The sequence below is a fragment of the Oncorhynchus keta genome, chromosome 16 (genome assembly GCF_023373465.1).
Source record: "Oncorhynchus keta strain PuntledgeMale-10-30-2019 chromosome 16, Oket_V2, whole genome shotgun sequence".
Lineage (NCBI taxonomy): Eukaryota > Metazoa > Chordata > Actinopteri > Salmoniformes > Salmonidae > Oncorhynchus > Oncorhynchus keta.
This window is the reverse complement of record NC_068436.1, coordinates 11504377-11576465: the sequence shown is the minus strand read 5'-3', so window position 1 is coordinate 11576465 and position 72089 is coordinate 11504377. Positions and strand designations below refer to the sequence as shown.

The 72089-nt window shown below is 42.9% G+C and overlaps 1 protein-coding gene across 1 annotated transcript; it reads right to left on the bottom strand.

Moving 5' to 3' along the window:
- Positions 1–14465: 14465 nt before the first annotated feature.
- On the bottom strand, positions 14466–67117 carry LOC118395490 (vascular endothelial growth factor C-like). The gene is made up of 7 exons (XM_035789307.2): positions 66507–67117; positions 42724–42943; positions 42234–42424; positions 34497–34636; positions 26151–26263; positions 18848–19172; positions 14466–15755 (listed from the first exon to the last, which is right to left on the bottom strand). Exons 1-7 carry the CDS (start codon positions 66633–66635, stop codon positions 15644–15646), a joined length of 1230 nt encoding a protein of 409 aa, XP_035645200.1. The 5' UTR covers positions 66636–67117; the 3' UTR covers positions 14466–15643.
- Positions 67118–72089: the final 4972 nt, after the last annotated feature.

Below are 72089 nucleotides of genomic sequence, written 5' to 3'. Positions count from 1 at the left end.
ATGTAATATACGGTGTAAATGCTTCGACTGTGCCACGAGCACTTATCTGACCATCAGTAAGACCAAGGCAATTGACATGGTTTCCTTCCCTTGGCGGAGGATATTGATCATCCTTTTAAGAACCCTTTTTCAGTGGTTAAGGCATTTGTTGTTGTCAAACCGTATCCAAGGGGACAACCCAGACAACAACCTATATTCCAAAGACATCCTGTGAAGTTAGATGTATTCATTGGTTTCAGGATGTGGGTTGGTTAGTTGCAATGGTGGTTATCTCACATTTGAAAAGATTTGCTTTGTTTTATATAATATCATTTTAATTTGAGACTGGTGTATTTTTCTTCAGGACCTCTGTGTAACCTACAAGGTGCTTGCAAAATATTGAAGTTGAGAATTTAAATGAAAAGCAAAACATCTGGATTGGCCAAACTTCATTTTCAGCTAATTATACAAATCATCAAATATATTATTTTTGTTGATGCAGCCTAATTTTGCAACTCTTCTGTGGCAAAGGTCTTACTGTCAAACAGCGAAACTAAGAATGCTGGTTTTACAATTATGGACTATAAGGTTTGATGCTGTACTGCCCTTTCTAGTTTGAAATTCAATGCTGCGACAAAAGTTTGAATAGCACTGAAAAACAAACTGCAGGCTTTACTGGTAACTAAGAGGACTTGGAGACTTGTCTCTAAACTCAATGTCTCATGGGATTTGTATTTGTGTTCCATAGAGAAAGTAGGACGTCTGTCTCTTGGCTGGAGAGAGAGAGACCTGTGAAACATAAAGGAACATGGATGATTTGTATAACAAACCTGTCACAATTTCCTCCAAAACGCTGACAAAGCTTGGGCGGCGTCTTCCCCTTGATTAGAATGGATGGCCCTCTTCTGCAGTGTGGAAAGGAGCAAAGTGAGGAAAATATGAAGAGGAAGCACAGATGTAGCATCTTAATTAGAGAACTTTCCTACAATGAAGGAAATGTAAAACTTGTAGTGTATTTGAGGTTTAAATTGGCTTCTGAAGTTTATAATTCTCACTTTGAAATGTCAGACTTGATTTTACCTTACAAAGGTCAAATCAACCCCTACCAAAAAATGTCCATGAATAATAATCCACATAAATAATTCACATTTCCTGTTGCTGCAGGATAACTTTCCTGCTATAGCAAACTGGCTCAAATTAAGGTCCTCCATCTGTATGGAAGCTTAGACCAAGGTGTGTGTAGGATTTAGACTAGGAATGGAAATCCGACCTATGCCTGTGGCATACACAAAGTCGTCAAAGGTAACTCCGTTAGATAGTTGGAGGCAGTTAGCTGTGCCAAGCTTCTTGTCTTCCTCTCTTGAGCTAGAAGTTCAAATTCTATGTGACCGTGATGATCATAAATGCGTCGGTCTCCTCGTGGCGATATTGGCACACCAAGGCCTACTCAGTCTTTCATGGTTTGCAGAAGGAGTGTGAGAATTAGATTTTAAACGCTGTAGCGAATCAGTCTTCAACATAGTGGACATCTCCACAATTCCCAAAGAAAATACATTTAGACACCCTGCCTGTAACTTAATAGGGTGCTCATGAACCTCTTATAAATTCACCATTGCTTAAGCTTACCATGAACCTTAGAAGGAGAGACATAGTACAACTCATGTTTGTTTAAAAAAAGCAAGTTAAAGCATTTTCTCCTTTTCAAAAACAGCATACCAACAAGTGTCTGTGACAATTAAGCAATTCTAAAACGTGAGAAAAGCCATCGTTAGGCAGAGACACAAAAGCCTTTCCTTTCTAGGTAGCATTCCGTGTTTATGGCTTAAATTGTACTCACTAGTTAATGGGGGGATTGATTCTGTTTGAATTTCATTCCATGTGTAAAAAAGATCATCCTTGAGGGGGTACAGAGAGGGCCAAAAAATGAGCGTCAGTGTTGTGGACAGATGGAAGCTATCAGATTGATGTGGAAACGCTGGGTCAAAACTCAGCTAGAGAGGACTACGATGCACCCCAACGTCTACAAGCGCTTGAGTTATGGAACGAGGAGAAAACAAAGAGAAAATATTCACTTTTTTTGAGAACTTTGAGAACTTTGTTTTCGTCCTAATATGGGTGCCAGTGAATTTTGTATGCATGTAGTTGAAATAAAATGATTGGAGGACATGTTTATCTGGGACTGTGGGTGGCAATTACGGTTAAAATCAAGCGCAACTGATACACGGAGCTAAGCCCCAATCTCTAAACTCATGTTCATACCCTCCTGCTTTAGTGAGTGACGTTACTGATATAATGGAAGAACTATACTGTCACGACTTCTGCCGAAGTCGGTTCCTCTCCTTGTTCAGGCGGTGTTCGGCGGTCGACGTCACCGGCCTTCTAGCCATCACAGATCCATTTTTCATGTTCCATTTGTTTTGTCTTGTTTTCACACTCACCTGGTTTCAATCCCCTAATTACATGTTGTATATTTTCCATCTGTTTTCCCCCATGTCCTTGTCGGGAATTGTTTGTTGTATGTATTGGTGCCAAGTATGTTATGGTGTGCGACAGGTTTTTACCCACTTTCTTTATTTTGTGTTGGTTTTCGGAGTTTGTAAGCATTTATTAAATAACTCTGTTTATACCAATTTCGTTCTCCTGCGCCTGAATTCTCTGCAACCAGCACACACCCGATTAAATATACAATAGAACCTACTACTGTATAGGCTTTCTTTATGGATAGGATTAGGATTCATATATTCTAATTGGTGCCCATTCTTTGGATGAATTGTTGCTATATCAGAGTTTTTTTTTCTCAGTCTTAGTAGTAGTATTGGAAAAAGCTGGATCCTCACTAGTTCCTCACTGTAGTCAGGCAGGCACACTGCTGGAGTTGACCTAGAGGTCAGGGGTCAGGGATCCATTGCTGAGAAGGTCATCTCAGTTAGCATCACCAGTGTGTGGCCTATGAGAACGTAGAGCTACAAACCACCCATAAACACAGTGGAGTCTGTTGGGTATAACTCCATCTGCATGATCTATGGACCACTTGAGGATATGGTCAGATGGCTTTACACCTTGAGAGGAAGTAAGACTGAATCATAGCTAAGTGGACAGAAGATTTTTGGATTTGATGAAAGTTGTATGTTTTGGAAGAAAACTGAACGTTTGCTGTGATTGTCTAGCCGTGCCACAAATACACTTTCTAGTCATCTTTTTTAAGTGCCCTGTGCTGTATTTCTCCCCTATGAAAGCAATGGTTGATTAAATTCATAACCACAATTGTTTTACACGGACACAAACGAGAATTGCAAGTGAAAATAAAAACATGTTCAGTTCCAACTTTGTCTGCTTAACTTGTGTTACTTACATTATACCGAAATTGGGCTCCAGTGACTTTGGTGCCTGTGAGAAACAGTAGTGCCTGTGAGAAACAGTAGTGCCTGTGAGAAACAGTAGTGCCTGTGAGAAACAGTAGTGCCTGTGAGAAACAGTGGTGCCTGTGAGAAACAGTAGTGCCTGTGAGAAACAGTAGTGCCTGTGAGAAACAGTAGTGCCTGTGAGAAACAGTAGTGCCTGTGAGAAACAGTAGTGCCTGTGAGAAACAGTGGTGCCTGTGAGAAACAGTGGTGCCTGTGAGAAACAGTGGTGCCTGTGAGAAACAGTAGTGCCTGTGAGAAACAGTAGTGCCTGTGAGAAACAGTCGTGCCTGTGAGAAACAGTCTGAGTAGTAAGGTTAGAACAGAATAACGTCTCTGTCTCTATTCTCTTCTAGTTGGTCTAAACAATCAGTGGTTTTCCTCAGCTGTCTCTTGGAGCCATTTACGCTGAGGAGCAACATCACCGCATCATTTGAATGGACAGGAACTGAGAAAACGGTTTGCCTGTAGTGCAACCGAGGTTCTGCCTCCTCCCCCCGGAAGTCTTGTTTAAAAAGCTATCCATGGTGTAAAATACTAAACAGATGTAGTGTATTGTTTCTATGGTGGAAACGTAGCAGTACACACAGTGAATATTGGACCAGTAACGATGCATTTCAATACTCATCCTTTACCCTGCTACTAATTGCTAAGCAATGACAAGACATCTTTTTGATTCCACTTATGCTTTCCAATGAAAAATGTTTGTTTTTCAGTTTACACAGCAATAGCGAGATCGAATGTATTTAAGTGACGGGTATTCCAAGAAGATGAAGAAAGTCTCATTTGAAAAATTTCCAAAATATATTATATTGTTATCATGAAAAGCTCCAAGTCTACAAAGGAAAAATGTATAAGATTAAAACAACCAATTACAGCCAAATCAAACAATCCAACAGTTGGGAAAAATATGTCAAGACAGGACAGAAGAACTACTGTTACACAAAATTAGATTAATACTCCGTTTACTTTTTCTTTTACTTGTTTCAACAGTGTTCTGTGTGCCTTGTGGGTTGAATTTGGTGCTGCCTCTCTTCGTCTTGATGTGACTAGTGTTTTTGTTTGCTTTGTAACCCGACTATTGGCTCATGCTTGGCGTGGACCACCAACTCTCTGTCTCTGTCCATTCCTCACATGCTGGACTTTTCCTTCTCAGCATAACAACACATCCCTGTGGGTTTTAGAGAGACTAGCATGCCTAGTCCGTTACTCAGTCAACCAGTCTGGAATTTGAATACCCCTCTGTTGGTTTTAGTAGCCATCTCTGATTTGGTTTCTCTGTCTAGACTCTGTTTCTGAGGGACCCACGTCTGGCATCAATCACTGTTATTAGTCTATAATACTACTAAATTAACAATAATTATCCATTTCAGACAGCGGATTTCAGAGATAGATGGAGCAAAAAGCAGCGCACCAACTGTCGGTCAAGGGTCTAAATTGTCAGGGCGAATTGTGCAGTTTCAGTTTCTGGTAAGTCTTTTCACAGTGAAATTGTGAGTCATAATTTACTGCAGGTTTTAAATGTCATAATCACATGACCGAGTTACCAAAGGAAACTGCGCCTCTGAGATTTTAACAACCAAGTTGACCTGAAGATAAGGAAAACGTCAAGCACCTTGAGAATTATGCATATGACACATACAACATACAACATACAACATCCAGATTCACCAGGCACATCCTGTAGCAATGGGCCCCGAGCGGTAGGCTTTCTGAGGTCCGGTAATCCGAGAATGTGTGCTGGTGGGAGGGAGTGTGTTGCAATTATTGACTTATTCTCTTTGCAGGTGGACGTATGGACGTTTTCATTGCAGAGAGAAAAACACACCCAGTCTCCCACTTGGTCATTTCCACATCCTCCCTTTCTTGCCTTTAGATTCATTTTTCATTACTACTTAATGGTTTCCCTTTCTCACAGCCTAAACAAACACTAACCATTAGAAAAACCTTATGTTCACCCTAGCTGGCCTCAACACACACACACACACACACACACACACACACACACACACACACACACACACACACACACACACACACACACACACACACACACACACACACACACACACACACACACACACACACACACACACACACACACACCCTCTGATCGGGCTCAAGGTACTCTGACTCTCAGGGCATTGGAACTCTCCCACAAGGTTCTCTCTTTATTTGATTTGACTTGTACCTGTTGGCGTTCCAACATATATCTTTCTCTCAATTGATTTCAACTCAAGTTATTTTATGACTGTCAGATATATGGGATTGTAAAAAGGCAGGGGATGGGAGAATATGTTGTTTTTGTTATGAGGTGTGTGAGAAAAAAGGATGGGGGTTGAAGTTCTACAGTAGTATGTCCATGCGGTCATAGCTTTCTTTTGCCTGGGAACCTCTTGGTAGGCGATTGTAGCTAGTATAGACTGGTACATTTCTCCTGTTGATTGTTGAGCAGGTGTAGAAGAAAAGGACTGTGGTCAGAGTACTAAGGCAGGAAGAGGGTGAGGTCCAGAGACCTATGTAGTCAGACCACTTGGGGTGTGGAGGAAATTTTGGACTGATCTAGGATCAGATCTAGATCATAATAAATAAGATTATATGGAAAGCGAGGACCTGATCCTAAATCAGCACTCCTACGCTATTAGAATAGAGGCCCTGGACTATTCAACAGAGGAGAGAAAGAGGAGAAGTGAGGGCCGGGCATTGTTCCTCATAACGTACAATTCATTTCAATTCCAAACTTTCTATAAGACCCCTGTGGATATTGCTGACAAATTGTGGTAGGCCCAGTTCCACATGAAATATACCGTTTCATACAATAATAACACAAAAGTCCCATTTTGATCCAAATTCCAAACACTATCAGCTTGAGAGAGATCAATATTAGAGCAACCTTATGAGTCGTTTATGTCACTCATTTTCTAAAGGAAGAACGTGAACCATAAAACAATAGCAGAGCTACACATCCCGGCCAGATCCATAAACCTACGGAGAGACAGAGGATACGTCCCAAAGGGAATTCTATTTCCTAGGTAGTGCACTATGCGCCCTGGTCAAAAGTAGTGCACTATATAGGAAATAGGGTGCTATTTGGTACACACCCATAGAGAACAATGGTCTTTTCCAACACGTCACATAACAGCCAAACACTAACATGATTTATGAGTTCTGAGAAGACAGAAAGACACAGAGTCTGTTTCCCATACCTGTCACTCAGTCTATATCTGATTCCAAGTACATGTCACTGGGATACACGTTCACACCAGCGCATTGTAGTGGACGATACCAAATGGCAGGATTGTTGTTGGAACTGGAATGCAGTCAAAGTGGCGAATGTGTGTGTGTGTGTTTGTGTGTGGAGAGACCACAGAGTATAAGGAGAGACCACAGAGTTTGGACTGAGGTGAAAGCCAGACCTCTCTGGTGGGCTGAGGGGGAGGTGTGTTCCCTAATCAGATGTGAAAATAAGCTTCACCTCAACAGCTGTTTTAAAGGCAAACAGTACAGACAACAGACCCCTCAGATGCCATAATAACTCCATAACCATAATCCAGTTTGTGTTTAACGGTAATCTGAGAATGACTTACTGAAGAAGTAAATCATAATGGATATATGTGTGGACATCAACTCTCGTACAGTATGTAACTGGCTACGGGCCGTACAGTTTTGACAGTGTTCCATTTGGCCTCAGTAATGCACCAGAGGTTAGTTATCAGTGCGTTACAAAGATGAATAATCGTTTTTAGGATCATTTCTAGTTGATTGTCGAATTAAAATGAATTTTGAGGAACACATCCCCTTATGACCAAAAGGCTTTTTGGTTGAATTATTTGCTGGCTATCGATGTAGCCTGTAACTATTGGCAGACTAACATTACATCCTGAAACCTTAGACAGGTGGAAGATCTGCCGGTGACTGATAGAAGTGTAGGGGAACAGAAGAAGTACAAGGTGTAAGACCCATAAGGTAGACTTAACCTTACCTAAAGCTCAGCAGTTCCTCTGTCCGTACCTTCCTGTGAAAGCGGGAACCACTATTCCAGTAGCCCCTCTAGTTAAAACCTTCTACAAGGTTCTGTTGCTATATAACATACGACAATTTGGTAGTATTACACCACACCTGACCAACATGACGTACAGTTGAAGTCGGAGGTTTACATACACTTATGTTGGAGTCATTAAAACTCGTTTTCCAACCACTCCACACAATTCTTGGACATCTAGGACATCTACTTTGTGCATTACACAATCACATTTTCCAACAATTGTTTACAGACAGATTATTTCACTTATAATTCACAGTATCACAATTCCAGTAGGTCAGAAGTTTACATACACTAAGTTGACTGTGCCTTTAAACAGCTTGGAAAATTTATTGGCTTTAGAAGACTCTGATAGGCTAATTTACATAATTTGCGTCAAAAGGAGGTGTACCTTCAAACTCATTGCCTCTTTGCTTAACATCATGATAAAATCAAAAGAAATCAGCCGAGACCTCACCAAAAAATTGTAGACCTCCACAAGTCTGGTTCATCCTTGGGAGCAATTTCCAAACGCCTAAAGGTACCACGTTCATCTGTACAAACAATAGTATACAAGTATAAACACCATGGGACCACACAGCCGTCATCCCACTCAGGAAGGAGACGCGTTCTGTCTCCTAGAGATGAACGTACTTTGGTGCGAAAACTGCAAATTAATCCCAGAACAACAGCAAAGGACCTTGTGAAGATGCTGGAGGAAACAGGTACAGAGGTATATATATCCACAGTAAAACAAGTCCTATATCGACATAACCTGAAAGGCCGCTCAGCAAGGAAGAAACCACTGCTCCAAAACCGCCATAAAAAAGCCCAACTACGTTTTGCAACTGCACATGGGGAAAAAGATCATACTTTTGGGAAAAATGTCCTCTGGTCTGATGAAACAAAAATAGAACAAAAAAATCCCTGACCTCAATCCCATTGAAAATGTGTGGGCAGAACTGAAAAGGTGTGTGCGAGCAAGGAGGCCTACAAACCTGATTCAGTTACACCAGCTCTGTCAGGAGGAATGGGCCAAAAATCACCCAACTTATTGTGGGAAACTTGTGGAAGGCTGCCTGAAACGTTTGACCCAAGTTAAACAATTTAAAGGCAATGTTACCAAATACTAATTGAGTGTATGTAAACTTCTGACCCACTGGGAATGTGATGAAAGAAATAAAAGCTGAAATAAATCACTCTCTACTATTATTCTGACATTTCACATTCTTAAAATAAAGTGGTGAACCTAACTGACCTAAGACGGAATTTTTACTCGGATTAAATGTCAGGAATTGTGAAAAACTGAGTTTAAATGTATTTGGCAAAGGTGTATGTAAACTTCTGACTTCAACTGTATATAGTATTAAAAACTGTGTGGTTCGAGCCCTGAGCGCTGATTGGCTGACAGCCGTGGTATATCAGACCTTATACTACGGGTATGACAAAACATGTATTTTTACTGCTCTAATTACATTGGTAACCAGTTTATAATAGCAATAAGGCACCTCAAGGGTTTGTGGTATATGGCCAATATACCACGGCTAAGGGCTGTGCCCAGGCACTCTACGTTGCGTCGCACATAAAACAGCCCTTAGCCGTGGTATATTGGCCTTATATCACAAACCCTGAGGTGCCTTATTGCTATTATAAACTGTTTACCAACATAAATCGAGCAGTAAAAATGCATGTTTTGTCATACTGTGGTGTATGGTCTGATATACTACGGCTGTCAGCCAATCAGCATTCAGGGTTGGAACCACACCGTTTATATATAGTAGTGCACCACAGTGCACCACACCTGACAGCCATGTACCATACATTACGCTGGATTAGTGAGAGTGGCTAAATAGAGCAACAATAAATAACATGACGAACACAGGCCGTGCTCACCACAGGAGACCTGGCCCTGGGACTAACAGCAGACAGACACAGAACACATAACTCAGCCCAGATGTAGCCAGGTCACTCAGGTGTGTTATAACTACTATGCAGCCTGACAATGAGACTGGAATGGTTTCATAATGATTTTAGGCCATGAGCACTGCACTCAGACCACACTCCACACAGACCACACACAGAGAGAGACCTTGATGTAGACGGTGTCACATATCGCATGCTTGTATAAATGTTATTTGTTTTTTAGACTACCCCGAGATGTTTTATTCTCAATGTAATCTAATTCATATCAATGTATGTTTCCTATACGATTATAGAAAAAAAAAATATATATATATATTTTTTTTACCACAGTCTTAGTCAATTTTCTACCTAAATACACCGTGTTCAATGTCTGGAACTGTAGAACAAATTGACTAAACAAGACCCTGGTTTGTTTAGACGGCTGTCTGTTCCATCCTGCAAAGTGTTTTTGTTTCCCGCTCGGCGGATCACACCAATACCAAACAAAGGCCTGATCCCGTTCCCGTGGCGACCCACTTTAATACAGTGGAATGTAAACTTTAATCGTTGACCTCAAAAGTCAAAGAAGGGTTAAATCAGTGAGACAATGTTTTCTCTCTTTCAGCTTTCTTTCTTTCCTCTGTTGATGCGATGGCTGTTTCTGGTTTTCTGTCTGTTTCACGGTCCACAGTCACACATGTTCTGTCCGACTCCTTCTGAGGTGAACCAATGGGAAAACCATTTGGATGGAATTCAGAGACAGAGCGTGTTCTACCATGTCATTGGAAAGCCCTGTTTCTGGAAAGGAAGGAACTTACTTTGAACATACAGACATACTTTGAACAGACATACATACAGTACCAGTCAAACGTTTGGACACACCTCCTCATTCGAGGGTTTTTCTTTATTTTGACTATTTTCTACATTGTAGAATAATAGTGAAGACATCAAAACTGGGAAATAGCACATATGAAATCATATAGTAAACAAAAAAGTGTTAAACACATAACATTCTGATTTCATATTCTTCAAAGTAGCCACCCTTTGCCTTGATCACAGCTTTGCACACTCTTGGCATTCTCTCAACCAGCATCTGGATTAAGATAGTCTTGATTAATATAAAGAGTCTGGATAAATATAAAGTCTGGGTGGAAGATAAAGATTTTGGATAGAAGTTAAAGAGTCTGGATAAATATAAAAAGTCTGGATAAAGATAATGAGTCTGGATGGAAGATAATGGGTCTGGATGGAAGATAATGAGTCTGGTTGGAAGATAAAGAGTCTGGATAAAGATAAAGTCTGGGTGGAAGATAAAGAGTCTGGGTGGAAGATAAAGAGTCTGGGTGGAAGATAAAGAGTCTGGGTGGAATATAAAGAGTCTGGCTGGAAGACAAAGAGTCTGGGTGGAAGATAAAGAGTCTGGATAAAGATAAAGAGTCTGGATAAAGATAAAGAGTCTGGATGGAAGATAAAGAGTCTGGATGGAAGATAAAGAGTCTGGATGGAAGATAAAGAGTCTGGGTGGAAGATAAAGAGTCTGGGTGGAAGACAAAGAGTCTGGCTGGAAGACAAAGAGTCTGGCTGGAAGATAGAGAGTCTGGCTGGAAGACAAAGAGTCTGGGTGGAAGATAAAGAGTCTGGATAAAGATAAAGAGTCTGGCTGGAAGATAAAGAGTCTGGATAAAGATAAAGAGTCTGGGTGGAAGATAAAGAGTCTGGGTGGAAGATAAAGAGTCTGGGTGGAAGATAAAGAGTCTGGGTGGAAGATAAAGAGTCTGGGTGGAAGACAAAGAGTCTGGCTGGAAGATAAAGAGTCTGGCTGGAAGACAAAGAGTCTGGGTGGAAGATAAAGAGTCTGGATAAAGATAAAGAGTCTGGATAAAGATAAAGAGTCTGGGTGGAAGATAAAGAGTATGGGTTGAAGATAAAGAGTCTGGGTGGAAGATAAAGAGTCTGGGTGGAAGATTAAGAGTTTGGATAAAGATAAAGAGTCTGGGTGGAAGATAAAGAGTCTGGGTGGAAGATAAAGAGTATGGGTGGAAGATAAAGAGTATGGGTGGAAGATAAAGAGTCTGGGTGGAAGATAAAGAGTCTGGGTGGAAGATAAAGAGTCTGGGTGGAAGATAAAGAGTCTGGGTGGAAGATAAAGAGTCTGGGTGGAAGATTAAGAGTTTGGATAGAAGTTAAAGAGTCTGGATAAATATTAAAAGTCTGGATAAAGATAATGAGTCTGGATAAAGATAATGAGTCTGGATGGAAGATAATGGGTCTGGATGGAAGATAATGAGTCTGGATAAAGATAAAGAGTCTGGGTGGAAAATAAAGAGTCTGGGTGGAAGATAAAGAGTCTGGGTGGAAGATAAAGAGTCTGGGTGGAAGATAAAGAGTCTGGCTGGAAGATAAAGAGTCTGGGTGGAAGATAAAGAGTCTGGGTGGAAGATAAAGAGTCTGGCTGGAAGATAAAGAGTCTGGATAAAGATAAAGAGTCTGGGTGGAAGATAAAGAGTGGAAGATAAAGAGTCTGGGTGGAAGATAAAGAGTCTGGGTGGAAGATAAAGAGTCTGGGTGGAAGATAAAGAGTCTGGGTGGAAGATAAAGAGTCTGGTGGAAGATTAAGAGTTTGGATAGAAGTTAAAGAGTCTGGATAAATATTAAAAGTCTGGATAAAGATAAGGAGTCTGGATAAAGATAAAGAGTCTGGGTGGAAGATAAAGAGTCTGGGTGGAAAATAAAGAGTCTGGGTGGAAGTTAAAGAGTCTGGGTGGAAGATAAAGAGTGGATAAAGATAAAGAGTCTGGGTGGAAGATAAATAGTTTGGGTGGAAGATAAAGAGTCTGGATAAAGATAAAGTCTGGCTGGAAGATAAAGAGTCTGGATGGAAGATAAAGAGTCTGGGTGGAAGATAAAGAGTCTGGTTGGAAAGTAGAGAGTATAGATGGAAGATAAAGAGTCTCAGTGGAAGATAAAGAGTCTGGCTGGAACATAAAGAGTCTGGCTGGAAAATAAAGAGTCTGGCTGGAAAATAAAGAGTCTGGGTGGAAAGTAGAGTATGGATGGAAGATAAAGAGTCTGGGTGGAAGATAAAGAGTCTGGGTGGAAAGTAGAGTATGGATGGAAGATAAAGAGTCTGGGTGGAAAGTAGAGTATGGATGGAAGATAAAGAGTCTGGGTGGAAGATAAAGAGTCTGGATAGAAGTTAAAGAGTCTGGATAAATATTAAAAGTCTGGGTGGAAGATAAAGTCTGGGTGGAAGTTAAAGAGTCTGGGTGGAAGATAAAGAGTCTGGGTGGAAGATAAAGAGTGGATAAAGATAAAGAGTCTGGGTGGAAGATAAAGAGTGGATGAAGATAAAGAGTCTGGGTGGAAGATAAAGAGTTTGGGTGGAAGATAAAGAGTGGATAAAGATAAAGAGTCTGGGTGGAAGATAAAGAGTGGATAAAGATAAAGAGTCTGGGTGGAAGATAAAGAGTGGATAAAGATAAAGAGTCTGGGTGGAAGATAAAGAGTGGATGAAGATAAAGAGTCTGGGTGGCAGATAAAGAGTTTGGGTGGAAGATAAAGAGTCTGGATAAAGATAAAGTCTGGCTGGAAGATAAAGAGTCTGGATGGAAGATAAAGAGTCTGGGTGGAAAGTAGAGAATATAGATGGAAGATAAAGAGTCTCGGTGGAAGATAAAGAGTCTTGGTGGAAGATAAAGTCTGGGTGGAAGTTAAAGAGTCTGGGTGGAAGATAAAGAGTCTGGGTGGAAGATAAAGAGTGGATAAAGATAAAGAGTCTGGGTGGAAGATAAAGAGTGGATGAAGATAAAGAGTCTGGGTGGCAGATAAAGAGTTTGGGTGGAAGATAAAGAGTCTGATAAAGATAAAGAGTCTGGGTGGAAGATAAAGAGTCTGGATGGAAGATAAAGAGTCTGGATAAAGATAAAGAGTCTGGGTGGAAGATAAAAGTGGAAGATAAAGATAAAGAGTCTGGGTGGAAGATAAAGAGTCTGGATAAAGATAAAGAGTCTGGGTGGAAGATAAAGAGTGGATGAAGATAAAGAGTCTGGGTGGCAGATAAAGAGTTTGGGTGGAAGATAAAGAGTCTGGATAAAGATAAAGTCTGGCTGGAAGATAAAGAGTCTGGATGGAAGATAAAGAGTCTGGGTGGAAAGTAGAGAATATAGATGGAAGATAAAGAGTCTCGGTGGAAGATAAAGAGTCTTGGTGGAAGATAAAGAGTCTGGATAAAGTGTAACAGGGAGTGAATAGTTGGAGGTAATGGAGGTAAAGTGCTCCAGATGTTTTACACTGGTGAAGTGAACAATGATTAAGGGGTGAGGGTTGGGGGTTCAAGAGGACAAGGGCCCACCTGGTGTGTAAATAAGAAAGAGGTGGAGCTCTGTTTAACTGGGGAGACCAGCAGTAAGCCCCTTTCTACCTCTCACCCCTCCCCTCCCAATGGAACTATGAATGTATGGCATTATTGGGGGGCTATGTACTTTGAAATACTTTATAACGTAATTAGCGGTACCTCTAGTAGTTGAGGCAGGCCCAAAATGGGAATGTCCAGGAATATGGCATGCACACACACACACACACGCACAAACACACACACAAACACAAACACACACACACACACACACACACACACACACACACACACACACACACACACAGGCACAGGCACAGGCACAGGCACAGGCACAGGCACAGGCACAGGCACAGGCACAGGCACAGGCACAGCAACAAAAAAACATACACGTCACACTAACACTGAAACATTGGCATGGGACAAGAGCAGCAAATGATTTACTATATTTACAGTGCTCAGACGAAAAGTGTGCGTGAATATCAGGTGGACCCAGGCCAGTTCCAAAGCTCATAAATACACATTTATTAAGTGCCATCTGTGGTCTTTCACGTACCAACCCGGTGGCTAGCTTGCATATCCATGTCAAGATTAAAGTGTTCCAACTCTCCAGTTGAAATAAGCCAAAAACCCACAGTCCATCTATCTTGCCTTCTTTCATTGCCCTTCCGCCCAAACGCTTTTCTGCGTCCAATTCTAGTTTCTCTGCACACAAGACAAAAGACAGGACAAGTAAAAAGGAACTATTTGCTTCCACATAATCTTTCAACAGTCAGTTACATCAGTCCAAACACTGAACTCAGAGTAGCTGTGCGTCTTGCGAAATTGGTGATTTATTTTCCAGTAGAAAAACATAGGAACAATACAAACACAGTTGACGTAGAAAATGACCATGACATACTTCAACACTATAACAAGAACTCGACCTGCTCTTGTTTAAACCCATACGGAGTGAGCACCTTCGAAACATCTTAGTAACCAATCGTTCTTAGACTGTTGTCTCTTTCATGGTAGACTTTGAAACATTCATTCACTTGTCCAATGAGTTTTGGTCAGACGATTAGGAGCATTCTCATACTGGTCTTCATACTGCTGTACGGTAGATTAGATATCCTTGTCCATTTAGATGATTAGGGTTTTCTATAGTAGTAGTATTCATTCATTGACAAGGCATGATTCATGTATTAGTTCATCGTATCCCTTCCTTGGAGGTTTACTACTGGTGACTTACATTCATAGGATATCCTCATCATGTCATAAAATGGGCCAAACCTGGGAAAACTTGTGGCCCCATCATCATGATCCTAGTTAGTACTGCTGGTGAGGTGGTTTGACCAAAGATAAAAGTGATATATAGTATATTTTCAAGTATCTAACATAAATGTGTATGCTGTGGATGGCAGTTCAGAAATGACATGCTATTTTGCGTTAATTCATAATGGAAATTTAAATGACGTTTTCTGTTGTGTAAATATAGCCTGCCATAAGATCATAATTGTAAGATAAGTGTGTACATTAGTTATTTACAATCAGTAACTCCAATTCAATATGATAAACTAGATTAGAAATAAGTTAACAATATACAACTTTAATTTTAAAGAGGCATCGCATGGTACACACATATTGATCACAGTGTATTTTCTTGGAAATATTGAAATGGCAATAAACAAAGAGGTGGCAAACATTTAGTGGCAATAAATTATATCATCAATATCTGACATACGAATAACAAACAAATACAAAATTTATCCCCATCCTTCAGTCTTTTCATTAGATCCTCTCATGATATTTGGGGTTCACATCAATATGTACATAATATGTCCCAAGTGCCACTTTATAATTCCAAAGTAGCCCACAAACTCAGTGTCCTTTCAACCATTTTGCGACCTAGGTCCAGGCTAGGTACTTCTCCACACGATTGCGGCTAGCATAATAGATTCTAATCGTTCTAATCGGTTAGCAGGTCAGCTGCATAATGTGAACTCAAAGTTAATCCTGTCTTCTCCAGTATGTCGGTACGCACCGGCAGACCTCCTCACTGAAGTAAAAACCTGATGCACAGCGCCGATTCCTCCGCACGTCACAAGGTGGTCCGTAGCAACTACAGTAGGGGAAGATAAAGACCATTCATGTTAAAGGGACATTATAAAACAATTCATCATCTCCAGCACCACCCCAACATCAACATCAATTCCCCAACCTATGGGAAAATGTTGTGTTTCTATGTTTTGTAGTACAAAAATAGAAGATGTGTTTCCAATGACATCATCGTCCAATTAGATGACTATTAGATGACTATTAGTGGACAATTAGTAGGCAATGCTCATAGTTGGTTAAAATCACATGATGCACACCGAAGATGTCATTGAAAACACTTATGTCCCTCTATATTTTTTACTACAAAACACAGAAATGCGCCATTTTCAGACATGTTAATGTTGGGGTGGTGCTGGAGAGGATGAATATGAATTTGCATTTTTTTGTTGTCAATTTCCCTTTAAATCGTGTAATATGCAGGAGTTTTAACAATATGTATAAAGACACATTTTTATTACTCAATTCTGGCATACTATTTGTCCTATTGGGTATAACCTCTGACTATATGTCAATGGTATGGCATCGATATAAGGAAGTCCCCCCAGGTGTCTGACAAAAACTCCCTCAGTTGGGGTCGGAATTTTCTTCGGGAAATTCACCTTTTCTAGTAAGTTTGGTATCAAATAAAAACAGGAATAAACGAAAACGGATTCTCTTCTATCGGCCGTGTTCCCAACATTGGATCCCTACTGCAGATGGGTCATAAATCATATTAACGTGGTTTTACAAGGGGTCACCGTAGTGGGTTGTTCCTTCAGGCAGAGGGAACTAGCAGTTAACTGACAGCAGTGAGGCAGTGAAACCTTTTATTTGCCAGTGAAATATGTTGTACTGTAACCAATGAACACCAAGCCCTTAACGAGGGCTCATATTGACTAACTGGGTATAGTTTATCACCCTGGCACTGGTTTAAGACCACAGGAGCAGAACTGGCAGCGTAACCTGAGTGAGATCACTGGTAAATGGGCTGCCCTTAATCCAGTGTTTTTATCGCAGTGTAATGTGCAGGACTGCAAGTTCATTTACAACCCTGGGCGGATTTGTATTCACAGGACTTCTCTCCTTCTAAAAATAAAGCTGTTGTCAGCTTTGAAATGAAAATGATTTATGTCCAATTTGTGTATGAGGGCATCTAGAAAATGAACATGTATGACTACCAGTCATGCGATGTCATGTCACCAACATATATACACTAAATGGCCAAAGGTATGTGGACACTTGCTCGTCAAACATCTCATTCCAAAGTCATGGGCATTAATATGGAGTTGGTTCCCCCTTTGCTGCTATAACAGCCTCCACTCTTCTGGGAAGGCTTTCCACTAGATGTTGGAACATTGCGTGGACTTGCTTCCATTCAGCCACAAGAGCATTAGTGAGGTCGGGCACTGATGTTGGGCCTGGTTAAGCCTGGTTCGCAGTCGTCGTTCCAATTCATCCAAAAGGTCTTCGATGGGGTTGAGGTCATGGCTCTGGGCCACACTGGGGCATTGTCATGCTGAAACAGGAAAGGACCTTCCCAAAACCACAAAGTTGGAGGCACAGAATTGTCAAGAAAGTCATTGTATGCCTAGCCCAAACCATGAAAAACAGCCCCAGACCATTATTCCTTCTTCCACCAAACTTTACATTTGGCATTATCCATTCGGACAGGTAGCCTTTTCCTGGAATCCACCAAACCCAGATTCATCCGTAGGACTGCCAGATGGTAAAGTGTGATTCATCACTCCAGAGAACACGTTTCCACTCCACCATAGGCGGCGAGTCTTACACCACTCCATCCGACGCCTGGCACTGTGCTTGGTGATCTTAGGCTTGTGTGCGGCTGCTCGGCCATTGAAACACATTTCATGAAGCTCCCGACGAACAGTTCTTGTGCTGACATTGCTTCCAGAGGCAGTTTTGAACTCAGTAGTGAGGGTTGCAACCAGGGACAGACGATTTTTACTCGGTACGCGCTTCACCACTTGGCGGTCCTGTTCTGTGAGCTTATGTGGCCTACCACTTTGCTTCTAGATGTTTCCATTGCACAATGACAGCAGTTACAGTTGACCGGGGCAGAAATTTGACGAACTGACTTGTTGGAAAGGTGGCATCCTATGACGGTGCCACGTTGAAAGTCACTGAGCTCTTAAGTACTGGCCATTCTACTGACAATGTTTGTCTATGGAGATTACATGGCTGTGTGTTCAATTTTATACACATGCCAGCAAGGAGTGTGGAAATAGCTGAATCCACAAATTTGAAGGGGCGTCCACATACTTTTGGCCATACTTTTAGTCTATATAGTATAGCAGTTCATATGAGTTTCCCTGTGTGCAAATAGACATGTTTTTGAGTCCTCAATTGTAGTCATCAGTTAACATAATTCATATATTCCAGTGGTTTGCTGACATAATAACTCTTCACGTTCTATTTGAGCCCGTCATTCTAGTTTTGTTGGCGTCAGTGATAGAACACGCCACAGCTCTGGATGTGCGGCCGCATACATTCTCTCCGTTACCCAGAGTCTGGAAGCATGGCTCTGCTACACACCAGCTGGAGAGGTTTAGTCTTACACAGGCCATGTCATTTTAGGGTTTGGCAAACACAGCTGTGGTAAAGCCTTGTGGCTTCGCGGCATGGATCTAACAGGACTTCTGTCCCAAATGGCACCCTGTTCCCTATTTAGTGCACTACTTTTGGCCAAGAGCCCTATGCCCTAGTCTCATCTCCAGCAAAGTACTGGGTTCAACTGGAACTGGAATACCATTAATAAGACAGGAACGCTCCAAACCACACTCTCCTCTAAGTCACTTAGTCTCTTCTTTCCACATTGCTCAACGGAGGAGATGTTCATCCCCCCCTTCAGTCCTTTGTCTTGACTGGCTACCTGAATTACCAATGACTATGCTAATGTATATGGTCTGCTATGGAAATATGCTCTGAAAAGACCAGAAAAGGCTGTCCCGGTAGAAATTTGGAATGTCATCATCATCATCCCTATCCTCCATTCTTTACCTTTCCCCATGTCGTCTTCCTCCTCCTTTTCAACAATCCTTCTCATCCATCCTTCATCCATCATCACCATCATCATCATCATCATCAAGCTGTATTTACCTGCAGGTGGCCTGGTGGAACCTTTTGCCTTTCAGGAAGCACCTGTTGGGTGACTCGTTGCACTCGCAGGCACATTTGGTGCGGTTGAGTGGCTGGTGCTTGGGGCATGTCCTGGCGCAGGAGCACTGGCACGTGTCTTTATTGAAAAGCTGGTGTGGCCTACAGGATGATGGGAGTGTCTTACACACACACTGGCACGTGTTCTTATCCAGGTAGCGGTGGAGTCCGCATGCGCCCGAGGCCCGAAGCTGTCGCCTGCAAACACACTGGCACGTCTCCTCGTCCAACTCCTTATCTGACCCGCAGATATCCGCTTCAAACGAGTCTAGAGAGATACAGAGGAGGAGATTAGATTGGAATTATACTGAACAAAAATATAAACACAACATGCAATCATTTCAAAGATTTTACTGAGTTACTGTTCATAGGAAATTAGTCAACTGAAATAAATTCATTAGGCCCTAATCTATGGATTTCACGTGACTGTTGGTCACAGACCTTTAAAAAAAGGTAGGGGTGTGGATCAGAAAACCAGTCAGTATCTGGTGTGACCACCGTTTGCCTCATGCAGCGCAAACCATCTCCTTCACATAGAGTTGATCAGGCTGTTGATTGTGGCCGGTGGAATGTTGTCGCATTCCTCTCCAATGGCTGTGAGAAGTTGCTGGTAATTTGGCGGGAACTGGAACACGCTGTCGTACACGTCGATCCACAGCATCTCAAGCATGCTCAATGGGTGACATGTCCGGTGAGTAGACACATTTTCAGCTTCCAGGAATTATGTACAGATCAGGCTGAAACATGAGGTGATGGCGGTGGATGAATGGAATGACAATGGGCCTCAGGATCTCATCACGGTATCTCTGTGCATTCAAATTTCCATTGATAAAATGTAATTGCGTTCGTTGTCCGAAGCTTATGCCTGCCCATACCATAACCCAACAGAGTGCCCCAATGCCATAGGGCACTCTGTTCACAACGTTGACATGAGCAACGACATCATACACGTAGTCTGCGGTTGTGAGGTCGGTTGGATGTACTGCCAAATTCTCTAAAACGACATTGGAGGTGGCTTATTGTAGAGAAATTACACACATTTAGCATTTCCATGTCAGTTCACCATATTCTTATTGAGAGACAGTTGAGGTCAGTTATATTTCCATTCAGTCAATTCAGGAGGCGCTTCCTGAATCGGAATGGAATTGACCCCACCCCAGGAAGAGGCAGGATGTGATCTGATCTGAACACATGTAGGTGTTCTAAAGACAGATGTGTTTTATATCCCTGGTTGCTATCATTTGTGAGTTGTCAGCACTTGTTAACAGATTGTGAAATGTTCTATTTTCGGCTAGTCGTCTGTGTGGAGACGTTGATGTTGTAACCCCCTGGATCGGATGGTATGGAACACTTTTCTCAAGAGCTTACAGATGTAGGATCTTAATTTGATCACCCTCTTGTTGCAGGAAATTTCCTGTACAGCAGGAAATGCAAACTCGTAATGTATTCAAGGTTTTAAAAGCTTCTAAAGTTTGTAATTCCCACTTAAAAATGTCCGACTTGATTTGTCCTAACTAAAAATGTATCAACCTCTATATTTGCTGTTGCTGCAGGATTATTTTCCTGCTGTGAGAAACTGGTCAAATTTAGATCCTGTATCTGTACATAAGAAGAACATACCAGTATTCTGCAGACTTGAAAGCTAGAGATGTTGTTTGACATCACAGCAGCAAACTATTGGAGATAGATTGAATAGAATGAGCATTCCTGCCCTAAATTCCTCACAATATATTTTCCCCCCAGTGGAGCAGATGTTTTCTTTACAACACGGGCGAATAAACGAATGGGATATCGTCCAGAGAGAGAGAGAGAGAGATTTGGCTGCAGTCAGGAACTAAATTCCTGTCGTTTCTGTGTTTATGTGTTTGCTGATGAACAGACCCAGATTGCGATGGCAACGCGTGGAGATGTTTACCACAGCGAGGTTTTCTAACCCCAACACATTAATGGACTGTTTGCTTGCATATGGGGCTGTTGTGGTGCTTCAGAGAAAGAGAAAAATACATTTCCACTTTGAACAAACTATCAATTCATAATTCATGAGCCTTTTAGTGATTGATGCTATTCAATAACACATCCGATAATTGGTCAAGTATCCCTAATGCTTGAATATGCATAATGTTGCACTGTGGTTTATCATGAATCATGAATCAATGTCAGTTCTCAATTATTGAGTTGCATTTAGAGTAAATAATTCATCAAGTTTGGCTTAATCACCACATTTTCAGTGGCATCCAAGTCAACTTTTTTCTTGAAACAGTTTTTCACAGAAGATTGACACTGTGCCCGCTGACGTCGACCGCAATTAAGGATGTGTGTCGACGGTGTCTCTGTGATCGTCAGGGAGGTAGTGGACTGTAGTTAATGGAGCTAGAAAGGTCTCTCACGGAGCTCCAGCTCCTCTGTCTTGGGTAGAGATCATTATAAGCCAATGTTCTGCTTATCTGAAGAGATAAGACAGAGAGACAGGCGGGAGTAAGGATCTAGCTGACATCCAAACTCTGGTTGATTTGCAGAGGGAGTCACCCATAACTACCATTACTTATGTGACTTATGAGATCACCACAAACCTTGAGACGTGGTAGAAAAAAAATTAAACGTTCATTACCTCTTCGCACACACGCTCTCTCTTCTCTTCTCTTTCTTTCTCTCGCTCTACCTTACTCTCACTCTCATTTTCTCTCACCCAATCACTCACTCTCTTCATGCAAGAGGATGTGATCGCAGAGAAATAGGAGAGAGAGCCCTCTATTAGTCATTAGTGACAACCCTGATGCAGTCGAACCAATGAAAAACAAAACCCAGGTCTAGCTACCTCACCTCCCGCACTCTATATGATGGTTAAATCCGGACGGACATTAACCACGGCACAATGACGTATCTGTCTCCCTTAAATCAAAGTCCTAATCCCCTATAGAAGTAATGACCCCAACTGAATATTAAACAGGCACTATAACTGTCCAGCTCTAGGGTTTTGGTGTCTGTTCCTCTGAAGACTTCAGTTGGTGTTTCATACTGACCTGGGGAGCCTCTGATTGCATAGTGGAGGCATTCTATTCCATGGTTGCGTCTCAAATGTGGCCATTTGGGATAAACTGTCCCTGTGAGCGGAGTAGAGCAGAGCACGCACCTCTAAGCTTCTAGATCTACCTCTGATTGGGCCTGTCGAGGTTGGTTAGTGTGAAGAGGAAACACAAATCAGCTCTGCTGCTCTCATATGGCTATTGCTATCAAGTCCTCCCGTTGAATTATTCGTCTGTAATGTGGAAGATATAGGCCTAGCTAAATGTTTCTTTGGGTTCCATCAAATTGTAGAACATGGCAATGGGGTTGAATGATAATCAATGAGAAATTCAATGAATTGTCAGCCAGTAAATGTCATCGTATGACTAGACAATAAACCTACAGATGACCAACACCTTCTTTAATCTGGTAACTGCATGAGAAAGCTATGCTTTGATCATAAAGTCAATATCAGCTGATGAAAAAGGGTGATCCCCATTAAACCAAATCTTGATGGCTCGATGTTCCCAATTTACCCAGACACTTTTTAATATGAGTAAGTAAACTTTGAAGCCAAAGTCTGTTAAGAGAGATTAACTTTCATGCAAAAACAGAGTTGTTTGATTGGCTTCCTGCTTTCAGTGCTTCATAAACATTTTGTGGCTGGGGTAGAGTGGCTCGAGCCATGGGTTTCGTCCCAAAGGGCACCCTATTCCCTACATAGTCCACTATGGGTCCTGGTCAAAAGTATAAAGGGAATAGGGTTGCATTTGGGACGAAGCCATGGAATCCAGAGCTCTGGGATTCTTTTTGAATTCTTCTGTCTCTCATTTGTTCTCTCTACTGCGTAGCCACGTCTACTGAAAAACAACTGCCATGTTGTGTTTTCATAGTGACAGCTCACTGGGTGCTTTCAACATCTGCCTTAGAGAAAAAGTGGACTCGGGTTGTAAATAGTGTATGGGGATCACGGGTACGTTCTCGCGTCACATTGAGTGGAGTGGAATGAGTTGTTCTCTTGTTGGTGAGTTGTTGAAGAGACTCAAGTGCTGGTCTGTGTCTCTGTGAGGAGTTTGGGGGCTGTTGTAGAAAACCAAGAGCACATTGTCCTTCTCTGTGTCCGTTTTTGTTTCTTTATGATACTCTAGCAAATGTCGCTTCACTCTGTCACAGTCTTGTAAGAGGCCATTAAAAGGCAATTAAATCGTGCACAACACATTCTCTTGACTCCACATTTCAATCCACACCACAACTAGGACACCCTCAGAACAGCATAAGCCTATCTTAGTAATATTGAACTCAAAGAGAAACATAATTCACCACATTAAGAGGTAATTCAGTCTAATAAGCAGTAGCTAATTCAGTATGATAAGCGGTAATTCAGTCTAATAAGCAGTAGCTAATTCAGTCTAATAAGCGGTAATTCAGTTTTATACGCAGTTGCTAATTCAGTCTGATAAGCGGTAATTCAGTCTTATACGCAGTTGCTAATTCAGTCTGATAAGAGGTAATTCAGTCTAATAAGCAGTAATTCAGTCTTATACGCAGTAGCTAATTCAGTCTGATAAGCGGTAATTCAGTCTAATAAGCAGTAGCTAATTCAGTCTAATAAGCGGTAATTCAGTTTTATACGCAGTTGCTAATTCAGTCTGATAAGCGGTAATTCAGTCTTATACGCAGTTGCTAATTCAGTCTGATAAGCGGTAATTCAGTCTAATACGCAGTAGCTAATTCAGTCTGATAAGCGGTAATTCAGTCTAATAAGAGGTAATTCAGTCTAATACGCAGTAGCTAATTCAGTCTGATAAGCGGTATGTCAGTCTAATAAGCGGTAATTCAGTCTAATACGCAGTAGCTAATTCAGTCTAATAAGCAGTAGCTAATTCAGTCTAATAAGAGGTAATTCAGTCTAATACGCAGTAGCTAATTCAGTCTGATAAGCGGTAATTCAGTCTAATAAGCAGTAGCTAATTCAGTCTAATAAGAGGTAATTCAGTCTAATACGCAGTAGCTAATTCAGTCTGATAAGCGGTAATTCAGTCTAATAAGCAGTAGCTAATTCAGTCTAATAAGCAGTAGGTAATTCAGTCTAATAAGAGGTAATTCAGTCTACTACGCAGTAGCTAATTCAGTCTGATAAAGGATATTTCAGTCTAATACGCAGTAGCTAATTCAGTCTGATAAACGGTAATTCATTCTAATAAGCAGTAGCTAATTTAGTCTGATAAGCGATATTTCAGTCTAATACGCAGTAGCTAATTCAGTCTGATAAGCGATATTTCAGTCTAATACGCAGTAGCTAATTCAGTCTGATAAACGATATTTCAGTCTAATAAGCAGTAGCTAATTCAGTCTGATAAGCGATATTTCAGTCTAATACGCAGTAGCTAATTCAGTCTGATAAACGGTAATTCAGTCTACTACGCAGTAGCTAATTCAGTCTGATAAGCGATATTTCAGTCTAATACGCAGTAGCTAATTTAGTCTGATAAGCGATATTTCAGTCTACTACGCAGTAGCTAATTCAGTCTGATAAACGGTAATTCAGTCTACTACGCAGTAGCTAATTCAGTCTGATAAGCGATATTTCAGTCTAATAAGCAGTAGCTATTTCAGTCTAATAAGCAGTGGCTAATTCAGTCTGATAAGCAGTAGCTAATTCAGTCTAATAAGCAGTAGGTAATTCAGTCTAATAAGAGGTAATTCAGTCTACTACGCAGTAGCTAATTCAGTCTGATAAGCGGTATGTCAGTCTAATAAGCGGTATTTCAGTCTACTACGCAGTAGCTAATTCAGTCTGATAAGCGATATTTCAGTCTAATACGCAGTAGCTAATTCAGTCTGATAAACGGTAATTCATTCTAATAAGCAGTAGCTAATTTAGTCTGATAAGCGATATTTCAGTCTAATACGCAGTAGCTAATTCAGTCTGATAAGCGATATTTCAGTCTAATACGCAGTAGCTAATTCAGTCTGATAAACGATATTTCAGTCTAATAAGCAGTAGCTAATTCAGTCTGATAAGCGATATTTCAGTCTAATACGCAGTAGCTAATTCAGTCTGATAAACGGTAATTCAGTCTACTACGCAGTAGCTAATTCAGTCTGATAAGCGATATTTCAGTCTAATACGCAGTAGCTAATTTAGTCTGATAAGTGATATTTCAGTCTACTACGCAGTAGCTAATTCAGTCTGATAAACGATATTTCAGTCTAATCAGTAGCTAATTCAGTCTGATAAACGGTATTTCAGTCTACTACGCAGTAGCTAATTCAGTCTGATAAACGGTAATTCAGTCTAAAAAGCAGTAGCTAATTCAGTCTGATAAGCGATATTTCAGTCTAATACGCAGTAGCTAATTCAGTCTGATAAACGGTAATTCAGTCTAAAAAGCAGTAGCTAATTCAGTCTGATAAGCGATATTTCAGTCTAATACGCAGTAGCTAATTCAGTCTGATAAACGGTAATTCAGTCTAAAAAGCAGTAGCTAATTCAGTCTGATAAGCGATATTTCAGTCTACTACGCAGTAGCTAATTCAGTCTGATAAGCGATATTTCAGTCTAATACGCAGTAGCTAATTCAGTCTGATAAACGGTAATTCAGTCTAAAAAGCAGTAGGTAATTCAGTCTGATAAGCGATATTTCAGTCTACTACGCAGTAGCTAATTCAGTCTGATAAGCAGTAGCTATTTCAGTCTAATAAGCAGTGGCTAATTCAGTCTGATAAGCGGTAGCTCATTCAGTCTAATAAGCTGTATTTCAGACTAATAAACTGTAATTCAGTCTAATAAGCAGTAGCTAATTCAGTCTAATAAGCAGCAATTCAGTCTAATAAACGGTAGCTAATTCAGTCTAATAAGCAGCAATTCAGTCTAATAAACGGTAGCTAATTCAGTCTAATAAACGGTAGCTAATTCAGTCTAATAAGCAGCAATTCAGTCTAATAAACGGTAGCTAATTCAGTCTAATAAACGGTAGCTAATTCAGTCTAATAAGCAGCAATTCAGTCTAATAAACGGTAGCTAATTCAGTCTAATATGTGTTAATTTAATCTAATAAATGTTAATTCAGCCTAATAAGCAGTAGCTAATTCAGTCGAAAAAGCGATAATTCAGTCTAATAAGTGGTAATTCAGTCTAATTAGCTGTAATTCAGTCTAATAAGTGGTCATTCAGTCTAATAAGCGGTAATTCAGTTGTGCAACAAGTGCAGTATCAGCATCAGTACGAGGGCCTACTCACCCGAGTGTTGTATCTGGGGCGGGGGAGGGGTGTCACGTTGCACCGCCATACATCTGCACAAGCGGTTGCTCCAGCTGTGGTTCTTTGGGCAGGTTTTATTGGCTACCAGACATCTGTAAGGGGAAAACAGTTATTAGCATTAGAAGAGGAGGAAACCGACAGACAGAGGCTGTTGACCAGAGCCATATGGGCCCTGGTCAAAAGTAGTGCACTATATAGGGAATAGGGTGCCATTTGGGTGCCAGTAGCTGGAGAGGGAATTCCTCACTTCATCGACATTCATTAACCTGGCCCAAACGACACTAAGCTATGTAGCATTTGGTGTTGTTTTGGTTGTTGGATGAAATGTGACAGGGCTGGACTGATAGGGCTATTTTAAGGGTTTTCAGCACATCTATCTTAGAGTGAGAGTGAATAAGCCAATTGGGTCTGATGACATGAAACATTTCTGCCCCCTTAAAGATAAGAGGGATGCTGATTGGCTCTCGGGAAGACATCAATGGACAGCAATGGAAAAAAAGTCAGAAGAATATATTTGGTAGCCTAGTAAACATTGGTAAGACCCTTCACTTTAGATTAGAGCTGTATTCATCTCTTCTTGAGCTTCCTTCCACTCCACATAGTAATACTTTAGAACGTAGCACTTCAATCGCCCTTGGATCTGTCAACGGGGATGATCATTTAGGGGGAGGAAAGTGAAAAAGGATCAAAACCGGAGACACTGTCTGTCGCTCTAACTAAAAGCACACGGTGAGGCTGGCACACATGACTCTCTCTCTCTCTCTCTCTCTCTCTCTCTCTCTCTCTCTCTCTCTCTCTCTCTCTCTCTCTCTCTCTCTCTCTCTCTCTCTCTCTCTCTCTCTCTCTCTCTCTCTCTCTCTCTCTCTCTCTCTCTCTCTCTCTCTCTCTCTCTCTCTCTCTCTCTCTCTCTCTCTCTCTCTCTCTCTCTCTCTCTCTCTCGGCTCTCTCCATTGACAAGACAAATGAGTGGCCAGCGTGTTTTACACGCACATCTGACACTTGCCAGACCAATATGGGTCTATTTAGTTTTTGACATTTCTGATATCATCCACTTCGGAGCCGTTACACATGAGGCTAGACCACTGCTGAGAATCCAGTTGAAATCACATACTGGCAACCGACCCACACAGACTTTATCAGAGCCAGTGTCATGCTGCATCCATCTGCCTCGTTGCTCTGAGACAAACCCGCGGCTCGTGCTACAGTGCAACCGCTGGCCAGTGGAAGCACGGCTGCATTCCGAGCTGAACTTGATTCTGGCTGCTTCAACTGCTGTGAAAGAAAAGGGATAGCTCTCAGCAGGGTGGAGTTGTGGAGTGAAATGTTTGCACTATCGAAAATGCATTTAAAACACGTCAACTCTATACAAGCTTCATATGGAGAAGGGCTGTTGTTATGCGACATCTAACCCACATGAATGCAACAGCAGTAGAATTGCAAGAGCTTGGACACAAAAATAAAATGGCAGTATATCCAGTTAAAATGTATTGAAGTGAATTGGTATTTACACTGAACATACTGAGGATTATTTCTGTCTGTTTTACAGCCCTTTTGTGGGGAAAAACGAATTCTGATTGGCTGCACCCATGGCTGCACTGATTGGCTGCACTGATTGGCTGCACCTATGGCTGCACTGATTGGCTGCACCCATGGCTGCGCCCCTGCCCCGTCATGTGAAATCCATAGATTACGGACTATTTCAATTGATTAATTTACTTATAGGAACTGCACTGAAAAGAGAACCACATTAGCTCCATTCAGCCTCTGAAGAGAGAGCCAACAAATAGTACTTAGCGCCTCTATAGGGGGGGATCGTTGTTGTCATCCTTTCAAGAGGGTTGAGAATATGAATGGAGCAGGTGGGAACGGTAAAGAAAACAAGTGTATGAAACGAATGATTGCGTTTACTTTCCGGTGTGCTACACACCAGTGCTAGAGCTGAGGTTTCCGCTGTAGCTCCTGGAACTCACACTTGAAGCTTCATGTGTTTAGGTGCAAAAAGGCTAACAAACTCTACGACCCTCAGCATGGAACATTCCTAAACAGTTTGATAAAGCTGCGTTCGACGCACACTTGCGTAACTAGCCACCGTGCTGTGAGTGCATGCAGGTCTAAGGCTTCATTCGACATGCAGTACAACTGTGTAAAGTGTTACAGTGCATTCAGCTGGTCAGTGCAGTTGAAAAGGGCAAACCCACTGTTAAAAAATTGGCCCCTGGTTCAGTAAAATATCCTTTTTCTATAACTCTGTCCTGAGGAAATGCCAACCATACACAAGCTGTGCGAGAGGCAAACTAACGGCTTGACAGTGGAACTTTTTTTTTCCATGAAAATGTAGACCATTTGTTTCCTCATGGAAGTGAAAAAGCAGGTCTTACCCTTCTCTGGTAGTGATTTATGACTCTCCCCGTCCATCTCAACCTCCGTCTCCCCCTCAGTCTCTACATCTGTTTCCCCCTCTGTCTCCCCCTCTGCTCTGGCAGTTTGATTTAAATGGTCCAGTCATGGCAACTCAACGAACGACCAGGGCATCACCCCAATATCACCCAAATATCAGACCTGATCTGTAAAATATCACCCCAAAATCAAACCTGATCTCTAATATATCACCCCAATATCAGATCTGATCTCAAATATATTGTTACACCCCAATATCAGACCTGATCTCTTATATATAATATATCACCCCAATATCAGCCCCAGCAGGCAGGGTTGCAGGGGTTCAGCCTCAAGCTGACTGAGTCCACTATAAGGGACAGGAGGACCCAGACCCATGCCCCGCTCCAAGCCGCCAATCCCTGCCCCGAGAAGCACCCCCTCACCTTTGCACCGAGCCCCACTGAGAAAGTGGACAGGTGTAACAGCTAAGGTTACCCCCTCTCTGCGATTGATTGAGCCCCCTTTGTCGGGGGGTGATGGGGTGAGAGGGGTGAGAGAGTGAGACAAGTAGCACGGTCAGGGGTTTATCATACACAAATGTTCAGGTAGGCCTGGGAGTCAGGTAGGGAGGCATGAAGCCTCCTTCACCCTCTCACCTCTTTCCTTCTCTCTGCCTTCATCTCCCCAGGTCTAAGATCATCCTGTCTTTAAATGGAGGTCCTGTCTGATATATGACCCTGGTACAACATTCTGTCAACGGAGGGCGTTGGGGTGAGTAAGGGGGATGGGCAGGCACTTTTATTATGGAAATCCCCGCAATAACAACATTTGTCAGGCCTCTTTGAGGTCAGAACCTCTGAAACTCCAAAAACATATCTGAGACATTCCACAATTGGTGTGCTAATCACAGTAAGCATCCATATGCTTGAAAGCAGGGGCGCTACTTTCGTTTTAGAAGTGGGGGGGACATAATTCATTAAAAAATGTTATCCAGTCAGACAAACACTCCAAACAGCTTACCCGACCGTTCAGCGGCACCCGCATGGCCCTAAAGCACACAGTTGCCTTGTTTTGTATCACATTCCAATGATAAAACTGTGGGGGACAAAAATGCAATTTCAGAACATGCCCCCCCCGTCCCCAGTGAAAGTTGTGCCCCTGCTTGAAAGTGAAGAGTGAGCTTAGTCGACCTGATAACAAATTACAGTTAGTGGTTAGAGCACTTCAGAAAAAATAAACTGTTTTGAATTCACAAAAGCATTCGTTTCAAATGCAACAATGGAAACAGATGTTGGCTAAATTAAAGTTTTGTGTTGATTATCTACGGAAAACAACAACATATCCTTTTGACTATTTATTTGAAATAAAAGCTGCCATGAAACGGCTCAGTGGCAGCTCTACACGTTTGAGGGACTGTCAATGTGCTTTCGATTACCATACACGCAGTGGCTTAAGCAGACACCACATTCCAAAGGGCTGAAGAAAGAACGAAAATCACCCTCCTGACATGTTTGTGGCTTCGTAGGAAGACACGTAATCCCATTAACAACACATGCCCTGTGCACCTTTCGTAACACACAACAGACGTGTCCGTTTAGACAGCCAAGGTGTCACCCCCCTTGATAATACATAGGCTGGGGTAATCCCAGGAACATGTTAGTTCTTCTTCAGCCAGAAATAAGAACTACTGCATGTGATTTGATTAATATAGTACAACTACTGTCTATAATTCATATCAAGATGGGACTTGTATGTGGTATGGGCAGACCTCTGGTATGTGTTGTTTTGATTCATATAGCAAATCAAATACTGTCTATATTTCCTATGAGAAATGGGATTGGTATGTTCAGGGCCTCCTCTGGAATGTGATGAATTTGAAATGAATAATAACTGTGTGCATACAATAGAAGGTAGACTACGTGTTAGCGGGCTATCAACCTGATTTACTAGCTTTTCTTATGTTAAATTGATCTGGTGATATAGAGCATCACTGTACATAATGTGATATTTTATAGCTCTGCAGTCTTGGCGGTACCTGCTGCATTGTCCTTTCCTGCTCCAATTTATGGCACAGGTCTACAGAGTACGCACGTCAGCATTCCATATGCCAAACGTCCTCTTCTTGAATAGGTCCCCCATTAAATGTCCATCTGTAGAACTAGCTACGCATCTGTTGCAAAAAGCCTTAATCTTTCAGAGTAGAAAGACTAGCTTCACTCAACATTTTACCCACACATACTGTACAAGCTCAAGCAAAGATATTTATCTTTTAAAATGGGAGGAATAAAGCTTCAGCAGCACATCTGTGTTACGTCTCTTGACATCAAGCGTTTTATTGGCACTGAGTTTTTTCCCCCACCGACTGACGGACAGCCGCACGCCAGGATCAACGTCATCTTAGATAACGGATGGGATGCCCTTTGAGCTCCTCCTCGCTCCTCTTGCTTGGGTAACTGCTAACTGTTTATCCTGCGGTATCCCAGAGAGAGATTTTATTTTCATTACGCCTGTGAGTAACTCCCAAATTCTCCATCCCAAAGAACAAGCAAGTGAGCGTGAAACTCTTAGCCAACTTTTCGTAATTATTACCAGTCTTTTCACCTCACACACACTCTATTATTTGACATGTGAGGAATTGGGAGGACCTTACACTCTCAAGTTGAAAGCATTTCTCTTCATTCTGAAGAGTAGCTCATCTCTCTAATGGTTTATTATGTCCAGTATGTGTGAGGGCAGAGAGCTCCTTCTTTGGCACTTAGCCCTGGGTCTTGATAAGTAACATTAGACCACATTGTGTTAAAGCTGGCAGCCTACAGACAGCCTACTATATGATCACGAGATGTTGCCATTCAGACAACAGCATTCTCCGTAGGTTTTGATACGTGTCTATTTATATGACGCCAGAACTGGCCAACATGTATTAGACTACCATTCCGTAGCATCTCCTTGTGATTTTTCTACTGATATCAATAGGTGAGATCCTTACACATGTTGAGAGACCTGTGCTTGTAATGGCCTGTGTGTCCTGAGCATTCACAACAGTTAAGAGTAAAGGTCCGTGGAAAAGAACCGCAGAGAAACAGACCAGAGAAAGATCAGAGCTCTACTACTGGACCCACGGGTCTGTTTCAGTCTTTAGCAGCTAGCTGAATCCGCAGACCAAACTAATCAATTATTATATGCCCTCAACGCTTAATTTGGTCCTATTTCTGTGATCCAGAATAATTCTGGGGATGGATTGGTCTAGACTAGACTCCATTAGGTCACTTTTAGATGTTGTATACAGTTTTAATGCCTCTATATCGGCAATCAGAACATAAACTGTTGCTGCTATGTAACCACACCGCCACTGGAGCTACAGGCAGAAAGGAATGGTGGAAAGAGACACCCCTTAGTGTCAAGGCAAAGAAGAAAAACACTAGGGATGTTTCCCAAATGGCACCCTATTCCCTATATAGGGCACTACTTTTGATTAGAGCCAAATGGGCCCTGGTCAAAAGTAGTGCACTATAAAGGAAAAAGGGTGCAATTTAGGATGCATTCTAGCAGAACAAAGTTCTGCTCGCCTTAGGAACATATCTGCTTTTTCTTACGCGAAGCGCTGAGCGAAGCCTGGCTATGTATGAGAGAGAGAGAGCAGCTTACTCGCCGAGGGATGATGCATTTTCCCCTTCCCCTGCTGTAAAATATCACATAATAATAAACTGGTCTGCTGACTCTCTCTGGAAGGATAGTTCTGACAAATCCAGGACCAACTCAGGGTCTTAGGGGACGAACACTGATCATTTGTCAACTTCATTCCCTCTGAAATAAGACCTTTATTCCATCATTTGATATGTAGTGATGTCAGAGCCAGATAAGTCATAACATCATAGGCATCCTGAATATGGACTCTCAGCCTTATTTGACTTAATCCTTATTTTATCAGGTAAATTGACTGAGAACACATTCTTATTTACAGCAATGGCATAAAGAGGACCAGGCATTTCAATTAGTCACGTCAGGTAAGATTCGTCAGGTAATGCTATCCTGCTACGTCAGGTAATGCTATCCATTAATCACACACGAATAAACATTTCCATACCAAAAACACCTACATTGTAATTCATTGTGCTTCAACCTATCCTATTGATTGGCCCCTATGACACGGCTCGTGCAAAACAGCCTTGTAGCATGGCTCATATCCTGCCATAGCTCTTTCAGCCAGGTAGTCACGACCTGGACCTCTTGTCTCCAACCCAAATTGCACCCTATTCCCTATGGGCCCTGGTCAAAAGTAGAGCACTATAAAAGGAATAGGGTACCATTTGTAAAGCAGCCCTGGATCTGGCTGTAGCAGGTCTCTCATCTGGGATCGATCTGCAGCTCTCTCTTGGCAATACTGTCCTCCCTGGTCGGTCACAACAACACCACAGCTTTAGGACATGGAGAATATTAGGGCTTACAGATCAATGGTGTTCCAATTGCCATTGCATTGCTTAGAAGAGAGTTTTTCACCTTGGGGAATGAGTCATTTCTCGGCATGCCGGCGCATGTCAAGAATGGACGAAAGGCTAATCCTTCAGTCTGTGGGATTGACACAAGGGCAATAAACATTTACACTATTCGCACTGTAACAGCGCAATGCCGAGCAGAAATAGAGAGCAAGATCCCTTGTTAGTATACAAAGCGCACGTATGAGACTTACAGAGATTTACAATTGATCTAAACATTGTGTCACATTAGAGACTATGCATTGACAGTACATGACATGACAAGGCCAGTGAACACGTCGGTTGGTGATGAGTTTCTTATTTAGGTTTGAAATGAGCCATTCAATTTTGGGGCGAGGAGTTTTTCCTGAACACGTAAACTGAAACAGGTCAAACTCTGGGCCCTTGTTGAGTATACCTAGGCTCCAGAGTTATACATTGGGCCTGAGTTTTTAGCTATGAGCTCATTGTCTATAGTATATTCTAAGTGTTTATGGAGTGTTGCTCTTAAGCCTGTTTGCTTGCCTTGTGCAGCCCTGGTCATGCTCTCCTCTCCCTGGGGTGTTGACAGGCCGTCCCCACCCTGCTGCTCCTTATATCACCACTGTTACTGCTACTGTAAGTGCTACCGCTACTGTTAGTGCTACTGCTACTACTAGTACTACAGCTACTACTACTGCTACTGCTTCTACTACTACTACTGCCACTGCATTCCACGTAGTGACTATGGACTCAGTCCATAATGCTCCACAGTGCACTGCCCTGCCTAAATGGAAAGTTAATCACGGTTCACTGCTGGGATTTCCTGTAGTAGCACCTCTTATATCAACACACTGACAGGAAGCCTTCACAGCACAGGAACAATAGGTGTCCACACTAAATTGGCCAATATGAACCTCTATATCCGTTCAAGGGAAAATACTGTTGCTGTACAACATAAGGCAACCTCCCACTGTATCCAAAACACACACAACCCTTTCACCACATATACTCCCAATAAAGACAACCAGAATCCAGGAACTGACTGGGAAAACTGAGTGAGTTTGTTGGAACTGGGGACTTTTGGTTAGCATGCTGACAGCGGAGACGCTATCCTAAGTTTCTTGGTGCGGGAACGAGCTCTTTGCAGGCTTAAATACATCCGCAACATCTTGCAAACTGTTCTTGAAGTGTATTTCCTGTCCTGTGGTGGACAATGCCTCCTTCTCACTTTCTGGGCATTTGGAAAAGTCCCTGTGACAGATATCTGCTAGAACGCTTTTAGCAGTTAATTCAACGGACCCAATGTACTGGATGTGAAAACACAAGGCATAGACTGGATTAGGAATCCAGAAAAAGGCACTAGAAGAGGCCTAGATAAGAAGATACTTTACAGAACCTCTCCTACTATCACTATTACCCCTACCTCCTAAAGGGGTAGGAGCAGATCAACATAGCTAAGTTAGAGGACTGGATTAAGAAAAGGAACACTTACTCTGGTAGAGATCGTCGTATGATGGAGTGTACTTGTCTGTAGGCGTCCAGTTTGGACAGACAATTGCACACGGTGTGGTTGGCAAAGCTGATCGTCACTAGGTTGTTATTTGTACTGCTGGAAACTGTGATTTCAAACAGCTAGGAGAAACAGAGAGAGGAAATGAGTCAAGTAACAGATAGTAGGACTTTTAGACAGTTTTCTTTAGTCAACATAATGGTGAAACCTACAATGAATAGTGGTTTTCAGACATTTATGAGAGAAAAAAAAACTATTATCAAGCAACTGACAGAGATAATAGGACTTTGTAGGACCTGTATTTGTCTAGTTGATGTCACGGCGCAACCAAACTTGATGATCAACCTTTTGCCACAGTTTCTTTGCAGCATTCTAGTCAGAACCATTTGAGGGTTGAAGATTAAATCTAAAAACAACCAGATAAGTGAGGCTAAGAATGGGGCATGTTGTGCAACTCTAAATTCGCAGACCCCTGACACACAACCACACTGTGTATAAACTCTCTAATCACAACTACAGACAACATTGAAGTGGACGGGATAGCAGCCATGAAAGAGGGAATGAGGCAAAGGGAGCTTGTTGTTATTAGTGTCGGCAGGAGCTTTCTGTATCACGCCTTGATCAATGAAACACTATTCATTGAGGTTACTCAGTCCTAGGGCCGCATAGGGAGGAATAGAGTAGACTCAAGCAGTGATTGAGAGTGAGTCTCTGAATGGCCATTGGCCCCCAAAGCATGAATAGCAAACAAACGTCTCTGTGACTTGAATACAGACTTTTTCTTCCCTTCAACATTTCAAGTCAGTCCACATTCACTCAAAAATAAATAACAGGCCACTCAATGAGGACTATAGTCCTTTTGGATTATTAAAACTGACCTAAGCAATCGCCCCGATCCTCCACCTGGCAGACATGTTACCAAGGCAGCCCAGTCTGATTAGTCTCAGCACCTTGGCATGGGCTTTGGCGGAGGCCATTCCAGCTTCCTTTTAAGAAAGCGGTAAAACCTGACAAATGCCCCCGCAATAAATACTGCAACCCTTATCCCAATACATTGATGAGATTGGGAATGGTTTATATGTGAGGGGAATACCCGGGAATACCAAAAATACTGTAATAACGGGATGATCTGACCCCCATGCCCTAACGTCACCCCAGAAAGTCCTCCCTGGTGACAGGGAGGGGTGCTTCCCTACCTTCCCCTACCCGCCCCTCCTTCCCATCCACATCCGGCTCCTTACAGCCGTGCTTGTGCACTTACACTGCATCACACATCCCCCTACCGCTCTAAAGACAACACAATAACCCCTCGTTAGGCTGGCAACGTACATGAGAGAAATTCCTTAAGGCGTCTTGATGTACTGTACCTAACAATGGACTACTCACATCTGGGGAAAGGAAGCGAGCACTACCAAAGAGCTGTCTTAAAGAACACTCCCACTGTACCCACAGAATAGTTCATTGAGGGCAGAGGAAAGAAATGCTTAAAATCAACTATCCATAAAATCAACTAGCGATGCTCAAATGAAATAAAACTAAATGTTATTGGTCACATACACATGGTTAGCAGATGTTAATGCAAGTGTAGCGAAATGCTTGTGCTTCCAGTACCGACCGTGCAGTAATATCTAACAAGTAATCTAACACATTTCACAAAGACTACCTTATACACACAAATGGAAAGGGATGAATGAGAATATGTACACTTGAAGTCGGAAGTTTACATACACCTTAGCCAAATACATTTAAACTCTGTTTTTCACAATTCATGACATTTAATCCTAGTAAAAATGTCCCTGTCTTAGGTCAGTTAGGATCACCACTTTATTTTAAGAGTGTGAAATGTCAGAATAAGAGTAGAGAGAATGATTTATTTCAGGTTTAATTTCTTTCATCACATTCCCAATTGGTCAGAAAGTTACATACACTCAATTAGTATTTGGTAGCATTGCCTTTAAATTGTTAAACTTGGGTCAAGCGTTTCGGGTAGCCTTCCACAAGCTTCCCACAATAAATTGGGTGAATTTTGGCCCAATCCTCCTGACAGAGCTGGTGTAACTGACTCAGGTTTGTAGGCCTCCTTGCTCGCACACGCATTTAAAGTTTTGCCCACAAATTTTCTATAGGAAGGGTGTCAGGGCTTTGTGATGGCCACTCCAATACTTTGACTTTGTTGTCCTTACTTAAGTCATTTTGTCACAAGTTTGGAAGTATGCTTCGGGTCATTGTCCATTTGGAAGACCCATTTGTGACCAAGCTTGAGATGTTGCTTCAATATATCGACATAATTTTTTTCCCTCATGATGCTATCTATTTGTGAAGTGCACCAGTCCCTCCTGCAGCAAAGCACCCCCACAACATGATGCTGCCACCCCCGTGCTTCACAGTTGGGATGGTGTTCTTCAGCTTGCAAGCCTCCCCCTTTTTCCTCCAAACATAACGATGATCATTATGGCCAAACAGTTCTTGTTTTGTGTCATCAGACCAGAGGACATTTCTCCAAAAAGTATGATCTTTGTCCCCATGTGCAGTTGCAAACCGTAGTCTGGCTTTTTTATGGCAGTTTTGGAGGTTCTTCCTTGCTGAGTTTCCTTTCAGGTTATGTCGATATAGGATTTGTTTTAATGTGGATGTAGATACTTTTGTACCTGTTTCCTCCAGCATCTTCACAAGGTCCTTTGCTGTTGTTCTGGGATTGATTTGCACTTTTCACACCAAAGTACATTCATCTATAGGAGACAGAACACGTCTCCTTCCTGAGCGATATGAAGGCTGCGTGGTCCCATGGTGTTTATACTTGCGTACTATTGTTTGTACAGGTGAACATGGTACCTTCAGGTGTTTGGAAATTGCTCCCAAGGATGAACCAGACTTGTGGACGTCTACAATTTATTTTCTGAGGTCTTGAATGATTTATTTTGACTTTCCCATGATGTCAAGCAAAGAGGCACTGAGTTTGAAGCTAGGCCTTGAAATACATCCACAGGTACACCTCCAATTGACTCATATAACGTCAATTAGCCTATCAGAAGCTTCAAAAGCCATGACATAATTTTCCAAGCTGTTTAAAGTCACAGTCAACTTAGTGTATGTAAAATTCTGACCCACTGGAATTGTGATGCAGTGAATTATAAGTGAAATAATCTGTCTGTAATCAATTGTTGGAAAAAGTACTTGTGTCATGCACAAAATAGATTTCCTAACCGACTTGCCAAAACTATAGAAATTTGTGGAGTGGTTGAAAAACAAGTTTTAATGACTGCAACATAAGTGTATGTAAACTTCCAACTGTACATATAAATACATGTAGGATCGATGACCGTGCGGCATAGGCAAGATACGGTAGATGTTATAGAATGCAGTATATACATATAAGATGGATAATGTAGGATATGTAGACATTATTAAAGTGCCGTTGTTTAAAGTGACTAGTGATACATTTATTAAATCAATGAATTACATTTATAAAAGTGGCAAGAGATTTGAGTCTGTATGTTGGCAGCAGCCACTCCATGTTAGTGATGGCTGTTTAACAGTCTGATGGCCTTGAGATCAAAGCTGTTTTTCAGTCTCTCTGTCCCAGCTTTGACGCACCTGTACTGACCTCGCCTTATAGATGACAGCAGGGTGAACAGGCAGTTGCTCGGGTGGTTGTTGTCCTCGATGATCTTTTTGGCCTTTCTGTTACATAGGGTGGTGTAGGTGTCCTGGAGGGCAGGTCGTTGGCCCCTTGGTGATGCGTTGTGCGGACCGCACTACCCTCTGGAGAGCCTTGCGGTTGTGGGCGGAGCAGTTGCCATAACAGGAGGTGATACAGCCCGACAGGACAGGATGCTATCGATTGTACATCTGTAAAAGTTTGTGAGTGTTTTCGATGACAAGCCAAATTTATTCAGCCTCCTGAGGTTGAAGGGCGCTGTTGCACCTTCTTCACCACACTGTCTGTATGGGTGGACCATTTCAGTTTGTCTGTGATGTGTACACTGAGGAACTTGAAACTTTCCACCTTCTCTACTACTGTCCTGTCAATGTGGATGGGGGTGCTCCCTCTGCTGTTTCCTGAAGTCCACAATCATCTCCTTTGTTTTGTTAATGTTGAGTGTGAGGTTATTTTCCTGACACCACACTACAAGGGCCCTCACTTCTTCCTGTAGGCCGTCTCGTCGTTGTTGGTAATCAAGCCTACCACTGTAGTGTCGTCTGCAAACTTGATGATTGAGTTGGAAGCGTGCATGGCTACGCAGTCATGGGTGAACAGGGAGTATAGGAGAGGGCTGAGCATGCACTGTAGTGGGGCCCCAGTGTTGAGGATTAGCAGGCTGGAGATGTTATTTCCTACCCTCACCATCTGGGGGTGGCCCGTCAGAAAGTCCAGGACCCAGTTGCACATGGCGGGGTCGAGACCCAGGGTCTCGAGCTTAATGATGAGTTTGGAGGGTACTATGGTGTTAAATGCTGAGCTGTAGTCAATGAACAGCATTCTTACATACAGTAGGTATTCCTCTTGTCCAGATGGGATAAGGCAGTGTGCAGTCTGATGGCGATTGCGTCGTCTGTGGATCTATTGGGGCGGTAAGTAAATTGGAGTGGATCTAGGGTATCAGGTATGGTGGAGGTGATATGATCCTTGACTAGTCTCTCAAAGCACTTCATGATGACAGAAGTGAGTGCTTCAGGGCGATAGTCATTTAGTTCAGTTACCTTAGCTTTCTTGGGAACAGCCATCTTGGAGCATGTGGGCACAGCAGACTGGGATAGGGATTGATTGTATATGTCCGTAAACACACCAGCTAGCTGGTCTGAGGGTGCGGCTAGGGATGCCGTCTGGGCCGGCAGCTTTGCGAGGGTTAACACGTTTAAATGTTTTACTCACGTCGGCCACGGTGAAGGAGAGCCCACATGCTTTGATAGTGGGCCATGTCAGTGGCACTGTATTGTCCTCAAAGCGAGCAAAGAAGTTGTTTAATTTGTCTGGGAGCAAGACGTCGATGTCCGCGACGAGGCTGGTTTTCTTTTTGTAATCCGCGATTGACTGTAGACCCTGCCACATACGTCTCGTGTCTGAGCCGTTGAATTGCGACTACTTTGTTTCTATACTGACGCTTTGCTTGTTTGATTGCCTTGCAGAGGGAACAGATACACTGTTTGTATTCGGTCACGTTTCCAGTCACCTTGCAATGATTTAAAGCGGTGGTTCGCGCTTTCAGTTTTGTTCCGAATGCTGCCATCAATCCACGGTTTCTGGTTAGAGAAGGTTTTAATAGTCACAGTGGGTACAACATCACGCTTGAGATTTTCTGGGCTAACAATGTAAGAAATAATACATAAAACACGATTTACTGCATAGTTTTTTAAGGACCTGAAGCGACGAGACCATCTCTGTCGGCGCCATGATACTGCAGGTCATTAAAGTAAAAGTCAGGTAAACTGTTTATTAATTAAGTTCATCTTAACTATTCAGCGAGTTAATCTGTCTGACTGCCGGACCTGTCAAACACATGAGTTGGTGAGCATTAAATAAGGTGGGCATAAAATTTGAGGTATCTAGAGAGACTTTTGATTGGGCATTAGTTCTGGTAGTGGAAATCAAACAGTAGGCCTACAGACCAACCCGCCTGTCCACAGACAAACCCGCCTGGCTACAGACAAAACCCGCCTGGCTACAGACCAACCCACCTGTCCACAGACCAACCCACCTGGCTACAGACCAACCCACCTGTCCACAGACCAACCCACCTGTCCACAGACCAAACCACCTGTCCACAGACAAACTCCTTCTGGCTACAGACTAACCCACCTGTTCACAGACAAATCCGCCTGGCTACAGACAAATCCGTTTGGCTACAGACCAACCCGCCTGGCCACAGACCAACCCGCCTGGCCACAGACCAACCCGCCTGGCCACAGACCAACCCGCCTGGCCACAGACCAACCCGCCTGGCTACAGACCAACCCGCCTGGCTACAGACCAACCCGCCTGGCCACAGACCAACCCACCTGTCCACAGACCAACCCGCCTGTCCACAGACCAACCCACCTGTCCACAGACAAACCCGCCTGGCCACAGACCAACCCACCTGTCCACAGACCAATCCGCCTGGCCACAGACCAGCCTGCCTGGCTACAGACCGACTGATAATCCAAAGGTTGTGGGTGATGTCAGGGGGAGTAGACACAACAAGCTAGCATTTCTCTGAGGATACCCAGTAGTAACATGAGTCAGTGGTTTAGCTATGAGTCTCCAAGTAAGCCTATCAAAGAGTCATGGGAGCTGTAGTTGGGCTTGTTATCAATCAAATCTGTATGGACAGAATAGCATGGAAAATACATGCTTCAATTTTCAATCTGAATCCAATCAAACTTAGTTTGTATCCAACTACAGCAATGTTTAACAAGTAGTTACGTTACCAAACACATGTAGGCTATATTACTTAGCTGTGTTATTGAACTGCAGGTTTCAATTTCATTCTTGGTGCCCTGCGTCTTGCTAATGAGAGCTATGTAGAAATATAGAACCCTTTGGATGGAGAACATGTGTTTTATCTGCATAGATCAGGGCACACCAGCACTCAACTGAATTGTACAGACGAGTGCTAATCTAACATCTATGCTCCCCCAGTGTCTCCTTGAATGTTGACACATACTTATTCTCTGACGCAAACACAGCATAAACAGAGACATCAGTTACTGTACCACACAGAGCAGAACCCCCCCCACAGCAGATCACATCTCATGAGTCTAGTTCACTGGCCATGAAAAACACTACACTGTTGATTTGCACGAAAACAATTGCTTAACTATTACAGTATTTTTTTTCTGATCCCCTACAATAGAGATTCAAATATTAAAATATATTGATGGTCCATGTTAATACTATACAAAAAAAATGTGTTAGGGCAGAAAATATTATAGGAAAAGCCCTTTCCAGGGGTGACCAGGATTAAGTCACGTAGTTCATTGAGCTACACTTACAGAGGCTGTGATAAGTCTCCATAGCAACATTAGCAGTCTAACAACAGTTGAAATGTTATGGCCTTGACCAGGAGGACTCAAACTCAAACCCCTGACTGTGAGCGTGTCATGCTTTAAATCACACAGAACAGCCAGGCTGGGATCAGCCCACCCAAAATAAGTGGACAATTAAAAGAGGCCTAGCCGCTAATAACTCCTACACACACAACCTCGCGGAAGACCCCCTGCCTGCCGTTTACCCCCTGAATCAAGGTGGGACACAGAGAAAGAACCCCTTACTGCCCTCAGTCGAGTAGAGAAAAACTAAGTGCAGGCTTTAAAGCTATAAGCACATCAGAGTACATCCAATACGTCATCGGAATTTCCACAGATCACACTCGGTAAAAACAATGCGTTGTTTTGGCATTTTCATGCAAATCAACTAAACCATCTCTAAATCATATGAAACAAGGCTTTAACCCAACTCCAGTCCTCAGGGGCCTGTGTGTCTAAAGGTTTTCAGGTCTTGCCGTTCAACTAGTAAAATGATGATCTGTGGTCAATCAATGACTTTGATAAGATTGATTAAGCCCCTGGGGACAAAGCAAACCTGACGATACTGTAGCCTGTGAGGACTGAAGTTGAGTACCGCCGCTGTTTAAGAACCCCACTCCAACATACTAGCCAACACACACGCACACACACCCACACACACACACCACAGTCCACCCCTCCCTCTTGCGGTCCCCCAGGCTGTGTGTAACTCACCGTCTTGCTGATGTAGGAGGTGCTGATGTTCAAACACTGATGCGCCTCGCTGTTGCAGCAGCCCCCACATCTGTAGACAGACACGCAGGGTGGTTTATAGAAGGTGTTTGTAGCCGCCCCAAACTCTTTCCCCACATCTAAACAAACTTCTCGTGGCATGCACTGGGTCTTTTTCCACTCTGACTCAATACCTGTTGGATGCACGTTGAGAGAATCAGACAGGAAGACCAGAGCATTAAAATGACATCATCATTCGACAAACCATGTATTGTATTGCACTTCCTGTATTGACGTCAGTCAAGGCAAGTGGCCAATCAAATGTCTTTTCTTTTTTAGGTGATATAAATTTGTTTGCTAAAACTAAGCACTGATCTAATTGTTTGTTATAGTCAAGTGCTACTATCCTACAAGGTCAGTTGGTCAACACCCAACAAATCTAGACAGGCCAAACAGTGACAGAAAAAAGCATCTCCTGAAAACAGACACTTACTTTTCAGTGTGTCAGGGTTGAAGGGAGCACCAGCGTACGCCGGCAGTTCGCTGCGCAACCGCGTTTCCGTGGCTGTGTGTTCCCCTCTCAGGGGAAAGCGTGCGCCCCGCTTCGACCGGCAACTGAGCACTCTGTAGTAGTTAGGGTACACTATCCTCATCAGTTCCTCAACACTGGCCACGGAGCGCAGCTGCTGCTCAAGGTCTGGCTCCGACGGCTCCTGGATGGAAAGAACAGAGAGACCCTATAAGGACTGATGTACTGGTACCGTTATCACACATTAAGGACTGGGGAGAAGACATGGAGGTTGTTTGGTTTGAGGAGACCTCCCACAATAGTGTGGTGAATGATACAGATAGGGTTCACGAGGAACGTGAAGAGTGTTTAGAAAGGAGTCTCATGGTGATGGTTTTGGCTCACGGACATAGACATGTCACTAACCCCCTAGAAAGTGCAATAAATGCTTGTTTAGCCATATTGAGCCTTTTCGTTGGTTGATATAGTTTGGGTTCTGCTGTGTGCTGGTCTTTTGGATTAAACCATTTCAATTGCATTGGTAAAGCATTTCCTGTCCTGACGGCCAACAAAGATGCAGTGGAATCAGGTGATATGCATTTTACATACAGTCTTATCCAGAGTGACTTACTGGAGCAGTGCGGGTTAAGTACCTTGCTCAAGAGCACATTGACAGATGTTTCACCTAATTGGCTCGGGGATTCGAACCAGCAACGTTTCAGTTACTGGCCCAATGCTCTTAACCGCTAGGCTACCTGCCACACCGTATGTAAGCTCTTTGAACAATCAGCCACTCATTCAGTCACGGACTGCAAACCAGGCCTTAGTAGGCTCCTGTACTTGTTGATCTGCCATGACCTGCCATGAATCAGTTCAATCGACTAACTGTGTTAGTTTTACTATTCATTCCAAAACATAATTCTCATTCAATGCTGAGAATCCCTTTTGTATTGCGCCGCCTTTATTAGTTGTATCAAACCACAGACCAGTATTGAAATGAAAAATAAATAGAAATGATATCCGCAAATAGGTGCGGAGTGAACGATGAAAAGATCCTTTAACGTACGGGCTAAGACATGATTAAAATACACCAACACGTATTGGTTACGCCTTCGGGGTGTCTACACAGGGGAAAGGCAGGCCAATACTGTCTGAACGGGTAGGGAGGCACTACTATAGCTATTGACCTGTTCTCCTTCAACAGTACAACCAACCCCTGGAAGACATCTGTATCCGAATCGTCTAGGACACCTTCAGCACCCGGCCGTCCCTCACCGGCCAAACAATTGACAGGCTGCTTACTCAGTAAGCCGAGCAGGGTGTTAAACGCGGCCCGGGAGTTGAGATCTTGAGCTGAAGCAGCGTCCGCAGTGAGAACGTTTCATCGTGCAGCCGTGCCTCCCCCTCTCACGTAACCCTCCCTCCACCCAGCCACTCCTTGGGGGATACGAGTTTGCAAAGTGTGAAAACATGAGCACTGTCTAACAGAGTGTACAGGAGTCGCCGATGAAAAGTGATACTGCTGCCTGGAACATTCCAGGAAACATGCCCAGTGACCCTCATGAGTCATGACTGATCACCCCCGATGATAACCGAAAAAGAGAGAGAAAGAAAGAGAAAAGCTCCCTCCCTCTCATTCGTCTCCCTTCAAGGTGTCAAAAAGCGAAAGTAAGAAAAAAAGGGGAGGATAAATGTTTTTTAAAATTTCGGACAGACTCTATCTGGGTAATTCATCATAGTTTATTATCCAAGACCGAGCTGGGATTATTAAATAGACATTACATGTTATTCTGTGCTGACAACCATGGATATGTAAGGTTCTTGACTCTAATTTACAGAGAACACGTCTCTTAAATGCTTGGCTTGGAGAACATGATAAATTATAAATACACATGACATATGTTTGCCTTAAAGCTTGTGGGATGTTGAGTGTTTTAAAACACGTCGACAGGAGAGGCAAATTCAACAAAGACATGAACCATTATGTTTTCCCTAGTTGAGTTGTTTCCAGAGAAGGTTACTTAATAATATGTTGATTTGTCTAGTTCATCTTGTCTTCGAAGATGAGCCTTGCGCTGTTTGCAAACATTTCACCCAAACGATAAGGAAGAGGGTTGAACTGAAAGGGGACGTGCTTCGCAGTTCGCAGACCATTGACAGATTGTAAACATACTGGTTGTAATTATTCAGTCCAGTGAATGCTTGTTGGACTCTGATACTCTCCAAGGACACCGGTTCAAGCCTTGGATTTGATATCAGATGTCATGACTTAATAAACAAGGCAGAGCAGATAACGGGATGGAACAGCAGTTCCATCTTTTACTCCTGTATCGCCAACAGTTAACTGACAATACGACCTCAGCTCCTCTGTAATTGACATTATCCAGAAACAAAGAGAGAAAGAGCTTGACCTTTCTATCAGGTGAAAGTGGAACCTTAGAGTCGTTCATATATTGGAATCTATAGTGTACCGCCTGTACAGCGGGTGGTGCTCAACTCTGGTCCTCTAGACATGCAACATCTCTCTCCCGAGCACTGCCTCCTCATCAAAGTATCAGTTGAAGAGGTAGAATTAAATTCCTTGTAGGAAGCGGCCATTTTCCCCTTGATTTATTCAGGAAACACCAGAGAAAGCCTGAACAAGACTATTGTATTAGACTCCTTTCATGTGTTAGTTGTCAATGGTTGTAGAGAACACGCAATGGTCTGTTTCCTACCAGAAACAATAGATTGTGTGTGTGTGTGTGTGTGTGTGTGTGTGTGTGTGTGTGTGTGTGTGTGTGTGTGTGTGTGTGTGTGTGTGTGTGTGTGTGTGTGTGTGTGTGTGTGTGTGTGTGTGTGTGTGTGTGTGTGTGTGTGTGTGTGTGTGTGTGTGTGTGTGTGTGTGTGTGTGTGTGTGTGTGTGTGTGTGTGTGAGCTTATTCACACCTTGGTCCACCCTCACGTTATTTCGCTAGGGAAAGAGGCATCTGACGTCTTAAATCAATTTTAAATAAGACAAAGGCAAACAATGAACAAACGTATCTCCAACTAAACATTCCGCTTAACTAGAAATATAACCTATTGTTGTTTTACTTCTGACTTGGGAGCACAGAGTAGAGAAGACCAAAATGAAAACACAGAGTAAGGATCCACAGTGGAATGCATCCACCAGGCAGTAGACACTTGACAGTATAGTAGAGTAGAAAGGCAGAACATTCGTTAGGTCGTCCTTTCCTGCAGTCAAATGACCTAGTGGCCTCATGGGTGGACTGTTATTATTATTTTTCATAATTAATACACTTTTGTTTTTAAATCACGCCAATAATTCCGTTGTTTCTATGTCAAACAGTTGTGTTATATTTCAGTCTATTTTGATGTATATAAAGTATATTATTCGGATGCAAACTCAAAATGTAATACATTTCAACTCTATATCTAACATGGTACAGGTGTCTTCGTTTTTTAAGCCCATAACCAATGTGTGTGAGGTGTATACTTTGTTTCAAAGTAGATTTGTTTAAGACTACCAAGAAACACTGTGTGACCTTGATTTAGCCCACTGCAGTAAAATGCTTAAAATGAATCATGTCCACCACAAAACACACCACCTTCATTTGTTCCATGCAGTTTAGAACTCTGCCAAGCAATCCCACTGATGACACTTACATTAACTACTTTTGACTAGGGTTCATGCGGTGAAAGTTTGAAATCACAGGATATGAATGACCGCGCGGACAGACATACAGTCCGGATACAAGAATGTTCAAAATGTAACACATAAAACCTCAGCCAAAGTTCATTTTTTTGTCAGTCCTGGTCTTCATCCAAAATGGCACAGTATACCCTTCATAGTGCAGTAAAGTAGTGCACTACATAGGGAATAGGGTCCCATTTTGGACGTATCTCTGCTGTTAGTGGAATGCACTGCCACGGGCACAGGAAGGTGAATGTATGACTGAGGGATGGTCATGGAACAGTATTGCCACACCACAAGCAGGCACAGGAAATCCTCCTGACCACTATGACAGTAATAACATGCCAGTGTGGTTTAATCATCAGCATGTGTGGTTCCAATTACCAAGCAAACATAAAAGCTGTTGTCTTTGCACTTGAATGACCTCTTAACAGTATTGCAAATTTAACTGACTTTCAATTGTTCAATTGACACCATCAGGAGGGAGTGGCTAGGGCCAGGAGTTTTCCCTGACCATGTGATCTGACCAGGAAAAACTCCAGTCCCTGGTTGCATAGATTACAACCAGGGCTGTGAGATTCCCCTAGTCAGGGAAAATGGACAATTAAACAATGTCAAGATGGAATCATATGCGTGGGAGTTACTTTCTGTAACGAACAGGAGAAACCTGTGGCCGAAGTGATGGCCTCAGTACTGAGTTAGTGGAAGGCTGCTACATCCTATACTGTACAGTACGGCTCTAGGTATTTCCTATGATGACAGGTATAAACCACAGCCTGAGCCTGGGCTGGACGGTGAAGGAGCAGTGTGTGTGCTTCCTCTGACTAAGCAGAGCAGAGCAGGTTTATGGGTACCAGGCAAGCCCCCGTTCCCCCTCCCCTCTAAAATCCAGGATCCAGCAGCCCAAAACGATCATCTCAATCTGAGCCTGGAATTCCTCTCTTCCCTTCACCTGCAGGGCCAGGGATTTAATCTGTGTTGCCAGGAATCAACTAGAATCTACCTCTTCAAATATATTACCATGAATGTATTGCCATGGGGAGTATATGATACTGTATGGTCCATTTGTATCTGTTTTACACTGCCTAAAGACGGAGCCTGATGTCATGTTCAGCATTAGAGTGACATTTAGTGAGCAAACCGCCTGACAAGATTTTTCCATTCCCAAAAGTGATGTCATAATCAATAAAAACAGTCAAAATACTGCCAAAGTCAGACAGTGACTCATCGATATTGCAAAAATAGTGAATTAAAGATTTCCTAATATGTCCAAACCGCCTGAATATCTAATGATATTGAGTCATATTGAAAGTAAAATAACCGATTGAAAATGGTTCCCTTAAGAACAAACAAGCATCTTGGTTTGGACAAAATGCTATAGCAGTGGCCAATAAGTAATAGGTCTGATAGTTACTCAACAAATTATTCTGTAATTGTTTAAATTTAACCTAAATTTAGCTAGGCAAGTCAGTTAAGAACAAATACTTATTTACAATGATGTATTTGATGTCAACGGAGTGACAGGAAAACCTCAAACTATTCCTGTCCTTAACTTGTGATAGTAACTTACTCTGTTAACTCCATCCAACAATTTAAAACGGAATAGTCTCCGACTTCCCAAATAAAAGTATTTTTATTTGAAACCAAACAAAGAATTGTATTCGCTGTTGTACATCAGGACAGAACTCACGAAACAGATCCTTTAAAACTAAGGCATATCCTCTTTGGGTCAAGTCAGATCCAACATTCAGTCATCTGTAGTTTGATCTGACGACATTATGTTATAGCCCCAGATGTGAAACCACTAAATATTCAAACCAAAACAGATCCATGACGAACCATAATATCTCTGATGTCTGCATATCATCCACGGTCTGTACATGAGGAGGAACCATTACTGCTAAATGGGGATAAGAGATTATGGAATGGCATGTAGCCAAAGGCAAGGTGAAACAGAAGGCTGCTAAAGCAGGATATGGTATTTTTCTTCATAGCCTGATCCCACTACTAGCTACCTGCACAAACACAGGAATTACACGTGTAGCATCTGTTACAGCCATTACTTTGATCCATATTTATTAGACCCTCAGGACCAGGCATAGAGACAAAGAACAGGTTGTAATGGACCTAGAACAGGCCTCGCTAGTGTAGGACAGGACAGGCTTAGAGACCAAGAACAGGTTGTAATGGACCTAGAACAGGCCTAGCTAGTGTAGGACAGGACAGGCTTAGAGACCAAGAACAGGTTGTAATGGACCTAGAACAGGCCTTGCTAGTGTAGGACAGGACAGGCTTAGAGACAAAGAACAGGTTGTAATGGACCTAGAACAGGCCTAGCTAGTGTAGGACAGGACAGGCTTAGAGAACACTGTACTGAGGAAACGGACCTAGCCAGAACCATATTCATATATCTACATATACAGTTGAAGTTGGAAGTTTACATACACTTAGGTTGGAGTCATTAAAACTTGTTTTTCAACGACTCCACAAATTTCTTGTTAACAAACTATTGTCTTGGCAAGTCGGTTAGGACATCTACTTTGTGCATAACACAAGTCATTTTTCCAACAATTGTTTACAGACAGATTATTTTATTTATAATTAACTGTATCACAATTCCAGTGGGTCAGAAGTTTACATACACTAAGTTGACTGTGCCTTTAAACAGCTTGGAAAATTCCAGAAAAAATATGTCATGGCGTGAGAAGCTTCTGATAGGCTAATTGACATAATTTGAGTCCACTGGAGGTGTACCTGTGGATGTATTTCAAGGCCTACCTTCAAACTCAGTGCCTCATTGCTTGACATCATGAGAAAATACAAATAAATTAACCTCAGAAAAACAATTGTAGACCTCCACAAGTCTGGTTCATCCTCGGGAGCAGTTTCCAAACGCCTGAAGGTACCACGTTCACCTGTACAAACAATAGTATGCAAGTATAAACACCATGGGACCAAGCAGCAAAAAAAAAACACTCAGGAAGAAGATGCGATCTGTCTCCTAGAGATGAACGTACTTTGGTGTGAAAAGTGCAATCTATCCCAGAACAACAGCAAAGGACCTTGTGAAGATGCTGGAGGAAACAGGTTCAAAAGTATCTGTATTCGCAGTAAAACGAGTCCCTTATTGACATAAATTGAAAGCCCGCTCAGCAAGGAAGAAGCCACTGCACCAAAACCACCATAGAAAAAGCTGTACTACGGTTTGCAACTGCACATGGGGACAAAGATCGTACTTTTTGGAGAAATGTCCTCTGGTCTGATGAAACAAAAATAGAGCTGGCCATAATGACCATCGTTGTGTTTGGTGGAAAAAGGAGGAGGCTTGCAGGCCGAAGAACGCCATCCCAACCATGAAGCACGGGGGTGGCAGCATCATTTTGTGGGGGTGCTTTGCTGCAGGAGGGACTCGTGCACTTCACAAAATAGATGGCATTATGAGGGGGAAAAAATATGTGGATATATTGAAGAAACATCTCAAGAGTCAGGAAGTTAAAGCTTGGTCGCAAATGGGTCTTCCAAATGGACAATGGCCCCAAGCATACTTCGAAAGTTGTGGCAAAATGGATTAAGGACAACAAAGTCAAGGTATTGGAATGGCCATCACAAAGCCCTGACCTCAATCCTATAGAAAATGTCTGGGCAGAACTGAAAAAAAGCGTGCGATCAAGGAGGCCTACAAACCTGAGTCAGTTACATCAGCTCTGTCAGGAGGAATGGGCCAAAATTCACCCAACTTATTGTGAGAAGCTTGTGGTAGGCTACCCAAAACGTTTGATCCAAGTTAAAAAATGTAAAGGCAATGCTACCAAATACTAATTGAGTGTTCGTAAACTTCTAACCCACTGGGAATGTGATGAAAGAAATAAAAGCTGAAATAAATCATTCTTTCTACTATTATTCTGACGTTTCACATTCTTAAAATAAAGTAGTGATCCTAAATAACCTAAGACAGGGCATTTGTACTTGGATTAAATGTCAGGAATTGTGAAAAAACGGGAGTTTAAATGTATTTGGCTAACTTGTATGTAAACTTCCGACTTCAACTGTATACCACTCCGGACATAGCTACAGTAAGACAGGACAGGATTAGAGAGCACTGCACTGGGGAAGCTGACCAACCTACAGTAAGACAGGACAGGTTTAGAGAGCACTGCACTGGGGGAGCTGACCTAGCTACAGTAAGACAGGACAGGTTTAGAGAGGGCAAACACCAGACTCCACTGACCTAGCTATAGTAAGACAGAACAAACACCAGACTCCACTGACCTTGCTGTAGTAAGACAGGACAAACACCAGACTCCACTGACCTAGCTACAGTAAGACAGGACAAACACCAGACTCCACTGACCTAGCGATAGTAAGACAGGACAAACACCAGACTCCACTGACCTTGCTATAGTAAGACAGGACAAACACCAGACTCCACTGACCTTGCTATAATAAGACAGGACAAACACCAGACTCCACTGACCTAGCTATAGTAAGACAGGACAAACACCAGACTCCACTGACCTAGCTATAGTAAGACAGGACAAACACCAGACTCCATTGACCTAGCTATTGTAAGACAGGACAAACACCAGACTCCACTGACCTTGCTACAGTAAGACAGGACAAACACCAGACTCCACTGACCTAGCTATAGTAAGACAGGACAAACACCAGACTCCACTGACCTAGCTATAGTAAGACAGGACAAACACCAGACTCCACTGACCTAGCTATAGTAAGACAGGACAAACACCAGACTCCACTGACCTAGCTATAGTAAGACAGGACAAACACCAGACTCCACTGACTTAGCTATAGTAAGACAGGACAAACACCAGACTCCACTGACCTAGCTATAGTAAGACAGGACAAACACCAGACTACACTGACCTAGCTACAGTAAGTCTGGACAAACACCAGACTACACTGACCTAGCTACAGTAAGTCTGGACAAACACCAGACTTCACTGACCTAGCTATAGTAAGACAGGACAAACACCAGACTACACTGACCTAGTTACAGTAAGATAGGACACACACCAGACTCCACTGACCTAGCTATAGTAAGACAGGACAAACACCAGACTCCACTGACCTAGCTACACAGCACAAACACCAGCTCTGGATGGCTGAGCAGATTCCCACCACAATATAGATGGAAGGAGTTTGAAGGGGAAGAGAGGGCCCCATGCACCGCCATGCCTCCATCCATCTGGTGTGCAGGGTTAGCCAATATCAGGGATATCTGTCCTATTCTACTGATATGGACCCGAAATGAACTGAGATACAAATCATCATGTAGGGACCGCTCAGCAGACCTGAACCCAGACAGACCGCAGGTTTCATTTGAATAATGCTATTCATCACTAATCATTTCCTGGGCTGCATCTCAAATGGCACCTACTCCCTTTTTAGTGCACTACTTTTGACCAGAGCCTTATGGGAATCCTGTCATCACTTGGTGATAGATAGGGTGCCATTTGGGATGCAGACCTGGCGTGATTGAAATGTCTCCCGGTAGGTAGGAGGACTCCAACAATTCCTCATGTACATCACGCTACAGCTCATCCCAAGGCCAGCATCATTCCACCCTCCTTCTTCCACACTCTCTCACCCACATGCCTTCTTCCTTGGGGGAATGGCTTTGCCATTCCTAGCGCTAGAGCTGCTATAGTCATTAGATGTAAAACTGGCACTGTGCAAAGTCTGAGCAAATCAAATATCATAGTCAGTGTTAAAGTACATAGTATAGGATTAGCCTTGAAAACCCCAATAAACTATTATTGAGTAATTGCCCAGATACAATCAGCTTTGCAGAAGAACTTGGAGGAAAAGGGATTTTGAACACTGATCTTGTAATCCTCAACTGGCATCCATTTTGTCACCCTTCCTCTTTGACAGATTTGCAGATTCGTTTCGCAGATATCTGACAGACATGAGGGATGTGTTTTTAGTGGGATTAGACATGTTTATCTGTGAATGGCTGCTTGCTTTAGGGTTTCTGCGGAGCAATAAAGCAATCAGCTCAGCCTATTTATCTGGCTCTATAGGACCACCAGGAACTAGAGCCTGATGTAGCATAGCCCACCTTCTGAGCTCCCCTTCCAGGGTGTTCTGCCTGGCCGACTTTAAATCCCCACATATCAGCCTCCAGCCTCCACTGGGTTAGCTAGCCTGCACTGGGTTAGCTAGCCTGCAATGGGTTAGCTAGCCTGCAATGGGTTAGCTAGCCTCCACTGGGTTAGCTAGCCTCCACTGGGTTAGCTAGCCTGCACTGGGTTAGCTGAAATGCACAAAAAACTACTTTTGATGTACATTTGACAAAAGCTAGATTCATTCAAGCCATGATCCCAACACTGGTCTACCAATGCATGCTGAGTCTTTCCAACTTAATCTCAATTTTCAAATACTGCACTAGGTTGAAGGGCGAGGGAAAACCTCAAAGTATAGGACAGGAGAAAACGTGTATCTTACATGCTGTTCTATGCTAATTGTCCTCGTTGGAGTCTGAGAGTTAACCTGTTGGTTTCTCTTGAAAGGGCAGGTCCTTATGTGCAAATCCTTGAGATACACTTGAATAACTTGAATTTTGTGTATTGTCAAGAGAGAATTGTGTGAAAATTTGAACTACACTCACAGATGTCTAATTGTAATTGTTTTCACAGAGCAGTTGGAAGCGCTAAGCTGATACAGTACAGAGGGAGCCCGCTCCCCAGAGCTCATCGCTTTTAGCGGTATTGGCCGCGAGGGCATTACGTCACAACTTGTTGTTTTAGCGCTTGGAGTGCTGTGGTTGCACGCTGGCAGTCGTGGTGTAAGCTGACTTAGGAGCGCAGAGCCGTGTATGTGTGTGTGTGTGTGTGTGTGTGCTTGCGTTTATGTGTGTGCGCTCATTTGTGAGTACGGGTGTGTCACTGTCGTAACTTCAGACCAGGCATGCAGCTCACACTCCTCTTCTTGACAAACGTCTTGCCTGAGTGAGTTCTCAATTAATCAAAGACTTCTAAGCTAACCTGTTGTCTCCAAACCAGTTTACAGATAGTCTATATGCACACCCTGCTACTCCTGATGAGGAGACCACCTATCTAGCCCTCTTGTTTAGTCACGGTGTCAGTGCATTCAGAGTTACTGGGGCCCCTAAACATGTACCCATGACAAACAGGGAAGCTTGTGAGGACCCTTTGCTTTCTGAGGGGTATGACAAACAGAACAGTAGAGATTAGTCAAACAGAACAGTTGATTGTGAAACTTGTAACGAAAGTCAATCAAATTGGTGTACCCACTGAATTTATCACTATGGAGTACTTCGTATGTAACATGTACCATGACAGGCTTAGGTTATAAGGCAGTAGACAGAGAAATTATTGGTTGAATTCCATTTCGAAAGTAATAGTGCCACAATAAAGAGATACTATCTAATATGACCCTGGGTCTTCTCCAGTCGACCAGTAAATCTTTTCCCTCTGACTGCGCCGTTCCTCTGTTTGAGGTCCAGGACATTTGAAATGAACCCTTTCTTTAAGCCGGCAGAGCTTAACGGAAACCAGGCTAAGAATGAATGAGGGATTTCTCCTCTCTCTGCACCTCTACCACCTTTGTGCACTTCCAAATGGCAAGTCCTTATGTTGGCGGTATGAATAAAACCGCCAATCACCTCGGTTCAGTAGGGCTGCATTTAAAGGCGCGTGCACAAAGTCAACGCAGAGAGGCCAAAGTTTAGGAGGAGAGGCTGGGAGGTTAAAGTCCACATCTCCTCCACATCTCATTCTCCTTCCCTCTATAGGCTCTCTCTTTTCTAATTAAACTTCAGCTGATGGATGCTCTTCCACGCTACTGTTTGAGAAGTGGTAAAACACATGTAGGGGATTAGATGTACTTCCATATGTGAACCGAACAGGCTGAACAGGGAAGAGAAGAAAACGAGACGGGCTGAAAACTGGTGCAGTTATGAAAGGCAGATCTCGTCACCTGCTATTGATGTTTTCCGGGACCATTGTGGTCTCCATCGACTAATCAAATCAAATTTGTATTATTCACATGCGCAGAATACATGTGAAGACCTTACAGTGAAATGCTTACGATCCCTTAACCAACAGTGCAGTTTAAAAAAATACAGATAAGAATAAGAGATAAAAGTAACAAGTAATTAAAGAGCAGCAGTAAAAAATAACAATATATACAGGGGGTTGCCGGTACAGAGTCAATGTGTGGGGGCACCGGATAGTTGAGGTAGTATGTACATGTAGGTAGAGTTAATTAAATGACAATACATAGATGACAACAGAGAGTGGCAGTGTTGTGGGGGATGGGGACGGGGGGAGGGGTTGGCAATGGGAATAGTCTAGGTAGCCATTTGACTAGATGTTCAGCAGTCTTATGGCTTGGGGGTAGAAGCTGTTTCGAAGCCTCTTGGATCTAGACCTGGTGCTCCGGTACCACTTGCCATGTGGTAGCAGGGAGAACAGTCTATGACTAGGGTGGCTGGAGTCTTTGACAATATTTAGGGCCGTCCTCTGACACCGCCTGGTATAGAGGTCCTGGATGGCAGGAAGCATGGCCCCAATGATGTACTGGGCCGTTTGCACTACCCTCTGTAGTGCCTTGCGGTCGGAGGCTGAGCAGTTGCCATTCCAGGCAGTAATGCAACCAGTCAGGATGTTTTCGATGGTGCAGCTGTAGAACCTTTTGAGGATCTGAGGACCCATGCCAAATCATTTTAGTCTCTTGAGGGGGAATAAGTTTTGTCGTGCCCGCTTCATCACTGTCTTGGTGTGCTTGGACCATGTTAGTTTGTTGGTGATGTGGACACCAAGGAACTTGAAGCTCTCAACCTGCTCCACTGCAGCCCCATCGATTAGAATGGTTGACGTGCTCGGTCCTCTTTTTCCTGGAGTCCACAATCATCTTTGTCTTGATCACGTTGAGGGAGAGGTTGTTGTCCTGGCACCACACGGCCAGGTCTCTGAACTCCTCCCTATAGGCTGTCTCGTTGTTGTCGGTGATCAGGCCTACCACTGCTGTGTCATCGGCAAATGTAATGATGGTGTTGGAGATGTGCCAAGCCATGTAACAGGGAATACAGGAGGAGGCTGAGCACGCACCCCTGAGGGGCCCCTGTGTTGAGGATCAGTGTGGCGGATGTGTTGTTACCTACCCTTACCACCTGGGGGCGGCCCGTCAGGAAGTCCAGGATCCAGTTCCAGAGGGAGGTGTTTAGTCCCAGGGTCCTTAGCTTATTGATGAGCTTTGAGGGGACTATGGTGTTGAACGCTGAGCTGTAGTCAATGAATAGCATTCTCACATATGTGTTCCTTTTGTCTAGGTGGGAAAGGGCAGTGTGGCGTGCAATAGAGACTGCATCATCTGTGGATCTGTTGGTTCGGTATGCACATTAGAGTGGGTCTATTGTTTCTAGGATGATGGTGTTGATGTGAGCCATGACCAGCCTTTCAAAACACTTCATGGCTACAGATGTGAGTGCTACGGGTCGGTATTCATTTAGGCAGGTTCTTGGGCACAGGCACTATGGTGGTCTGCTTGAAACATGTTTGTATTACAGACTCAGACAGGGAGAAGTTGAAAATGTCAGTGAAGACACTTGCTAGTTGGTCAGCGCATCCTCGCAGTACACGTCTTGGTAATCCATCTGGCACTGTGGCCTTGTGAATGTTGACCTGTCTAAAGGTCTTACTCACATCGGCTGCAGAGAGAGTGATCACACGGTCTTCCAGAACAGCTGGTGCTCTCATGCATGTTCCAGTGTTATTTGCCTTGAAGCGAGCATAAAAGTAGTTTAGCTCGTCCAGTAGGCTCGTGTCACTGGGCAGCTCTCGGCTGGGCTTCCCTTTGTAGTCTGTAATGGTTTGCAGGCCCTGCCACATCCGATGAGCGTCAGAGCCGGTGTAGTACGACTCGATCTTAGTCCTGTATTGACGCTTTGCCTGTTTGATGGTTCATCAGAGGGCATAGAGGTATTTATTATTAGCTTCCGGGTTAGAGTCCTGCTCCTAGAAAGCAGCAGCTCTAGCCTTTAGCTCAGTGCGGGTGTTGCCTGTAATCCATGGCTTCTAGTTGGGGTATGTATGTACGGTCACTGTGGGGACTACATCATTGATGCACTTATTGATGAAGCCAATGACAGATGTGGTGTACTCCTCAATGCCATTGGAGGAATCCCGGAAAATATTCCAGTCTGTGCTAACAAAACAGTCCTGCAGCTTATCAACTGCTTCATCTGACCACATTTTTATTGATCTAGTCACTGGTGCTTCCTTCTTTCATTTTTGCTTGTAAGCAGGAATCAGGAGTATGGAATTATGGTCAGATTTCCGAATGGAGGGCGAGGGAGAGCATTGTATGTGTCTCTGTGTGTGGAGTATAGGTGGTCCAGAGTTCTTTTCCCTCTGGTTGCACATTTAACATGCTAATATAAATTTGGTAAAACTGATTTAAGTTTCCCTGCATTAAAGTGCCCGGCTACTAGGAGCGCCGCCTCTGGGTGAGCGTTTTCTTGTTTGCTTATGGCGAAATACAACTCATTCAATGCTATCTTAGTGCCCGCCTAAGACTGTGGTGTTAAGTAAACAGCTACAAGGAATATAGATGAAAACTCTCTCGGTAGGTAATGTGGTCTGCAGCTTATCGTGAGATACTCTACCTCAGGCTAGCAATAGCTCAAGACTTCCTTAGATATTGTGCACCAGCTGTTGTTTACAAAAATACATAGCCCGCCGCCCCTTGTCTTACCAGACACCGCTGTTCTATCTTGCTGGTGCATCATATATAACCAGCCAAATATATGTTGATATTGTCGTCGTTCAGCCATGACTCCGTGAAGCACAAAATGTTACAGTTTGTAATGTCCCGTTGGTAGTTTAATCTTCCCAATAACTCATCCGTTTTATTGTCCAAAGATTGCATGTTTGCAAGCAGAACTGACGGGAGTGGGGGTTTATTTGATTGCCTCCGACTCATCAGAAGGCAAGCCCGACCTCCGGCCTCTCTTTCTCCGCCTCTTCTTCACGCAGATCACTGGGGTCGGGGCCTGTTCCCGAGGGAGCCGTATATCCTCCGTCAGAGTAGTGAAAGAGAAAAAGGATTCTGCTAGTCCGTGGTGAGTAATCGCAGTCCTTATGTCTAGAAGCTATTTTCGGTCATAAGAGACGGTAGTGGCAGCATTATGTACATTATGTACAAAAATAGTACAAAAATAAGTTACAAACAATGCAGATAAATTAACAAAAAACACAATCGGTTGGGGGCACATAAAACGTTTGCCTTCTTCTCCGGCTACATCTTACTAGTGTGGTCTCTGTAGAGTTGTGCAGTCTCTGTAGACTAGTGTGGTCTCTGTAGACTTGCGTGGTCTCTGTAGACTAGCGCAGTCTCTGTAGACTAGCGTGGTCTCTGTAGACTAGTGCAGTCTCTGTAGACTAGCGTGGTCTCTGTAGACTTGCGCGGTCTCTGTAGACCAGCGTGGTCTCTGTAGACTATCGCGGTCTCTGTAGGCTATCGCAGTCTCTGTAGACTAGTGCAGTCTCTGTAGACTAGCGCGGTCTCTGTAGACTAGCGCGGTCTCTGTAGACTAGCGCAGTCTCTGTAGACTAGCGCGGTCTCTGTAGACTATCGCGGTCTCTGTAGACTATCGCGGTCTCTGTAGACTAGCGCGGTCTCTGTAGACTAGCGCGGTCTCTGTAGACTAGCGCGGTCTCTGTAGACTAGCGCGGTCTCTGTAGACTAGCGCGGTCTCTGTAGACTATCGCGGTCTCTGTAGACTATCGCGGTCTCTGTAGACTATCGCGGTCTCTGTAGACTATCGCGGTCTCTGTAGACTATCGCGGTCTCTGTAGACTAGCGCGGTCTCTGTAGACTAGCGCGGTCTCTGTACACTAGCGTGGTCTCTGTACACTAGCGTTGTCTCTGTACACTAGCGTTGTCTCTCATCTTAGCTGTTGTGATTCTGTTAGAATTCGTCTCCCATATGAAATTGGTCCCATTTTGTCCAGCTTTGAAATGCTGCATAATATGTAATATCTCGTTCCAGAAGATATTCTCAAACACTAAGATGTTATCATAGCAAAATTGCTTGAAATCAAGGACCATGACCATGTCTAGCACACATTTCTGACTACAGAGAGTTGGATCTGATTATCTAATCACCACAGAAAAACAAACTGGGCACCTTTCACGTTCTCTTTAATCTGCTTTCATTTTCCTAGTCAGAAAATACCTGTTATAGAGAGCCAGGGTCAGCATAACAATGAGAAACAGGTTAAATGTTAACACCTGAAGAGCTCAGGAGCACCGCTTTATACAATGTCTGCTACCAACAAGTAGCCTGAACTGAGCCTGTTCACGATGCATTCTAACCTCACTGACCCCCATTCAATCTCCCCACTGCACAAAATAGGAGTTGGGAGTTTTGTATGTCCTTTGTGAGTCTAATCCAACTCTTTACTCTTCAGTCTGAAGATGTTAGGTATACTAGGAACGTCAAGCGTTGAGCCTGCTGCACTGACTCTACGGACGCTCCAGTCTACAGCGCCTGGTTCAATTGTGCTTAGGAAAATGTTTTAAATTATCTCTAAATGGTTCAGCTCATGATAAATATTTGGAATTAGTGTAAAAATCTGTGTTTGCTTCATTTACTATAATACATTTCCTATTTTGCCATATCTAATTAATCATTAAGAGTCTATTGACACACCCCTACATCAATCTAGGTAACATAATACAGAAATCCCCATCAAAAGGGGTCTTTTTTTAAGCTACAGGCTCAATTCACTGAATGTATAAAACATGAAGAACACCTGCTGTTTCCATGAGATAGACTGACAAGGTGAATCCCTATTTGATGTCACTTGTTAAATCCAATTCAATCAGTGTAGATGTAGGGGAGGAGACCTGCTAAAGAAGGATTTGTACTTTCTCTTGAGACAATTGAGACATAGATTGTGTATGTGTGCCATTCAGAGGATGAATGGGCAAGACAAAAGATTTAAGTGCCTTTGAAAAGGGTATGGTAGTAGGTGCCAGACGCACCGGTTTGTGTTAAGATCTGCAACGCTGCAGTTTTTTCCCCTCTCAACTGTTTCCTGTGTGTATCAAGAATGGTCCACCACCCAAAGGACATCCAGCCAACTTGACACAACTGTGGGAAGCATTGGAGTCAACATGGGCCAGCATCCCTACAGAACGCTTTAGACACCTTGTAGAGTCCATGCAACTCAATATTAGGAAGGTGTTCTTAATGTTTTGTACATTCAGTATGTATATGTTTAATATTTATTTGACCTTTTTAACTGGGCAAGTATAGCTTCTATTGCTGTGTTACTTTCTCTGTATTTCTCGTGTGTTTTCTCACTGTTTCATTCTGACTTGTATTATTTCCTGAACATTATTTTCCCTCACCCTGATATTGATTTGCTGTGAAGTAGCTCGCAAGTTTCCATTTCAGTGTACCGTTTACCACCGGCTGTCTCCTGTGCACGTGACAAATAAACGCTGAAGCTTTGTTGTAGTGACAGGCGGTGTAGTATTGTGGTAGGTGATACCGTGCTAAAATGTCTGTATTTATACTGACACTCTCGGTTTGTTGTTTTTGTGTTGTGAGAGATTTTGCGTTTATTAGTTGAAGCGTTCATCCAAATAGATTGTGAAAAGAATGGAACGGTCCTTGGCGGTTCAGTACCTCCATTATTATGGGATGTTCTGGTCTTTGTCAAACATGGTACAGGAAACGTGGGGGAAGAGGAAGATTAGTGAATCACTGTTTGCCCTGATAGGATTACACCTGTATGCAGTGACAGCCCCTGTCAGTAACCCCACGAAGGCAGATGTTCGATGTTAGGAAGAAGTGAGACTTGCATAACATTACTGCTAGCTGGTGCTAACATCAAACAGCAAACACAAAGCAATTTGCTGTTTTTTTTTGTTGCACCAATTAGGCACCATATTTTTAGGGGGCACTTCAGGGGAAAATGCGTTCAGCCTTCATTAAATCATGAAATACTTGTTGCATCATCTTAACAATGGGAATTAAGCATTGTTTGGTCACACTACACCCTAAGCACCTGGCACTGCGGCTACCGTTCATTTCCAGCTCACGTGAGCTGAACTAAAGGGTCTCCACTGCAGATAAATGTGTTTTGAAAACGTCCAGAACTTCTTCTGAGGATCGTGAACTCATTTGGCCTCTTCTTGACTGCACTGTTTCCAGGAAGTTGGTGAGGCGAGGGCAAGAGAGTGTCAGAGAGGCACCATTAGTTGTCCTGAAGGACCATGGGAATACATTCTTCTCTCTGTTCTCAGATGTACATTAACCAGACAGAGTTCGCACACAGCTATTCATCTGACAGTGATGTTGATCCTAGCTTACGGTATGTCAGCTCTAGTTTTGTTATGAGCTACCACCTGCTGGCTGCTGTGTGAGGGAGCTGGAGGGTTCAGTAGCAGACATGCATACAGTACTGGTAGTCAAAGGCTTCCCGCTGTGCTACTGTCACAGACATATGGACACACTGAGGATTCAACTGAGGATCATTGACTGCTTGTTGTTCATAAGGTTCACCATACGGCCTGGGTTTACGAGGGGGTCGTTAGTGGCGCTTTAGTAGCACAGACTGAATGAGGCAGAGAGAGAGGCAGAGAGAGAGGCAGAGAGAGAGGCAGAGAGAGAGAGAGAGAGAGAGAGAGAGAGAGAGAGAGAGAGAGAGAGAGAGAGAGAGAGAGAGAGAGAGAGAGAGAGAGAGAGAGAGAGAGAGAGAGAGAGAGAGAGAGAGAGAGAGAGAGAGAGAGAGAGAGAGAGAGAGAGAGAGAGAGAGAGAATTGTACTCCTGGGTGGGTACAGGCATGTATACATTAAGGCGTCTAAGCATTAACTCAATTGTTAAAGCAACATCAACATCCTCTAAAGAAAAATGCCTTGTATATACTGTATGTGTTTATATGTTTGTCCTCTTATTGTATTCCAGTGCTTGGGACTCCTATATACGCCACTGAACCTTTGACATGGTTTTTCCCTCTTCATTTTGGCAGCCACTCAAATACTTGCCATTGTAGACAATTCATAACCACATTGAAATGGCTAGTTTGTCCATAAAAGTGACAGCTCTCTTGTAATACTGACTTCAATTGCAACAGTGTCCTAATTCAAAGGACGGCTGAACTTTGACCCTCTCTCCCTTTGCCTAAGCCACATACGAACCCTACAACCGTATGTCACCGACTCATCTAGCTCCTATTTGATACTCTGACCCGGGGTTCTTTCTTGGTGAAAACGGATAAAGTGCTGAAAGTGATATCCAGTCGTAAGACCAGGAGTTGGGACAGGTGGGTTGTATAACAGAGATAACGTCGAGCTGAGGAAAGCAGCTGTGAGGTAATCTCTTCCACCTGGGTTCTAACTGTTGGGCTTACGAGAACAGCGGATTACTTCACACACTACACCGACTGTCATGGAGAAGACAGGAAACAGCCTTTAACCCCTACTCCCTACCTAGTCTCTTCACATAGTATACTGACTGTCATGGAGAAGACAGGAAACAGCCTTTAACCCCTACTCCCTACCTAGTCTCTTCACATAGTATACTGACTGTCATGGAGAAGACAGGAAACAGCCTTTAACCCCTACTCCCTACCTAGTCTCTTCACATAGTATACTGACTGTCATGGAGAAGACAGGAAACAGCCTTTAACCCCTACTCCCTACCTAGTCTCTTCACATAGTATACTGACTGTCATGGAGAAGACAGGAAACAGCCTTTAACTCCCACTCCCTACCTAGTCTCTTGAGTGTATCTGGGAGGACTGGCTAGTGGTCTTTTGTAGTTCAGTTGGTAGAGCATGGTGTTTGTGACGCCAGGGTAGTGGGTTCGACACCCCGGACCACCCAAACATGAAATGTATGCAAACAAGTTGCTTCGGATAACAGTGTCTGCTACATGCCATATTATAGGTGTAAGAAATATGGTGAAAATCACATCTACCCTACTAGAAGAGGAGGTGGAGCTACAACCATATTGATTGCACGTATAGCCCCTTCTGCCACATCTACATGAAATGCTCTAGGGGGTAAAGGTTGGGTTAGGGGTTGTCTCTACACAGGGGGTATTGGCCTATGGGGTAACGGTTGGGTTAGGGGTTGTCTCTACACAGGGGGTATTGGCCTATGGGGTAACGGTTGGGTTAGGGGTTGTCTCTACAGGGGGTACTGGCCTAGGGGGTAAATGTTGGGCTAGGAGCTAGGGGATGTCTCTATACAGGGGGTACTGGCCTAGGGGGTAAATGTTGGGCTAGGAGCTAGGGGATGTCTCTATACAGGGGCCCTATCTTACAATGCCCAGAGGGATTCCCCTTAACAACACAGTGGGAAGCTAGGCTAAATGCTAAGTCCAGGTCGGGTCCATTGTCTTAGGGAGCAGTAGGTAATGGACCCTATCCCACAGCCACTCTCTGACACTCCAGGTCCGTACGCTTCATCGCCTCAGGAGGTTTTCACCCTGCATTCTTCACCAACTGTAACACAAACACCCAGGCCTCATGTACTTACACTACCAAGAGCCCCCCTTACAGAGGTGTGTGTGTGTGTGTGTGTGTGTGTGTGTGTGTGTGTGTGTGTGTGTGTGTGTGTGTGTGTGTGTGTGTGTGTGTGTGTGTGTGTGTGTGTGTGTGTGTGTGTGTGTGTGTGTGTGTGTGTGTGTGATAAAGCAAACAGTCACAAAGCAATCAACGTTTCAACATGAAATAGCTCCAGACCAATTATCCAGACCAGACTATTGAGACAGACCCACCGGCATGCACAAAGGTCTACGCTACGGTTGGGTTGAGGTCTGATCCAAACCTCAAGGTGACCACAAATTACAGCCGCCCCTCTTATCCCTAACAGCACCTACCCTACTCCTATTCACCCCCCATGGGCGTACCCCTTCTCAACCCAGCCCTGTTCTACTCTCCAGCCCCATTAGAACAGCCATTCATCCTCAGTACTCTTTCGAAGTGGATGTCTCACTTCGACGTGTGTGTGTGTGTGTGTGTGTGTGTGTGTGTGTGTGTGTGTGTGTGTGTGTGTGTGTGTGTGTGTGTGTGTGTGTGTGTGTGTGTGTGTGTGTGTGTGTGTGTGTGTGTGTGTGTGAACCCAACACTGATTGATGCATCCAAATGACCTCTAGTTGTAGGTGAGTTAAAGTGTAGTTACAGTACTGAAGAGGTAGACACACTGAAACTGCACAGGATGTGTTTCTTACTATAAAATCACACATGGTCTGGGTTCCAGTGTAGTTATTGGACAAATATTCACCGCTGTATCCTAACCATAGTCATCGTAGGATAAATACCTCCCACTTGCATTTTTAAAAAAGTAAGGTTGAACATGTTGTCCTTGAATTCCGATAACATTTATTTTAATTACTTTTAATTTAATAACGACTCCAGGGGGTTAACATAACTGTGATTACATACACACACACACACACACACACACACACACACACACACACACACACACACACACACACACACACACACACACACACACACACACACACACACACCAACACACCAACACACACACCAACACACCAACACACCAACACACACACCAACACACACACACACACACACACTCAGACCAATCACACCAGTCCCTATGGGAGGTGTTTAATGTTTTCATTAGATTTTCTAAATGTATGGCATATGAGGTCCTTTATTTACACAGTGAATTTCATAAGCCATTATGATACTACTTGTTATCAGAGGTAGGTACTGGAAGTGAAACTATCCAGACAGGAAATCTTGTTTTTTCAGGTCATACTGTAAATAACCTTCATGAGCCAATGGGAGTACATAACAAGATCATTACTGAATACACACACACACAGAGAGAGCGGCAGGGTAGCCTAGTGGTTAGAGCGTTGGACAAGTTCAAACCCCCAAGCTGACAAGGTACAAATCTGTCGTTCTGCCCCTGCACAGGCAGTTAACCCACTGTTCCTAGGCCGTCATTGAAATTAAGAATTTCTTCTTAACTGACTTGCCTAGTTAAATAAAGGTTGAAAATAAATAAAAATACAAATTAAAAAATAATTAAAAAAGAGGGAAAGGAGAAGAGAGTTTAAGAATGAGAACCTGTGTTTTCAGTGCATCATGTACACACACATTTGAGACACTAAAAGTCAACTGGTAGCAGTGTTAATCCCTCCAACTAAGTGTCATATTATAGGATCAAATAGCCACGTGTTTAAGATTATCCCTGTCTCCTTATCTCCTACTGCTACTGAGGAACACACACACACACTGAGGAACACACACACATACACACACTGAGGGACACACACACAGAGAGAGAAAGGAGAAGAGAGTTTAAGAATGAGAACCTGTGTTTTCAGTGCATCATCTACAGCTACAGGCTAATTTGAGACACTAAAAGTCAACTAGTAGCAGTGTTAATCCCTCCAATTAAGTGTCATATTATACGATCAAATAGCCATGTGTTTAAGATTATCCCTGTCTCCTTATCTCCTACTGCTACTGAGGAACACACACACACACACTGAGGAATACACACACTGAGGGACACACACATACACACACACACTGAGGAACACACACACATACACACACTGAGGAACACACACACACACACTGAGGAATACACACACTGAGGGACACACACCAAGGCACACACATACACACACACACTGAGGAACACACACACATACACACACTGAGGGACACACACCAAGGCACACACACACACACTGAGGAACACACGCCAAGGCACACACACACACACTGAGGAACACACGCCAAGGCACACACACACACACACACACACACACACACACACACACACACACACACACACACACACACACACACACACACACACACTGAGTCACAGACACACACGGAGGCACACACTGAGGAACACACACACTTACTGAGGCACACACACACACACACACACAGACACACACACACACTGAGGCACACACACTGAGACACACACACACACTGAGGCACACGCGGAGGCACACACACACAAACACTGAGGCACACACACACACACACAAACACTGAGGCACACACACACACACACACAGTGACACCTGCCTCCACCCCCCTTTCTTCTGCTAATTTGAAAGTGCTTTTCTTTAATCTCTTTTTCATCCTTTCACTGTGAGGAATTCTCACTGCTCTCTCGCTCCCTCTCATCCATGATAGCCGACTCCCCCAGCTGTGAGAGGGAACATACTGGAGATAAATATTATCCTGTCTATGATTTCATTAATTGAAAAGGTATATGCTTAGTAAATCTAATGCCATGTATTTGGAGCCTTTTCTCCATTTCTCCATTAAAAGTTCAGACCTCCTGTTGATGTGCCCCCTTGTTTCAGTGATGTCTATGTTCACTTCATGCTGTACGGTAGTGAATGTTCAGTAACTTACATCATCACCAACTTATTATGACTTGCATTATGGCTTGTCTTATTATGTCAAATATTATGACTTTCATTATGGCTTGTCTTATTATGTCAAATATTATGACTTTCATTATGGCTTGTCTTATTATGTCAAATATTATGACTTTCATTATGGCTTGACTTATTATGTCAAATATTATGACTTTCATTATGGCTTGTCTTATTATGTCAAATATTATGACTTTCATTATGGCTTGTCTTATTATGTCAAATATTATGACTTGCATTATGGCTTGACTTATTATGTCAAATATTATGACTTGCATTATGGCTTGACTTATTATGTCAAATATTATGACTTGCATTATGGCTTGACTTATTATGTCAAATATTATGACTTGCATTATGGCTTGACTTATTATGTCAAATATTATGACTTGCATTATGGCTTGACTTATTATGTCAAATATTATGACTTGCATTATGGCTTGACTTATTATGTCAAATATTATGACTTGCATACCCTCCACTCCTTCCCACATTCCCCAATATAATGTTGAAGTGTGTTTGAATATCAATTGAATAATTTACCATGCATAATAGTAATGTATAATAGTAATGCATAAAGTAATGTAAATAGCATGCGTTAAATAGAACACTTGTATCCAAATACGTACCGGTGCATCCCCTTGATCCTGATCATAATCATAATAGTCATGACTGAATTCATGACTCGATTCACTGGCTAGATTTGCGTAGAGAGTCGCTGAATTGGCAAGGAGAACAGCTATTCCAAATAAGTGCATTTTAGAAGTCTTAATCCGGAGCAAAAAAACGTACTCCTTATTTATTGACCTCTTTTGGTCAAGCGCTCTTTCTCGAGTTCTTTTTCCTCAAAAGAACATTAATAGCGCATCAGATATCCGAATGTTCGTGAGACCACTGTCATAGAAATGATGGAGACAGGTAAATAAGGCCGTTATTTTCTCCGCGAAACGAAAGCTGCTGGAGAGCTTTCTGCGTCAAACTTCTGTGTCGGCGGCGGCATCCATCCAGCGAGCAGATGAGAGTTTTGGGAGCATGAACGTCCTCGGAGCAGAGAATGGCATGTTTAATGCAATTTCACGGTGTCACTAGATTTTCCTCCTCCCCCTGCATGCGTTTTTTCTTTCCAGCAGCTCAGTCTGTTTCTCCACCGAATAGCTGCAATTTACTACTAGAAACATGAGTTGGGACACGCGCACCTTCTCTTGGAGACGAATCCCTTGTGGACTCAACATGCAGAGTGAAATGTCCTTGCTGTATTTCAATGGTTGTACACTGACTGTACTGCATATTTATATAGCAGAACTATGCTAAAAATCGCCATGAGTCAACACTTTTACCAATTATCAAACCCCAAGGATACGATTCATTTCCCTGTATTGCCATCATTACAAACTTTTGCAAGGTGCATTCTGTGGCCGCTACTAATGATTTACAGATTTTATTTAACCCATAACAATCAATTTCATAATGCAAGTGGGGTTTTATAATCTCAAGCCTGACATATTAAGTATATAATATATTTACGAGTTATTTATGTAATCCACGCCACGGGGCACTGAAGCTTTATACTTCATTTAACCAGATTTGTGTGGGTTCGGTGTGGGAATTTAGAACGAAATCATTTACAGAAACGCTGCCCAACATGAGTACAGCGTCATATCAGCGTGAGAGAGAGAACTTGTGTGTGTAATATTCACTGTTCACTTTTTATTGTTTTTTTTCTCCACTTTTGTTTAGAAATTTCACTTGCTTTGGCAATGTAAACATATGTTTACCATGCCAATAAAGCCACTTGAATTGCAATTGAATAGACAGAGAGAGGGAGAAATGAGGTGGAAACTGAGCTGCACTTCCTAACCTCCTGCCCAATGTATGACCATATTAGAGAGACATATTTCCCCCAGATCACACAGATCCACAAAGAATTCGAAAACATATCCAATTTTGAAAAACTCCCATACCTACTGGGTGAAATTCCACAGTGTGCCATCACAGCAGCAAGATTTGTGACCTGTTGCCACGAGAAAAGGGCAACCAGTGAAGAACAAACACCATTGTAAATACAACCCATATTTATGCTTATTTATTTTATCTTGTGTCCTTTAATTGTTTGTACATTGTGTATATATATATATATATATATATATATATATATATATATATATATATATGTATATATATATATATATATATATATATATATATATATATATATATATATATATATATATATATATATATATAATATGACATTTGTAATGTCTTTACTGTTTTGAAACTGTTGTATGTGTAATGTTTACTGTTAATTTTTGTTGTTTTTCACTTTATATATTCACTTTGTATGTTGTCTACCTCACTTGCTTTGGCAATGTTAACACATGTTTCCCATGCCAATAAAGCCCTTGAATTGAATTGAATTGAGAGAGAGAGATCAGCGCAGTTTGGAGTGCTCTGCTCTGCAGGGTCTCTCTACTCAAATTCATTGAGGGCTCTTATAATACTTTGAGATGCCACACTGAAGCATTTCCAACCTCCTTTACAGTCTTGTAAGTGGCCCCTCTTCACTTAGCTAGAGAATCTCATGGATTCGTTAAACACACACTGTTAAACTGTATTGTATAATGCTAGCCGCTTAGTTAAAGTTTGTTGCATCTACATCAATTGAGGATGATATATTTATTATAAGATTTATGGGATGTCAACCTATATAGTACAAGTTAATCACACTTGTTCCGGTGGCGTCTGTTTAGGTGCTGCTGTGTTTTCATGTTCACTGTGTTTTATGTTGCTGTTTTGGTGTGTGATCACCAAGGATAAGGATTTGCTAAACGTTTGATTTGTTGTGGTTGATGTTAGCTAGGTGGCTAACGCTAACGTTAGCTATGCTAGGGGTTAGGGTTAGGGGTTAAAGTTGGGGTTAGGGGAAGAGCTAGCTAACATGTTAAGTTGTTGCAAAGTTGCTAAAATGCTTAAGTTTAGGGTTAGGTTAGGGTTAAGTTAAAAGGTTAAGGTCAGTGCCAAGGGAAGGGTTACCTAACATGCTAAGTAGTTGCAAAGTAGCTACAAAGTATTACATATTTACAGTTTGTTTTTCTTTCCTTTTGGTAGGTAATTTCATTATTAAACATGAGCTAAAATGCTAAAGTTGTCCATGATGATATTCGAACACGCAACCTTTGGGTTGCTAGACGTTGGGTGAAGTTTCATCTAATGTAGAAATTGAGTCATTACTGTATAATAGACCTCAGACATTGAATCAGTTGGCAATGGCCAACTGACACCTCAGGATGCTGGTAGATATGCTACATTCCCCACACTAGGATGAGGAGTATATCTATGTGCCATATCCACCAACAGCTGAACCATGCTGAGGTGGATAAACAGATTTTCTCCCCAAACCCTGTAGACTGAACCATTGCGCCTTGAGTCCTAAACCCTAAGTCCTGTTATGAATGGCCCATGACTACAGAGGTTGCTGGTATTGCTGGGAGTGACTCAGGTCACGGGTAACATCAATTGTGTTACTACCACAAGCTGAAAGATTGTAGATGAAAGACTCAGCCACTAATTGTTAATCTGATATAGGATCTTGCTTTGGTTTTCGTGTGTACCAAGAATTGGTAGGACGTAATGTAAAGTAAACCCGCATGTATTTGCAAATAGTGTTTCACATGTTGATTTCCCCTTTGGGATAGCTGTCAATATGGAGTCTATTCGCAGACATATCCAATGCCAGACTATTTCACAATCACTGTTTGGTTGAATGGTAGCACTGCTGCTGTGTACGTTAATACACGTTACCAGGCAACCATGCAGCTCTACTGTTCTTATGCCTGATCAGTAAAGGCCATAAATACGGTGTCCATATTAGGACAGCCTCAGGTAGAAGACGTTGGTGTCAGATACATGCGTATGTTCCTACCGATTCGCGGTTGTCTGTAGGACTCACAAAGTCAAAGTATTTGTCCCTCTGTAATCTTTCTGCATACTAAAGGTACCAGAAGTCTGTTTTAAGCTGTCACCTAAAGGAAGTCATTAGCACTTATCGTGTTTTTGTGACTTCCTTATTGCTTGACGTACTTTGATAAACTGGAGGCCTCTTTATTACATTGTTTTGGGCATCTCCTTTCTGTTTTGGGCCTGTGTGTTTATTTTCTTTGAAATAGCCAATCACATCCACCACGTCAACCATGGCAGTGGCCATCGTAGCGCCCATCGCTGTCGCAGAGTTCAGAGGTTAAATGTCTAGAAGGCTTGAAGGAACGGAGAGCTGGGACATTCTCACTGACCTATAACGGCGGACCTCTAAGCTCAGTGTCATTTAAAGAGGTGGCACCGGATCAACTTCCTGTCAGAATATCTGAACAGCAACACAAAAAGATGTCAACATGGATTAAACTGAGCAGCAAACTCAATTTAAATCTGAAAGGGGTTTGAATTATTTGAAGTCAAATCCGTCCTCTCCAACAATGTTCTCGCTCCGTCTGGTTTTGTCGTCTAGTTTGACAATAATTGCCTGCTTCTGACAATGTAGGCTGCTACTCTTTCCACTCGTTACTTAGACAACCTGCTGTGAACCACTCTTTTAGTGTGTTGAGCGTCATATTTACCACTTCGACAAGTCAATGCATGTAGATGTGGAACTCTCAGTGTGTAGATTTGTCCGCCATTACCCATTTAAAACCCTTTGTTGACATTGTTAATTGTCCATCTTGATTTTCTCACACGTGGTAAAAGTTCCCCTCTTAGCTAAACATTACAATGGACACATCTCTCATCCATGAAGACTTGTCTTCCTTTTCTTCGCCCTCTCCTCTGATTGGTCTATACTGACAGGGAGCGTCGTAGTCGCACCTTTTGACACACGAAACCACCGTGAGGGATGGCACTTTGACCTTTCACGTGTCGTTAAACATAAGCACTCCATAAGACCTCCCCCCCATATAGGAAGCCATGGCGGCCACGTAGGAATTTATATGAGGAAGCTACTTCTCTACTAGCAGCATCCCTTGGCTGAGTGAAGCCTGACCACCCGTCTGTTCAGCCCGCTGGTCTGCTCATGTGTGTACAGCTAGTTCCCACAGTGGAAATGACTGCTGGGCGGAACTGGGGAACAATGGAAGGGGACCATATGACTGTAGCCTCTGCTTTGGGAACTGGTGGCCCCAAAAAGTGGAATTTGCAGCGCGTGTGTGTGCGTGTGTGTGTCCACACGGCCCTGCCATCCGCTCCCTCTTTGGCTAAGAAAACCTCCCCAGGTTCAGCCATGTCTGGGCGGCGATCAGTTTGGATGACGGGATGGGAGAAGAGGGGTGGTGGGGTGGTAGAAAAGACGGCTAATCTTGTTCAGTTCCACAATCCTCTGCTTTCTCTCCGTCCTCTTAAATCTGTGACTTAATTATTTCAATAAGGAGAAATGAAATGCTCGAAGAGAGTTTAGAACTCTCTAGAAGTAATCATATTCAGTTTCAAGTTTCAAGACTTACCCCATACATGTGGGTAAGGCAGCATACTCTATCTGAGGGAGGAAATTGAGCCGGGATTACAAATGATTACATTGTCTTTTAGCCTTCGTTGCCTAGCTCAGAACTACCAGCTTAATCAGCTTGAGACTACTAGGGGCCAGTAGGGGCCACAGCGCATGGTAATCTATGGAGGGAAAACATGTAGGGAGCAAGATAAGAGTTCTTTGTTGGGAATGTTGACGCCGAACACAATTAATTACCCTGAAAGAAGAAGGGAAACGTGGAAATACCCGGTGTGTTCGGGCTGGCTGGGTTTCTGTGTTGGAGGGAAATGTTTCATGTTCTTTCCAGTGAGTTTCTAAGACTGAAATACCTCCCTTTCCAAGGAACGTGGTTAATATTTCATGAGAAGAAGTTGGATATTCTTCTCTACTTTTTAACTCATTACAGCAAGTTTCTTTCAGTGCATAATCCATTTTTAGACTGAAACCTTGCAAAATATTCAGGGTTGAAATTGTGTAATCTTGGGGTTTAAGCTTAATCTACCTAGAGCTCTGACTGATTGTGTTATGATCTCATAAACATGCCTTGTGTGAGACTCAGCTATTACACTTGTTAAAGAGCTCTGGTGTCTCTGGTGCTTCCAATGATCTTTCCCAAATGGCACCGTATTCCCTAAATAGTGCACTACTTTTGACCAGGGCCCATAGGACTTTGGTAAAAAAATAGTGCACTATGTAGGGAATA

What these genes read in the sequence shown, in the direction of transcription:
- LOC118395490 (XM_035789307.2), bottom strand. Translation starts at nt 66,635, where the DNA reads ATGCACTTATTTGGAATAGCTGTTCTCCTTGCCAATTCAGCGACTCTC. An exon ending in CAACCCTGACACACTGAAAA is followed by an intron (nt 42,425 to 42,723) that starts GTAAGTGTCTGT and finishes TGCATCCAACAG; the next exon opens with GTATTGAGTCAGAGTGGAAA. An exon ending in CCTCCTACATCAGCAAGACG is followed by an intron (nt 34,637 to 42,233) that starts GTGAGTTACACA and finishes TGTTTCTCCTAG; the next exon opens with CTGTTTGAAATCACAGTTTC.